At 42.9% G+C, this 71,620-nt stretch overlaps 3 protein-coding genes and 1 long non-coding RNA gene across 4 annotated transcripts; 3 read left to right on the top strand and 1 right to left on the bottom strand.

Moving 5' to 3' along the window:
- The first annotated feature begins 4,921 nt into the window (after positions 1 to 4,921).
- On the top strand, positions 4,922 to 23,759 carry LOC137607415 (ras/Rap GTPase-activating protein SynGAP-like). Its single transcript, XM_068333162.1, has 19 exons — positions 4,922 to 5,021; positions 10,342 to 10,430; positions 10,596 to 10,717; positions 12,733 to 12,886; positions 13,184 to 13,282; positions 13,413 to 13,673; positions 13,770 to 14,105; positions 14,214 to 14,358; positions 14,514 to 14,658; positions 15,032 to 15,268; positions 15,524 to 15,725; positions 16,272 to 16,462; positions 16,632 to 16,836; positions 17,461 to 18,036; positions 19,121 to 19,651; positions 19,735 to 19,896; positions 19,978 to 20,189; positions 21,886 to 21,958; positions 23,721 to 23,759. Exons 1-19 carry the CDS (start codon positions 4,922 to 4,924, stop codon positions 23,757 to 23,759), a joined length of 3,879 nt encoding a protein of 1,292 aa, XP_068189263.1.
- Positions 23,760 to 28,950: 5,191 nt separating this feature from the next.
- Positions 28,951 to 30,171, bottom strand: LOC137607745 (relaxin-3 receptor 1-like). Its single transcript, XM_068333689.1, has one exon. It carries the CDS (start codon positions 30,169 to 30,171, stop codon positions 28,951 to 28,953), a length of 1,221 nt encoding a protein of 406 aa, XP_068189790.1.
- A 4,360-nt stretch (positions 30,172 to 34,531) lies between these two features.
- Positions 34,532 to 48,940, top strand: LOC137607471 (zinc finger protein 516-like). The gene is made up of 5 exons (XM_068333271.1): positions 34,532 to 34,839; positions 43,281 to 44,641; positions 45,980 to 47,170; positions 47,286 to 47,350; positions 47,583 to 48,940. The coding sequence occupies exons 2-5, from the start codon at positions 43,357 to 43,359 to the stop codon at positions 47,631 to 47,633; spliced, it is 2,592 nt and encodes an 863-aa protein (XP_068189372.1). The 5' UTR covers positions 34,532 to 34,839; positions 43,281 to 43,356; the 3' UTR covers positions 47,634 to 48,940.
- Positions 48,941 to 56,589: 7,649 nt separating this feature from the next.
- On the top strand, positions 56,590 to 69,277 carry LOC137607715 (uncharacterized). Its single transcript, XR_011038030.1, has 3 exons — positions 56,590 to 56,785; positions 64,663 to 64,833; positions 67,475 to 69,277. It is a non-coding gene; the product is annotated as an uncharacterized lncRNA (long non-coding RNA).
- The last annotated feature ends 2,343 nt before the right edge of the window (positions 69,278 to 71,620 follow it).

The raw sequence follows: 71,620 nt of genomic DNA, 5'->3' as shown, positions 1-71,620 counted from the left end.
AGCTCAGTCAGGAAACAAGTGACCGAACAGAAACACTTTAATACTTAAGAGAGTCGTTTTTGTTTTTACATCAACATTAGTTTCAATAATAGGACATCTACTGCCTCCAAACATGAAGATTGGTTTTCTTGTTAAAGGGACTACAGCTGAATGAGCTGGGCAGTTCTGTTGTGTTCAGATGCATTATGGGGAATGTAGTGCTTTTAAACCTTGATGACTACTTAATGCTAAACTAAAGGCTCATTTATGACATTAAAGATGCATAAAGACCTTATAAAGGAAGCATGGAGCTGACATTTATTTTTGTACATGGGGGAGGATGAACGGGGACTACAGGGAGAACAGCATTCTAGATCTGCTGACATTGAGGGAAGAAATATTGAAAATGAATTTACAAGTATGTTTAAAGGAAGCAGAAGAACAACTTCTATAATAACCTGTTTTGAAAACTGGTTCACCTGTCAAGCCGTCTGCACCCCCCTGCAGTGAATGCAGAGGCCCCTCGGGATCTTGTTACTGGGATTCTGTAGCTCGGATGAGCAGCTGACTCAAGCTGTTGTTATTCCTCCTTTTCTCCATATGTTTCCACAACATCTGCCACAGCTTTGAGTTCAGACTCGCGTGTTTCAGTCGAGTCAAAGCAACGCGATTGGAAATGAAGGAAAGTGACTGACACCCATGCAGAAAAAGGAAGGATTTTTGTTTTTAGGACAGCATCTTATTAACCAACTATTAGTTTTCCTGGAAGTTGCCTCACTACATGGGAAGACAGTCGTGTATTATTAAGGAAAACTGATGTGTGCCTGTGGGTGGTATTTATTCAATCTGAAAGAAAAAAAAAAAATTAGCATGATGGATGCATGATCAGAAAAAGATCAATGACATTCAGCACCTGCCTTTTCCCTGATATTAGATGTATAAAACTATCAGTGTTGACTCAAACCTAAACTACATGAAAATTAAATACTGTACCTGTCATCATATGACATTATGTAGTGCATAGTGTGTGTGTGTGTGTGTGTGTGTGTGTGTGTGTGTGTGTGTGTGTGTTTACAGTCCAGTAACTAAAGGTTAACCAGAACATGCATTTATCTTTCTTCAGGCTCCACATATTAATCATTGATTTCAGGTGTTCCAATCACTTCCGGTCACAGGTGTATAGAATAAACCCACGTGGGGTGGAGTCGTGTTCTCTGGAGTGACCAATCACGTCCCAGTCTGATGGACGAGTCTGTGTTTGGCGGGTTTGCAGGTGTAGCAGCATCTAATTCTGACCCTTTATCCCTAGTGATCAATAATCGAACGGGTTTATCGGTTAAATATTTATGTACTGTTTGGGCCTAAGCCGACCTGGAGTCAGTTGTGTAGAATCATGCACCAGTGTCTCCACGTCCAGCGAGGCCGCGTCAAGGTAAAACCCGCCACGCTGATAATCAATAATGATGATTGAAATAGTGACGTCAGCTCAGCTCTTTGACACCCGTCAATCATCTTCCTGCGTTCAGAACCGTGTCAATGAATGTAATGATTAATGATGATTTTTTTTTTTTTTGGCGTGGGGGGGGGGCAGGTATTCGAGTCACGGCTCGCTTTTTATTTTCGGATGTTGCAAACTCCGGTGATGGCACACCGCGGGAGGAGGGGGGGGGGGGCGGCTCTCTTTCGTTTGGAGGCGTTGCTTTCCGTTTGTGACACCCCCCCCCCCCAGATAGAGACGCTTCTCCGGTCACCGATTCTCACGCGTAACCGTCAAGCCGGAATCAGGTGTGTCGGACCCCAGGAGCCCACAGGACGCGGCTTCAATTTGGAACGGGGACTCCCCCCCCCCCCCCACCACCACCACCACCTCCTCTTCATCCTCATCCCCCACCTCCTCTTCCTCCTTCAGGATGATGGAGACGTCGGAATGCCGCACAGATTCAACTACAAACGCTCTCCAGTAAGAAATGAGCCCAACCAGGACGCCGGGGATCGTTTTTCCACGTCTCAGGTGCTGCTGCACATGTTCCGGATTGCGCCTGTAAAATTCATTGTGGATGTTCACGTTTGCGCCTTAAGGGGGGGGGGGGTAGGAAAGGAATAATTCGTGCGCAAAACGTGCAGCTATAGTTTTGCGCGGCGCTCGGAGGTGGCAGAGCCACACAGACATCCTCTTTGTGATTATTCCAATTTAAATACCAATAATCGCTTTGGTTAATGCGCAGCTTTCAGGTGTATCCACGCGTGTCCGGGTCGTGTCGTGTGTCTCTGCGGGTTAAACGCACATAAAGTGTCAGAAGACGAACTAACTGGTGGATGGGAACCACAAAAAACGCGCTGCCAGGTATTGATATTCTCGTAACGGAGCCGAGCTGAGGCTGTTAGAAGTCCGGATCGAGCAACTAAGATGACTGGAAGAGTCCTCAGAGGAGATCGTCGTTATTACACAGGAAGCTGCTTTGGGATCTCTTCTCAGTTCTTGGATTGCGATCGACAAGGAGCAGAAGAAGGAGAGCAGGAGGAGACGCAGAGGAGAGCCGCTGAGACCAGGAAGGGAGCTGCTGCCAGGCAAGCTGTGTCCTCAGTGATGGACTGAGCTGAAGGTGACAGGACGGCCCCCACCCCCCTACCTCCAGCTCCCCCCTCCCACCACCACCTGCAGCCAGCTTCCTCCAAAAGTCTTCACGCTTGGAAAAAGGCATGAATGGACACACCTGCAGCATAGGTGAGAGCAGAAGGACCTGCCCCATGTTGAGCGCGTCCTACCGGCTCGAAGGAGCGCAGTTCAACTAGATATCGAAGAGGACAACGCCGGCCTTTTATTTGGAAAGCATCTCTCAGGTCTGCACAAACTAGTTCTACCTTTTGTCCCCCCCCCCCCAAAAAAAAAAGGTTGACCTGGAACCTCAGTATCTCCCCAAGTGCCCTGGAAACCCGCCTGGAGTCGGCGTGTATCCACGGATGCGTTGAGCTGTAAGAGATTTCTACACTAGGAAGTCCTGTTTTTTCGGGTAAGTGTTGCACACGTGAAGTGTTCGATTTCTACCATCTCATTTCACACAGAAGGTTGTCCACCTTTGACCTGTGCACACCCATCTTTGCAGGAGGCAAGGCCTTTAAATGTGACTTGCCGAAGAAGCACCGAAAATGCATTTTGCTTCAAGTAAATTCGAATGCAGTGTCGATATTTTGCATCGAAAAACCAGTTGCACCAGTTTGGCTTTCTTGCCATTCAACCTTGGTTCGGTCATTTCCAAACATGTATGGTACCGACTCGTTTTGACTTGGTAAGGGGTGCTTTTCTGCAAGTCTTGATCCCAAACAGTCTAAACATAGTCTTCATCGCCCCTCAATGAGGCAGAATAATAATAAAAAAAAGTTGCGGGCTAAAGTAGCATCGTCGTTTTAGCATGGCGGCCGTTAATCGGGGCTGTGCAAGAGAATACGCGCTTGGCATTGACCAACCAGAGGTGGGACCACAAAAGTAGCACCAGGTTCTTTTCCCTCCAATGGGGAAAGTTGGGTTGAGTTGAACGTTGATCACCTCTACAGGCTGGACCTTTGCCGGTCCTGGTACCAAGACCTGAACCTGGGGTCAGAGTTTGTCAATCAAGAGCTTTCACTGCCAACTCTTGAATGCCATTCAACCATCTTAAGTATAGAGAAGCACACGACGCAGCGGAGAGAGAAGAGCTTCAGTTAATGAAGTGTCGGCTCTCTTGATAAAACAAGACAAGCCTGTCTCTGCCTGAATCTCTGGCCCCTGCAGGATTCCGTCATCCTGTTTCATATGAAATGCCAATAAAGCTGTCGGGGAATGGCTTAAGTCGGGCGTTGATGGAAGGGTGAGAGTCTTCTGCTTCTCTGTGAACTGTTGACAATCTGGACTCTTTGCCACAGTTTGTCATCCGGGAGCCTGACAGCCGGCGCCGAGCCGATTCTCCTCCAACATCAAGTTTCCGATGTTATTCTGATGCTTTCCAGCCATTTTTTTTTCAATATGACGCACCCGGGATGGAGGGTTGGCTTCTTTTTCTGCCAAGGACAGCAAGGCTTTGACAGTCTGTTTGAATGTTCTCTCATCAAACGATAAAAAGAAAACTCGTTCACTCCTCGTGTCCTGCGGTCTTCTCGAACTGAGGCTTGGCCTGGTGAAGTTCTTTACCATCCTTCTCTCAGAAGATGCTTTTTTTTTTAACCCCCCACCCGTGGTAAATCTCCATTTTGAGTCTCTTCTCTCAGTTGATGCACTCCAACTACGTTCTACCTCATAACTCTCATTAATTTCCTCTCATAGAAGTGCCTGAGAAACTCGCCTTTGGTTAATCTGCTGCCACACTAGTCGACCCCTTCTGGTTCCTCATTGAGCAGCTTAAACCAGTTAACGTCTCACATAAAATGTGACCAACGGAGGCGTTGAACATCTATTAATTGGCTTCTTTATCAATGATTTCCCTCTTGACATCCCAGCCAGAGGAGGAGAGACGGGGAAGCTGTGATGTGTTGGGAAGCATCCTTATCAATTACTCATAGTCACAGCTTGTGGTTGTGACATTTGGGCCATAAAGGGCAGCCATGATGGGCTGAAAACCGCTCCTATTATTAGTATCTAATTTATTATGGCCTGCATTTTTAAAGGTAAGTGAAATAAGGGAATAAAAATGTGCACTTTCTGTTGTTTTCAGTCAAAATCTATCTTGTCCTGACAGAAATGTTTCATTTTCATGTTCTGAATGATTACAGATGGAACGGAATTCAAATCCCAGACGGTCAATCTGCAATGCTTCCAACTGTTTCCCACCTTTTCTGTCATCCTGGTCAACAGAATCATATTATGCACAATAATGTCTCTGTGTTGCTGTTCAAACTATATTGATCTGTCCGATCTTTAAAAAAAAAAAGCCTGAACGAATAAACCGTGTTTGTGCCCACCAATAGCTGCATGGACACATCTTCAAAGTCGTGGCTGCCGCATCAGAGTCAGTTTGGGTTGGTTGGTCAAGCGGAGGTTTGCTGCGGCGGACCTGGAGTTTTAACCCCAAGTGAGTCGGTTGTAGCCCGTCGCCGGTCTGTTGTGCTTCTGCAGCACCTCCCCCAGTCTGTCTCGATGTCGTCGGGTTTTTCCTCTGTTGTGTGTGTTTTTTATATGTTCTACCCGAGATCCAATCGACGCCGCCGTCGCCAATGGCACCTGAAAGTTCAGCCTCAGCTGCACTCTCCTCTTTCTGGTGTATTTCTAGACCTCAGCACGACGCAGCTTTTGCAAAAGCTCATCGGCATACAGTATATTTATATATATATATATAATGTATAATTTTTTGGCCTTTCAATCCTCCAGCAGAGCTCCTCTTTGTCAAATCCCTGAAGTTTTATTTTGACATCCTCTTGGGTTCAACAGCAATATTTGCCTTTTACTCCTGACTTTGATTCACTACGAGTCTTCCTCTTCTTCTTCGCTCTCTTTACTTCTTTCCCAGATAAAAGCAGCCATTTGTGCTTCCTCTGGGGGGGTGGGTGGTTTGGGTAGAGGATGGGAAGTCATTTTCTGTTAGTCGGCGCAGCGTGTTTAAAGCCGTTGTTTCGCTTCACGCAGGCAGACCCACGGAGTCGTGTTTTGAAGTGTTGGGATGAAAGAAACAAGAAGGTTCTTGGGGGGGTGGGGGGGTTGTTAGTCGAAATTTGCTGGGGTTTTTTTTTTTTTTTTTTAAGAAAAAACAAACCCCATTATAGTTGGTGAATGGTGAGTCAATTTGCTGCTTATTCTAGGTCTGGATGTTCATAAGCAAAGGCACACAATGATCCTTCTGAACGCATTAGTAAAAATGAAGGTAGTTTGATGGAGAGCGAAGCTGGCTGCGAACATGTTCCTATGGTAACTAGGCCACACTCCCCTTGGCTAGCTTTGGCATGGGCAGAGGGATGATCAGGAGAGAGACCGGAGTGTTGGAAATCACATGTGATGGAGGGCAACTTCACTTTTTATTTATTTATTTTTAACGTTATTTTGATTTCAGACGTCGATCTCACATCTTCCTTTCGCTTGAGATCTTTTCCGCGTGAAGGAAACAACCCCGAGTCCCCCGGCCTCCCCAGAAACGCTGGTTTTTTACCAGAGCAGGAATGTTGTGAAGTCAATCTCTCCGGCGCTCCAGAAATACCCGTCAGTTATCAAGCCGATTTTTTTTTTTTTTCCCCGTGGCTACCTCACGCCCCCACAATGCCCCTTTGCTTCCTCCAGCCCCCTCCTCCCACCTCTGCTTTTCAAATCCTTCAACGCTCTAAAGGTCCTCTGTGCGTTTTCACATTTTACTTGATTACAGTGCTGTTGCTAAACATAGCATGGACAGAGAAAGGCTTGGAACACACAGGTCTCACTCGTCCCCCGCCCCTTTTTTATTTATTTTTTGGGGTGACTTTTCTTTTTTGCAAAAACCCAACAACCCACGTTCTTCATTTTAGCGCCGTTATCTTTTCAGAGTTTTTATTGGGCTTTTAACGTTCAAAGTCCATTAAACCAATGCTCTCACTTTGTTTTTTTTGTTTTTTTAAATTAACTTTATTTAACTGTACTTTTTGGCACAAACAGTTAAAGATGTGAAAATGTGTGGAAACTCTTCCAGTAAAGACATCGTTCATCTCTGTCTCTTATCCGATCGAAGTGAGAATATAGGAATCGCTTCCAAAGTGGGAATTCAAAAATTTTCTACACGCAGCCAAGTGCTGTTAAGTGGTGCCTTTTTTTATTTATTTATTTTTAATCTTATTGGGAGATTTTTCTTATTTCCATGGTAACAGTTTGCTTCAATATTATTTCACAATCTCTTGTGCACATCTCCCAAACACTGGAGAGATGCTGTTTAATAAGTTGAAAAGTTATTTGATTTATTGTCTTTATTTGGAAAATTTGACAGTTTGCAGAGATATGCAATTAAAAAGGATCACCATGAACTGGCAACTAATTGCTGCTTTTCACCATCTTCTCATAAACTGCTATTTACTGGTCGGATTTTTAACTCTTTAAATCAGGAATTAGAGGACAGATTGATGGTTTAACATCACCAGGTCTGAATTAGGAGGTAGTTTATCTTTATATAGACTAAACTTTATAGACATATTTGAAAAAATATAAAATTCCCAGCTGTAACAGCCACGTTCATGACATGAATGATACTTACTCGTCAGAATGCAGCAATTATGGAAACATCCATTTGACTTGAATGTGACATCTGCCCCAGCAGGCCTGTTTGTGAGTCACCAGAGGCTCCAGACCAGACATAATGAGATCCTGGTAGTGTGTGTGTGTGTGTGTGTGTGTGTGTTACCAGAACCCAGCGAAGCCGAACCCCACCATCACCGGTGCAGCTGATGAGCGATGCGTTTATGTTCCAGCGTAGCTCAGGGATGTGGATCGGCGAGAGAAAAGCATCTGTGACGGAATGAATTTTGCTTTTAAAAATAGTTTTAGGCGTTGATTTTACTACATGACAAAAGTGTGATTTTATTATGAATCATTTTATACTTTATACCTGACATCTCCAGTCCACGCCGTCCCGGCAGCGTTCTTTTTATGGCCTTGCTGACGCAGCGCTGTCCTCCACATGACTCAGGCATCACTCCAGAGGATGCAGGCAAACTTTAAAATAACCTTTTTGTTGTCGTTCACTGCGATCGGGGTTATCAGTGTTTTTTCTTTTTTTTTTTTTTTAAAAGCGGGGAAGGGGAATAGTAGAATTGGTTGCCTCCATCCCATCTGTTCGTCCATCCATCATGGTTCATTCCCAGAGCACCGGCGTTTAATATTCCCACAGTCCTGAAGGGGTCCCTGCACTTTTTTGCATTTTATATATTTTTTTTAATCGTGACCTGTGAAAGGAGGGTTTCTGGGTCATAACTCTGCATATCCCCCCCCCCCCATTATACTTTAAACAATAAATCTATCATTCTAATTAATTATCATAATAGATTTAGCACATGTAGATTGTCGTAAGTTATTCTGGTATTTCTCTCAAACCATCGTGCCAGGTAGGATGCTGCCAGCGTTTGTCGCTACGCGTCGCTTCTAATAAAGTTTTGTCCCATGGTGTAAGGTAACGTGATGCCAGCGTTATCTCCGACGCGCACCACTGAGTGGGCAGAGGATGTGAGCGACGGCTGAAGACGATCCAGCAGATCAGTCGTGTTGTTTCGGTTGGGATTGTTCATCGGGGGTGGAATTAAAAGTTGGGATTATAATTAAGATCATCTTTTACTAATTTAATAGCTGCAGGGAGAGTTCAGGGTTATTAAAAATGCTGTAGATATAATTTGATGGATATTTTTATTGTATAAGGCTTTTTTTTTTGTTTTAATTTTCTTTATCAAGATCTCTTGTGGAGAAAAAATGTTATAATTTAAGTCGAATTTTCCAAAAGTTTACGTATAATTACAGATGTATGTGAAGTACTGAGTGTTTTTCTCCAACACCCACTCCTCGTCTTCCTCTCTCCATCTTCCTCTCCCTCTATCAGTTAGATAGAGGCTGTTGCCGCCCACACGTTCCGCCTCGACAGCAATTTACATTCAGAATAGCCCGCGTGAGCACATCTGTGTGCCTTTAATCTGTCGCATGTAACCGGGGATGCGGGGGGGGGGGGACGTTGACCTTTGACACCTGCGTCGGGTCGTCCCGTCAATCTGCTGCCCCTTTCAGAAGATGTCAGAAACCCCCCCCCCCCCCCCGGCTCCAGGTACGAGATACAAAAGAAGTGTTTTGTTCGCTCCTTTTGTGCAAAAACACCAGAAACGCTCCGCTTTGCTTTTATACAACTGGCTGGTTTTCATCATCTTTAGCCTGCTGGTGTGTGCCAATATTGTCTACAGTTCAAGCAGGAGCCCTTGGAGTTGTTTCCATGGATACCAAACAATTCATATGATTCAGAATAGAACCTGGAGAGTAGCCTATTTACAGGCTTCGGGAGCGAGGAAATTATAAGATGCCAGAGTCTTGATTCTCGGTTAGAAAATGAAAAACGGCTCATCTGGATGATGACTGGGTCATTTTTAATTTAATTTTAATTTTTTTTTTAGCTGATTGTGGGTGGAACTGTTCTAAAGGATGTCATCCTGGGACGCCAACCGCAGGGCGTTTAGTAAAATCCACTGGCGTTTGTCACATCCATACAGGAAATTATATGAATGCGTTGAACTGGATTTCTATTCTGATTGGTCGATCCGTCCTCTGATGGGAGGAAACAGCCGGGATCGATATTCAAAGAGGGGGAATATATTTATAAAACTCTTTGTCACGCGTCGGGTATTCTGGGGTTTTCCTGTTCGTCGGCCTCGTCTCTCCCAGCCGGCGCACACAGAAGGATCACCAGTGATTCCCTACAGGCTGCCTGTCTGAGCTTTTACAGATCCGGCTCCGAGTTCCAGAGTTTAAGACAAAGTCAGGAGGGTTCAGGATGAATCACTGCGTCCTCCCACTACGAGGCCTGGATTTATCCTCCCATCAGGATCCGGGTTTTTATAAAAACCTTATTCTAGTGGAACGGCGGTGGACAAGACGTGTCTTCCTGGCGTTCGCAGCGTTGATCTGGAGACTGTAGCTGTGTGTCGACCATTGTGATTGTTGGTGGTTATTCTGTTTGTCCTGCTTTTTGAATGCCGTCGATTTTTTTTTTTTTTTTTTAAATGTGGCTGAAGATACAGATTTAATGTGAATGAAAAATGATGATGTCATAACTGGTAAAACTGGATTAAATGACATAAACTTGTCCTGAAACTTGACCTCATGGAGCTGAAAATTACAACGAAGTGATCATTTCACAATTAAAATCAGTTAAAATAATTAGAAATAATCAGAAATATTTGGTGTAAATATACAATTTACAAAAAATATGAGTTGTTATACAGTATAATGGGTCAGCATTATAATTGGTTATTACATCATCAAATCAATGTTAGTCCATAGTCAATTGATAAAAATTGATCAAATCCTTTATTCTCTATTTGCTGCAATTTTTTGGGCAGATTTAAAGAAGTTTGAGCAAATATTACGACGTCAGTAGCGTCTGAACGCTGTGTGTAATTGCTGCTTCCTCTGGAGGAGCGCAAAGGCGGGTGAATTGTCACCAGTCCTGTAAAATTTGATGGAAATTTACCGAGCAAATGATTCAACGGCGACACGGCGAGTTTAATTGGCCGTGAATTAAAATCCAATCGGTGTGAACAGCTTGCATCCTTCATTGTTAAAAAGCAATCACAACAATTCAGCGTCACCTGAAGGTCAGCGTTTGTAAAGTGTTTATTTTGATGTTGTTGACTGGAAATAAAGAATTTTCAACGCGTCTCGTGTTTTTTTTTCTTTTTTTCTTGTCGTAGACCAATCTCGCCGGGCAAGTTTTGCCTCCGTCAGGCAGTCGAGCATGGAGACCCCTCCCAACGCCACCCCCCAGCCCTTCAGACAGCCGGTGAGTACGGTTCAAATCAGCATGGAAGCTCTCTGTTCCCATGGAAACAGATGCCACGGTTGAAGGAGAGTTGACAGTTTCATGCATTTCGAGTTCTGTGTTCGATATTTTTCTTGCGTTTTATTCGAAACTTTTTTTTTTAATTTTCTCACATTTTCCATCCAGAGTTTCCTCAATCGGAGGCTGAAGGGCTCCATCAAGAGGGCCAAAAGTCAACCCAAACTGGACCGGACCAGCAGCTTCAGACAAATGATTCTTCCTCGGTTTCGGAGCGCTGACCAAGAAAGGTGAGTGACCTCCGCTATCCCTGCTACCCAGAATGCATCGGTAATCAATCCTGAATTTAAAAGATTTAAATGTTTTTTGCACCAAATTGATCGATTTAACGTCCCATTCCTCAGCAGACTGAACTTCCTGAACCCTTGAGGCCATTTTTTTGCGCGGTTAAATGCTAAAAAGTTTTGTTTTTTACGGTTTATTTATTTATCTTGAACTTTATTCAAAAAGCCTTCGACCTGGCATTGAATTTTATCGCAGAAAAGAAAATAGGAATTACTTAAAAGCGTTGTTGTTAGGGTTTTTTTTTTTGTGTTTTTTTTTTTTTTTTTTGGATGCTGTCCAGCCACTTGTATTTCCTTTCCTATCAAACATGTAGTTTTTTTCGATCCTGACCAAATAAAAGTGAAAAATAACGGTGTATTCTGCGTTCCTCTGGATCTTGCTTTCGGGCTGTGGGAGGAAGCTGGCGCACCCAGCAAGAAAAAAAACCCACACGGACCCGAAAAGAACAGGCAAACACATGAAGTGTAACTCAAATCAAGTTATTAATACCCTCAACAATCGACAGCTGAAGGAGTTCAACCGCTTTTTTGTTTCTCCTGCTGAAGGCGACGTTTCTTCTTGATGCAGCTGAAAGATTTCAAACCTCCAGCATCAAGGTTTCGCTTGTTATTCCATCACAACCCCGACTGATGAAGACTGTGATTATAACGCGTAGCGTAGAACGCGTAGTTGCACAACGCCGTGTGGAAGCAGAATGTTGGGACCGGCGTCCCGCGGTGAGAAAGTAGGCGGTACGACGGCGCTGATGATGATGAGGATGATGATGGTTTGGTTAAGGTGTGAAGACCTTTTGTTGTTGTTGTTGTTGTTCTGGAGAACAAGAGAGAAGCAGAAAGAGTTGTGTGACATAAAAATGAGGTTTTTTTTGGACCCTCAAAAATGTACACTTCACCCCCAAAGCACTCAATGCCTGCAACCCCCTCCCCACCCCAATAGACCCCCACACGACCTGTCCCGACCTCTCCAGCTACATGTATAGGAATACGCTGCGTATGGATTCCGTAGACTGCTATCCCCCAGGAAGAAGCCGACTTGCATCGCCATCAAAATTTTATGCAGCCCTCACACAATTCTGTCACGACACCCCATGTGGGAAATGTTAAAGATGCAGAGGAGGAGATGCAGGAAGCAGAAGTGTAATGCTGAAGCGACACCCCCACCCCCCCTTTACCGTCACAAGATATAAATTAATATATATAAGACATTTTGAGGCCAGGTGTGGCTGTCCAAAGCTTGAGATGTGAAACGTCATTTTAGAAAAGGGATGTAATGGTCCTCAGTGAGGCAGGAAAAAAACACGCGGGTCTTAAAATAAAATTAACCCGGGGATCCTGTGAGGTGGAGGTGGCGACGACGGCGGGTAAAAAGGGATTTTCTGCTCCTTCGGAAGCTGTTCGGCGCTTAAGTCACTCGGTAATGTCAGGTTGACTTTGCTCTAAAGCCGAATCGCTCTCCAGCTTTCCGACGCAGCTGCTCTCCCTCTGCTGCCAAGTGGGTTTACCAAGAGCCTCCCTCAGTGCATGCGGCCTGGCGACGGCGGCCGACAACTCTTCAAAACCAGACCTCCAACCTGCATTTATTTCTGATCGGAAATTTTCTATCTTACAGCGAGGTGACCGATGCTTCGTGGTGAGCAGAATTTGTGCAGACGAGCGACGCTAAACTAGAATTTAATTTGCAGACAAAAAAAAAAAAAAAAAAAGCTGAGACAAACATGCAGAATGAGTCACATGTGCGGAATCAACACACCAAACTGCAAACGCCAGAACTGGAAATCTGGTCGTCTTATCTCTTCCACAAAACTCATTATGAAAGGATCAGGATGCAGAAATCACACCAAAAAAAACAGGCGCCAGCGGCTAATGTTTGAAAGTGTGCGTGAGTTGTTTGTTTTAAATGGCGACATGATCGATATATGGAGACCGACGGCTGTCTGAATCCCTCCGTCTTCTCTCTCCAGGACACGATTGATGCAGAGCTTCAAGGAATCCCACTCCCATGAATCCCTGCTTTCTCCTAGCAGCGCCGCCGAGGCTTTGGATCTGGTTTTAGACGAAGAGGCGATAATAAAACCTGTCCACTCCAGTATTTTAGGACAAGAATACTGCTTCGAGGTGGGTTGTTCTGCGTGACCTTTTGCCTACCCGCTAATGGACTTGTTTAAAACCCATCAAGCCATTTAATTGAATTTGTTGGACAAATAGAAGAGATAAAGCTCCTGGTGACAGTTTTTAACATCTTGGATATAAATAAATTGTCATTCCAGGATAATAAACGTTTAAACTTGCCATTTTTATAGAGGCATATGTTTTTTTGTTTTTTTTTAAACTAAGATATTTAAAAATGTCGCATCATAATGAAATAATTTCACCGTAATAAAAAATGCGCTGAAACTTTGTCTTTGCCTGAAGGTGACCACCAGTTCGGGGACGAAATGTTTCGCCTGTCGATCGGCCTCAGAGAGGGACAAGTGGATCGAAAACCTGCAACGAGCCGTCAAACCGAACAAAGTAAATACCATGGCTTTACTTAAAATAACAAAAAAAACCAAAAAAAAACATCCGACGTTTCTCGTTTTCGTCGTACGACTGCAACATGACCCACAGATGTAATTAAAGGGCTGCTATAATGCAGTAACAGGACGTCCCGTTTCAATTCCAGGACAACAGCAGGCGGGTGGACAACGTGCTGAAGATGTGGATCATCGAGGCCCGAGACCTCCCCGCTAAGAAGCGTTACTACTGCGAGCTGTGTCTGGACGACATGCTGTACGCCCGCACCACCAGCAAACCCCGCACCGACACCGTCTTCTGGGGCGAGCATTTCGAATTCAACAACCTGCCTACCATTCGTAGCCTTCGTCTGCACCTCTACAAGGAGACGGACAAGAAAAGACGCAAGGTGACCAGCCGGTTCCGTTTCGATTTGAGGGAAACGCGGCCTCCTGCGCCGAGAAGTGATGTTATATAGAAATACAATCTTGGTTTTGTGATCCAGGAGAAAAGCACGTATCTCGGCCTCGTCAGCATCCCCATCTCCAGCATCACGGGCCGGCAGTTTGTGGAGCAGTGGTACCCGGTGATTCAATCCAGCGTCTTGGCCAAAAGCGGCGGCGTCGGGAGCACCAAGGTGATCAACGCGTCGCTACGCGTCAAATCTCGCTACCAGACTATGAACATTCTACCCATGGAGCTGTACAAGGAGTTTGCGGAGTACATCACCAACAACTACCGAACACTGTGTGCAGTTCTAGAGCCTCTGCTGAGTGTCAAAAGCAAAGAGGAGGTGGCGTTCGCTCTGGTGCACATCCTCCAAAGCACGGGGAAGACAAAGGTAAAGGGAGGCGTGCGGATGTAATCTGATTACAAAATGGGGTTTTTTTTTGGGTTTTTTTCCCGTACCCCGTTGACCCTGAGAGCGATTTTTTTGTTCTCGCCGCAGGAGTTCCTGTCCGACATGGCGATGTGTGAGGTGGATCGATTCATGGACCGCGAGCACCTCATCTTTCGAGAGAACACGTTAGCGACGAAGGCTGTGGAAGAGTACCTCAAGCTGATTGGTCACCGATACCTCAAGGACGCCATAGGTACTCCGCGTTTAAATAGTGTTCTATTTAAAGATAGGTGGAGAATATAGAATAAAGCTTTTGAGATATTTGTGCATCTCTATGTCACATCGTCCTCATCATCATCTGTGCATTGATTGATTATTGATCATTTTTTGGTATTTTTCAACCTACAGGTGACTTCATTCGAGCCTTGTACGAGTCAGAGGAGAACTGCGAGGTGGATCCGATGCGCGTCCCGCCGTCGGTTCTCGCCGACCATCAAGCTAACCTTCGGATGTGTTGCGAGCTGCTCCTCTGCAAGATTATCAACTCTCTCTGGTGAGACCCCCCCCCCCCAATAAAACAAAATGCATATGTTATGTCAAGTATTTAAAAGTCTCTTGGGGTTTATTATGAGGTGTAAAATCATTCCCACATTCCCTGAAGGCAACACGATTGGGTTTTTTCCACATTTGAAATTTGTCTTTCTTGTCTCTATTTGGAGCAAAAATATCGAATATTTCTTTTTGTAAACTCAAAAAACAAACAGAAGCGAGACGTGAAATGAATTCTTCAGACGTCTTTCCACATTTCTATAATCGCTGATCTCATAAGCGTCGTTTTCCGAGTGGAATCCTGTCGTTTTTCCTTCAGATTTCCTGAGGGGCTTCTGGATCTGATCCAGCTCTCAAACTTCATCTTCTCGTTTCAGCATATTTCCTCGGGAGCTGAAGGAGGTTTTCGCCTCGTGGAGAGCCAGATGCGCCGAACGCGGGAGAGAGGATCTCGCCGACGGCCTGATCAGCTCCTCCCTGTTCCTCAGCTTCATGTGCCCGGCCATCATGTCCCCCTCCCTGTTCAACCTGATGCAGGAGTACCCCGCCGAACGCACGTCCCGCACGCTCACGCTCATCGCCAAGGTGATGCAGAACCTGGCCAGCTTCAGCAAGTGAGTCGTCGTGCTAAATCCCCAGTGAAGGGGTCCCACAGGGTGAGGCATGTCCGTCCAGCTATATGCCTGTTTGCAACAGGGCGGGGTCTATCCATAATTCTCTTTCTATATGCACCTATAATTAAAATTTAGTACCTCTGTTGGCCATTTAATAATTAGATTTAATGCTTAGTATCTAATGACTAAAACAAATCAATTATTTTTAAGGTGAAATTCTCATTCATGTGCTTCTTGATGTCTTTTGCCCTGCAGATTTGGCCCGAAGGAGGAGTACATGTACTTCATGAACGAGTTCCTGGAGATGGAGTGGGGGTCCATGCAGCAGTTCCTCTATGAGATTTCCAACATGGACGCCGGAGGGAACGCGGGGGGGTTCGAGGGCTACATCGACCTCGGCAGAGAGCTGTCCATGCTGCACAGCTTATTGTGGGAAGTCATGGGACAGCTGAGCAAGGTCAGCAAGGACGGCGCTCCGAATGATGAAGAAGTGTTTGATAATTAGGTGCTAAACATGCTAACTGCGTAAATTGACTTAATTAAAATTTAGTATATTTGCTATAAAGTCAGTTATTGTCAAGCATAATGAAAGTTAAGAAATATTTTAGTAAATGATTTAATGGGAGGAAGTGCTGATCTGGTAGTATTTAAAAAAGTGCATGTTGTTAGCTTTAGTATAAAATAGTTAGATTTATTTATTTTGTGGAATAACAAACCCCTAAAAGCTGCTTTTCGCACTTTCTTCTCATTAAAACCCATTCAGTTCATTTATTATTAACTGTGTTTTCTACTTCTTTAAAGAGGTGATGACTCGTAACTGAATAAACATGAAGCCGAACTGAAAATAAAAGAATAATTTCTCTTAATTTAGTTCATTTACTTCACTTAAGTTCATTATCGGTGCAGATACACCTACAGCGCGTCCCTACGTGTGTTATTTGAGCAGGAAGTGCTTTGAATTTGCCGCTGATTTTGAAAAAAAAAAGCCGTTTCCGTGTTGCAGGACGCCATCCTGAAACTGGGGCCCCTGCCGAGGCTCCTGAACGACATCAGCGTGGCCCTGAGGAACCCCCAGCTGCACATGCCCACCAATCACCAGCCGGACCGACCGAAGGACCGCCTGTTCTCACGGCCGTCCTTCAACCGCCTCATGTCCTCTGACTTTCAGAGCCTCATGATGCATGACTTAAACAGGTATGTTCCCATGATGCACCTGTTTTCTTAGTGTTTCTATGCAATGAAGTAACATTTGCATGAGCTAAACATTTGAATTTCATCATCAAATTTCATTTAAATTTAAACTTCATTTAAATCCACACGACTCCGTACTCAGAATCAGACTCTCTTCGTTGTGTTCCTGCAGTTCCATCGACATCTCCCGCCTGCCGTCGCCGACGACGGGCGTCTCTGCTGTGGAATCTCTCTCATCCAATTTGAACATGAGGCGTCAAGCAGAGCGAGACCTCCGCTCATCGAGGGAGGTGTTCTACGTAACCCGCCCGCCACTGGCTCGCTCCAGCCCCGCCTACTGCACCAGCAGCTCGGACATCACCGAACCCGATCCCAAGGTAAAATAGCTGGTGTCTGATTGGCTGGTTTCTGTCTTGATGTTGTTTAATATCTTCTGCAACACGTGTGTCAAACTCAAGGCCCCGGGGGGCCAAATGTGGCCCTCCACATCATTTTATATGGCCCTTGAGAGCATAAAAGGTCAATGTCTAAAAATAAATAGATCTAAAGCGTGCTTTGACCAAAACTACATTTCCCATAATGCAGTCATTAAGCCCATTTTATCTTTGAATAAAGTTAATGTCCTAACTTGTGTTTGATGTCATTTTTCTTTATTCTCTTGGATAGTTTGATCCTTGATTGATGGAATTCTATGAGTTTAATAACCTGAAAAATTATGATTTATTATAACAGAGAAAAACATTTTTTTTCTGTGAAACTAATGTTTAAATTGAATAAGTAAAAAAATCAGTTATTTAACATTAACAGTAGTTATTTATTTTACATTACTTTGTGTTACATTTACTTACATTTATAAGTTACATCTGGCCCTTCGGGGACAGCTGTTATGCTGATGTGGCCCTCAGTGGAAAAGGGTTTGACCCCCCTGTCCTACAACGTTAAAAAAAAAAAACCTTAAATAACTCACAGACGACTAAAACATTAAAGTTCCTCTTCTTCAGGTCCACAGCGTGAACAAAAGCGTGTCCATGATGGACCTCCAGGACTCTCGTATGAACAGCATCTCCAACCTGAACTCGGTGGGGGACATGCTCACTTCCTCCCAGGCCTCCATCGCCGGGCTGGGCCACAGCTTCGGGAACCTCTGCGGCCCCCTTCGAATGGGGGGCCACATGCCAGCCGGCTCGTCGGGCTCCGGTTTGAGACTGAGCCAGATGGGCCACATCGGGGGGCCGACGGAATCCATCTCCCAGCAGCAGCAGCAGGCGGCGGCGGCCATGCACTTCCCCCTGTCGTTCCAGAACCCCTTATTCCACCTGGCGTCCCAGAACTCCCCGGGTCAATCCCAGCATCCTCCTCCTCTCCTCCTCGCCCCCGAGCCGGAGAACGGACACCACGACTACCAGCCGGCCTTTGGCAACAACGCCTTCTCCCGCAGCGAGGACCTGTCGGCGCTCCGGTCGCAGAGCAGCCTGGTGCAGCCCAGCATCGTCCACTCGCACAGTTACAGCGACGACTTCACCCGGCAGAACCAGAGCAGCGACTACGCCTGGCACCAGCTGTCTCTGCAGGTGCAGGTAGGACTGCCTGCCGCCCGTCTCCAGCAGAGAAATACCACAGGAACCGTCCAAACTGACGTCCAACATGTGAATTAACACTTATCTGAAACAATAAATCTAATGGACCGCCAACGGCGGAAACGTTTTAGAACGTAAAGGTAGAAAATCTGCTGGGCGGCAGTGGCTCAGCGGGTCGTCCAATGTTCTGAGATCAGCGGTTCGATTCCCACTCCCCCCCCCAAAAAAAAACCAAACAAAAAAACCCGGAGATGAGCTGACACTGCCGAGGCGCCCTTGAGCAACGCACCGCTCCCCCCCCTCACAAGCTGCTCACGAAGGAGCTGCCCGCCACTCTACCTCCGTCTGCATGCTTACAGGCCCCCTTGTGTTCGATGGTGTGTATTACAGGGGCCTGTACACACTGATATGCATGCGTGTGATTGGCTAACAAAAACTAGAGTGTGCATTCTTAATTTCCCTTCGGGGATTATAACGGTGTATAAAATAAAAATTTTAAAAAATAATAATTTTTTAAAAATAGTTAAGCGTACACCTTTTTTTTTTTTTTTTTAGAGAAATGCACCCTTTAAAAATCACATTAGGTGATTTTCTTCAGGTACAGCGAAGCTATTTTCGCTGCTATATAATATATAATATGTTAATTATTTTGTCGTTTTACCCGTTCGTTAAGGTTAGCGTCTTCATCTTTGTGCTTGTCGCCGCGGTGCAGCTGTGAATTGTGCTCCCTTTTGGACCGCCGCCGCCGCCGCCGCCTCGCTAGAAGGAAGACATGCCAACATGTCTCCATTAAATATCTGCTGTCTCATCCCCTCGTTAAAATTCCTTCCTCCTGCCTCCGTTTCTTGTCTCGCACATCTCGGTGGTGTAGCAGGCAGCACGTTCCAAATGGTCCGTAGATGTGTGTGCATGAGCGGTTGTTGGTCTTTCGTGTGGTTCAGCGATGCAGCGGCAGCATCTCTGCATCGACTCCCAGATTGAGCCTTTTTCCATCCAGCTGTGTTACTTTAAACGCTTTTATTATATTAAAATTCTCCACAGTGCATATTATTTATTTCTTTGTCACCCTATTCTGTCCTCTAAGGAGTCGCTCCAGCAGCAGCACCTGATGGGAGTCGTATCCCAGACCGCCACTGGGACAGGCACCCCCGCTTCTTTGGCCACACCTCCGACGACGGTCCACCCCGTTCGCCAAACGTCCATGGCCCCGCCGCAACACCTGAAGTCGCAGCGATCCATCAACAACCCGGCCACCGCCACACCTCCCAAGGTTCGCCCGCAAAGCCGGAACCTCCTCCTGGACTCCTCCGACGCCAGCTTCGGCGGCGGTCAGATGAAACAGCGGCAAACTCAACAGGCGGCGCCGCAACAACAACAACAACAACAACAGCAACAGCAGCAGCAGCAACAGACGCAACAACAGGACGCCCAGCTGTCGGTGACGGACAGTCCGGCCCCCGGGCTGCCGTACCAGACCAGCTCTGCCAAAGACAATCAGGGTCCATCGGCGGCGGGGGAAGGCTCGACGGACACGCCCACCAAAAACACCAAGAAGTCTCCGCAGTCGCAGCTGCAGCCGCCGCAGCAGCATCTGCTCAAACCGGGCAACAAACAGGTCAGAACGGGCCTCCGATTGGGAGGATGCCGGTTTAAAAAAACAAAAACACGACGATTGACCCCGCGTTGATGTCGTTCCAGGGTTCTCAGTCGACCTTGAACACCCCGGCGCTCAACGAACGGACGGTGGCCTGGGTGTCCAACATGCCTCACCTGTCGGCGGACATCGAGAGCCTGCGGCCGGACCGCGAGGGCCAGCTGAAGGAGTACTCCAAGAGCATGGACGAGTCACGACTAGACAGGGTCAGCGCTCTCCGGTGCATCCACCGTCATTCCACGAACGATCCTACTCACGACTCAAATGATTTATGGCGTTTATTTCAGGTGAAGGAGTACGAAGAAGAGATCCATTCCTTGAAGGAGCGTCTGAAGATGTCTCACCGTAAGCTGGAAGAGTACGAACAGAGACTCATGTCGCAGGAGCAGCAGACCAGCAAGATCCTGATGCAGTACCAGAACCGGCTGGAGGACAGCGAGCGGCGGCTGAAGCAGCAGCAGATGGAGAAGGATTCTCAAATCAAAGGCATCATCAACAGGTGACTGGCGTTCAGGCCGGACTACAGCTAGCACGAACGAGGCTAACGAAGCTCAAATCCCCCCCCCCCTTTTTTTTTTTTTTTTCCAAATTTTTTTGTTTAAAAGTGACCAGCGGTGCATTGAATGACCGAATGACACCACATTAAATATAAATATCTTTCCAGATGATAATTAGATTAGATTAGTTTAGCATGACTACTGGAAATGGAGGGAAACAGACTATCCAACAGGGGTGTGCGATATTGACAAAAAAAAAAAAAAAGATATATATATTTTATATGATTTTGTCAATAAGGATAATAAAGAACAATTTGCATCCTTTAAATTGTGTCACTCAGGAGTTAAAATTGATTTTATCGCAACTGTTCGATTTGGCTCTGTTTTTTTTTTTTTTTGTGGTGTAAATGTTGAATGTTGTCGGACTTATTTTTGCCATACGATTTGGAGAGTGTGTGGCGTTCTGTCGTGGACCAGCAGAACCCCCAAAGCATCTCAATATTCTTCTCTTTCTGAACGGCGGCCCCGGTTGGAAATGAGAAAATCACAAATCGATCGCATTGGTCGTGTAGCTGTTGTCAACGGCAACCGGTTTTGCAACAGAGTGGATGGCGAGCCTGGCAGCGTGGCTGTTTTTTTTTTTTTTTTTCCTTGTTGCTGTCTGTTCATTCATTTTCCCCTCTTAACGTTACGGAGCAGTGACCACGCCCACTCACCTGGCGTACACCGCGTGCAACCTCAATGTCCGACTCAGCAAAAACGAGGGCTCTATCCTTGTTTTTTTTGTTGTTTTTTTGCACAACATTTAAGATATCACCTTAGACGATACATATCGCACACCCCTACAGCAAAAAAAAAAAAAAAAAAGAGCTCACAAACTGTTTCTACAGTTTCATTATTCTATGAATTCAAATATGTAAATGTGGGATTTAGAGATGCTAATAGTTTCATGGTAAATCGCCTACATTTTAACTCTGCATTTTAATAAAACCCTGGAGGTTTTTCTCTTAGACAAACACCATTTTTAACTTCTACATTTAAAAAAAAAAAAAAAAAAAAGCACAAAACTGATTTAACGCCTGACTGAAGAGGCGAAGCTTGTGTGTAACCGAAGATTAAACGTCATTCAAAACATTTCTTCCCATCGCATTGATGTATATTTTTCCTATACCATTTGAGGTTTGACTGACATTTGTTTTTGTTTTTTAAATTTTTTTTTTATTACTTTAAAAGTGTGCTACACTTTTATTGAAAATTGACGCTCGTCTGCATCTCTGAACATAAAGAGACCCACCGGTCGACACACCAGTAGCCCCTCAAAAAACTCCTCAGGGTACATTTAAAGCAGGATTTAGACTGGATTCCTCGAAATTTGTCACATTTAACTATTGTACTGAAACACCCATTGGGCTCATAATTGCTATTGGTCTCAAATCCAGTTTAGTCTGGAATTGATTTTATTGAAGTAACTCGATATCAAGCACAGGAGAAGTGATTCATGCCAGGATTAAATTGCAGCTACTGATGGAAATGTGTAATGGAACAGCAGATGGGTGCACACAGAACAGCTGAATTTAAGTTGCCTGAATTAATATCTTACGGCCGCAACCGTCCTGCAGGAAATTTTGAAGAACGCCGGCTTTACATAAGTCTTATTTTTGTCAACCAGTATGTTTGTTTCTATTTCCCTGTTGTCAGACTCATGGCTGTGGAAGATGAGCTGAGAGGGGGTCCCATTCCTGATATTAAGCCTCGAATCCTCACAGACCAGGTTTGTGCCTGTGTCTACATCTTTTTTTTTTATCATCCCTATCTCGCTTAAACCAGTCATGTCCTCTAAAACACTTTTGCATCATTCTTACATCACATCCCCAAAGCATTGACGCCAAAAAAAAAAAAAAAAACGCAGCGCAGGTGAAAAAAGTTTTGCAGACCGTCATGCGCTTCATGTCACATCTTGGAATAACATTTCACCATTTAAGAAAATAGGGGGTTGATCTAGTTCCTCTGTGTGAAGGGAATAGCAAGGCGTCAACAGCGTAAATGAATAGAATTCCCCTTCAAAAAGAACCCCCCCCATTCTAGCGCAGAACGCATTCATTACTAAAGAATACCTTGACTGTGACTCACCAGCGATTTCTGCCAGACTAGAGTTGGGTGAATGCGCCGTGTGGGCTGGAATTGTGACGCAGGTGAAGAGGCTGTGCTGTGATGACTGAATAGCAAACATCACCTTCTCTCAGCTCTCAATATCAAGAGCAAATAGACAAAAAAATTGCCTGTTTGGAGACTCGGACCGTATTTAGAAGCGTTCCTCACACTGAGACGGATGTGAAATGGTAATTTTCTTTTACGCAGCGTCTTCAATAAAATAATAACGTTTGCACGGAGAAAAGGCTTCTTATCCCGTTTAGAGAACATTAGACGACTGAAGTTGACTGATGTGGTTTGTTTGCTGTCCTTTGGGCTCAAAACGGCAGTCATATGAAAACAATATATGATGTTATAATATTGGATGTTTCACTTAAAGGAAGTCTGACTGCTGTTCCTTCTGTTTTTGTTTTTTTAATAACGCTGTTTGAATCAGGTTTATTCTGGGTTTATTTGAGCGGGATTAACTTTTTTTTTATTATTTCAGGTGTTAATTCTAGTCTAAACCCCCCCCCCAAAAAAAAATAAAGGAACTGAAGAAAAATCTTTAAGAAACTTTCTTCAAGTCCAGTTTTGGATGACCATGACCAGGATAACGGAGATCCTACACAGTCAATAAAGGGAGTGTGAGGCGGTACTAGGGAAAGACTTGATATCAGGAATAGTCCCTCGTCATCATTATCATCATCATCATTGCCATCATCATTGTCGTCATCCTCATCATCCCTTGCCTGGGATTTTAAAAGGCAAGAAAAACCTCAAATTTCAAAAGAAAATAAACTTCGGTATTTCTAGTTAACATAGTATCGGGGTTTGATGTTTCAAAATTATATCCTGCTTAGTTTGATACTGTAATTTGCCTATATTTAATAAAATATTTTATCTTTTTAATGTCACACACATCGTACTATGACATGAAAACATGCATAAAATTGATTATTCTAATCTATGAATCAACATTCCAGGTAAGGCAGAGGAGTTTGGCGTCTACGGATAAACCCGTTGTGCTGTCCTGTCAATCAGAAGAAACATTTGCTCCTTCTTCTTGCAGTCCTGTCCTGTCGGTCGTGTCTTTGTACTGGAGGCAGACGCATTAAAGTAGCCGATTTAATTGTCTATTGATGACTGATAAGCCGGTTTATGGTGATCACAACCTCCTTGAGTCGACTAGAATCACTGATCTGAGGGCACACAGCCATGAATCTTACATGTGTCCGATGTTTTGCTCAAATCGGATTTGAAAAGATCAGATTTTTGTCACCTGGTGATGCTAACCTAGCTTTAACGGTTACGCCGATGATGCACTGCTTTATATTTCTTTGCTATCAGTCTACTAAATGGAGTCCGAAGCTGTGAGCTCACTGGTTTTTCTCTCTCTTCAGTCGATCAACCAGGTCTACGGTGGCCACCCAGGGTCCTGACTGTCAATACCGATGTGACCAGAGGTCATGATGGTCACACGGGTGTAAAGACGACCGATGCAGATCCTCCTACGAAAAAAACCCCCCAACAACCCGTGAAGAGAAGCTCTTCAGGACCACCAGAGGTTTCATCTCACAACTTTCTTAAGAAAACAACTTTGCACATTATTCCAATTTTGCCTGAACCAGAAACTTGACAATCAGTTTTAGCGTGAGGACCAATGCGTGCAGTGACTCTTCTGTGCATTTTGACTGAAATATAAGCCAACGCCACAACAATGGCAATAGCGAAACTAATAAGTTTCTTTATTTAATCGGGGAAAGAGGAGAAGAGATGAAGACGGATTTTGTGAGTTTCCCTGCTGCAAGCAGCGCGCCCTTCTCACTTAAGTGGCTCCAGACAAAATGTAGAAAAGACTTTTAATGAGCACAATATCCCCTGGTGGTGACGGCTGTCCAAAACAACAAGCGTGTTAAATCTGTTCCGCCATTTGCCAGCTATTATCTTCAAATCTGGGCTCCGAAAAAAAAAACCCCAAACCCAAAAACAAGACTTCTATCACTATTTGATTGCGATTAAATCATTTAGTAACGCTGTCGCTGCAAAACTGCTATCATTATGATTTATACATCGTTTATAGTGAAGCCATTCCATTGGATTAGACCGCCGAACAAACCCAACGATCAATCAATTGCTTTTAAACGCAAATCTCAATCTTTCTCGTTGGTTTCCTTTTACGGTGTAAAAAAAAAAAAAAAAAGAACCCCAAAACCCCCCACAACGACACTTTTGACTCTCAGTGGGAAGAACGTTCTCTCAAATAATACTTCACACACAAAAAAAGGGAGATTCCGATGTGTTTTGGTTTTTTTCACTTTGTAATAATAAAAATAATCACAATAAAGAATATGGCATTTCAAAAACTTCGTAATTAAGTCGCAAAGACTGATAGATTTGTGGCGTTCTATTGAGGTTTAGACGGAATTACTGCTCAGTCTGAGAGAAAAGTTTTCTGACCTGGAAGTTTAAATGATAATAATCCTGAAACAAACTGAGTTCAGGCGTAAAAATGCTGATGGTTAAAAAGTAGAATGCAGCTTTTTTGGTGCTTGCCCCCATGCCAGGTTCTAGGACCCCCCGTTCACACCTGATAGCAACCTAAAGATGCGTTATATAAGATCAGTAGACAAACATCCCACACGGAGGGACACGACACTGACTATATTTTTATTTTCTAAGCAACATTTTGCTGCTGTTACTGAGCGGCATCGACTTTATTCGAAAGCTACGCTATCAGACACTTCAGAAGGATGACGCTGATGGCCGTAGCTGCAGACGGGGGCATTTCTGACAGCAGGGCTTCAGATCATCTTTAGTTTCTCTGGACAGCAAAGCGAGCGAGCTTCAAACGTCATCAAACAACCCCGGAAAATATCTTTAAAACCAACGTTCTGCGCCATTTTTCATTATTTCTCTTATTTGCCTCGTCATGTTTTTGTTGTACAGCACTTTGTGACATTGGTTTTGAAAAGTGCTGTATTGGATTAAAAATTAATATATATGATTATAAACATTATGTGCAACTGGAAACAAAATCAGCAAAAGTAGTGATTTACTCATCCGTTGTGTTTAATGTTCCTGAAGCATAGATGTGCAACAGTTCTGCATGTGCTTGTTAAGTGCGGGGACAAGTATGTGGATTTGGTGTTGGATATTATTCTAATGTACAAAAAACAAAACAAAAAAAATAATGATCTTCTCTTTTTTTTTTCTGACTGGCTGACTCTTCCTTTTTTTTTTTAAATCCAGGTGAGAGTGACAGTCAGCAGTTTTTCATTGAGATAGAGGAAGAACAAACAGTGACAACAACAGAACAATAAAGAGATTCCACGCAGGGATGTGTAGAATATGTTCATCTGACGTGACTGCCTTACAGTCTGAGCCCAGGGCCCAAAATAACAACGCCAGTCCATAAGGTTTTCTTTTTTTGCAGGTGATGATTAATAACCAACTCTGTATGATAATCACAAGCGTTTATATCACACAACATGATTTATCTTAACCTCTTGCCTTTAAAGATAACATTTTCCTTCGAGATAAATATACAAAGTTATACGTTTATGTTACCAGACGTGTATAAAATAGCTTAATGTACATTTATTCTTATATGTAAGATGTATTCAAATCAAAGGTAGGCCTTCAGGCATGTCGAAACTTGTGGTTTAAATAAAAACAAAACAAAAAAAAATGCTGATTTTATTATGAGCTCTTAATGCTGCAATCCAGAAACCACAGTGCTACGGTGTGACTGCGTTGATGGGATGAGAGCTGTAAAAAAAAAATTCCCCCCAAAATAGAGCATTTTCTTAGAAGTGGTGTAATAAGACAGATTGTCAAAAGTATCTCACCCATCTTTATCGAAAAAAAAACAACCCCAAACCAGGAGCAGTGCTCTTAACAATGCTGGATTGCAGTTTTAAGTCATCTCGCATTTTAGATATGCATTTATTTATTTTGGTTGTATGAGGAGCCTCGATTCATCCATCTGAGAAATATCTAGAAAGATATAGAATTATATGAAATAACCATGTATTATTGAAAAAAAACAAACTATATTAACTGTAGAGGTAGACTTCTATCTCTGTGGGGATCCTTATTCTGTTTATCACCACAACCTGAGAGGACTATAAAACCTCCACTTATAGAGCACAAATACTTTTACTATAAAGCTTATTTTAACCAAATGCATATTCAGCTTTACTTCTCTTGCTGGTTTCATTGCTATCTTATGATTTCTTGTACATACAGTAGCTTCGATCATCTTCAGAGCCATTTCTAAAATTTTGTCCTGTTGTATATTGCGCCGCTGCCGTTGCGTTTCATAAAAAGCTCCTCACAAACGCAGGATGAGATTAGTGGTGTTCCAGGTAATCGTCAAACTCTCAGGTGTTACAAGGAATGCAAAGATATTGCTAACAAGAACTTTTGATATCACAGATGCCGAATGTTTAAAAAAAAAAAAAATCTGAACACACTGTTGGCGACTGACCACATAAGCTAAAAAAAGCACACGAAGTGAGGCGGCCTGTGCTGAGGCGACTACTGTGCTTTTATTTTGGTAGGTCCCTGGCCCTCCTCTCATCCATATAGTGTATTTTACACCTCTTGTATTATTTGTTACATAGAAGGGGGCAGGAGCTGTGTTTCTTGCTCCAAATTTAAAAATCTGATAAATTCTCCACTGTAATAAAACGCAGCAAGCCTGAAAGTTACTGAAGAAACGCGTAACGGCTGCTTTGCTGCAGATAAAGCAGGGCCACATAAATAAAACAATATATCTTGTATATTTTAAATAGGAATATTTGACAGCTATTGACATATTTATGTTTCTTAAATGGATGTATAGCATTTTAAAAAAAAATTATTTTTCCTGGCAGCTACTATTCTGCACAATTGAACTACTGTGTCACAAACATATAGTTGGTGGGATATCTGACTTGAATTGGGCCTACTGGATGTAATACCTTAATTTACTTGACTTTTATTTTGAAAGAAGCCATGCCCCATGGATAAGCCATACCCTCCAGTTCCCCCCGATGTTGTGTGGTGGATGTTCAATGTTTGTAATTTTATTTATAATGGTAGTTATTGTAGATATGATTGCGCTTGTAACTAATATTATTAGTGTCAGTATACTTGATCGATATGATTTGTTTTGTTTGAACAAAGGGAATGTACTCATTTTTCAGGTGATTTTTTTCTGAGTGATTTAAATAAATGAATAAATCCTTAATTGGAGATCTTTTTATTTTGTAGTTTCCAAGTGAGAAACTTTGAATAATCAAAAAACTTCAACTAAAAAAAAAAACTAAAAAAAAAACGAGAACAAAATATATATATATATAAAAAATTAGTAGTAACTAAAACTTCCCTACTTTCTGTGACGTCACGCCGCCTCTGTCAAACCCTCCCGTCGTGACGTCAGAGCTCAGCGAGCCTCCGCATTTGTACCTAAGAGCTGATCCGTTCTCAGGCAGAGATGCGTCCAAACACCAAAACAAGTCAATCATCCTCTGCTGTCACTCAGCGGCTTCCTGGCATCGATCTGCTCTCCATCCCCGCCTGCAGGATGCCAGAGGACCGCAGCCACCTGCCCGACACCCCGCATCCATCCCTTCACAGCTCCTCCAGCTTCTCCTCAGCCGCGATCACACTCTTCATCAGGGCCTGCAGGCCTGTGATATGTTCACACTCATTCTGTCCCCTCCTTTAAAATAGAATTTAAATGAAAGTAAAAGGAGGTTTGTACTCTACTAAATATCTGTTTGATGCAATTGGTGGAACATTGAAAGGAAGATGATAAATATAATTGATTTACTGAATATTCAAATTTAAATATTTATAAAATTGGGCAACAGCGCCATCTAGTGGTGTATTTTTAAACTCTTGTTTTAACGCTGGCAAGATTGGTAGAATAACATAAAAAACACATCTTTAAAAAGTGATAACCACTAAATTCAGCATAAAAGTTTTGAGTTCTTAAGACTATATTAATTTATTGCAGCATCACAGGACAATAAAAAAAAAAGCTCGGATATTTTAACACTGTGGAAAAAGCATGCAAAAACAAGTAGTGGAGAGTGTTGGCTAGGAATAACTTTATTTACAATGTCTAACACATCACAAATGCGTGTTCACACCTGGACAAGACATCACCGATGACTGAGCAGCAGAAATAGATAATCATTTTTACATGAATAAAATCACCGTTGTGTTGAGTAGTGTGTGCAATGTGAAACCCCCCCCCCCCCTGTGTTCATTGACCGAATAAGAAAAGTCAACGAATTAGAAACTAAACTAAGAATCATACATTCCTCTGGTGACATGTTTTACACACACATTGTCAATTTCAGAGCCTCCCATTAGCCTTTAGCTTTACCTACAGCAGTAATCATCCTACTCATAAACTGGCACAACCTCACTCTGACCATCTTGGCGACTTATGGCAACAATGGCCAAGATTTCATATTTAAAACTGTACAAAGCATGGCCGGTGAAAGCTGTGTTTGAGGAGCAGCTTCGTCCCTGTGAATCTGAATTCTACACGTTTAATCAGGATGTTTACAGTAAAACACTCAGTATTAGCTCGATCTGAAGTTTGGGTGCAGAGAGTTCGATGGATGTGGCCTTTTACAGGGTGGACAGAGGTGTTGGCAGTGCCGACAGAGGCTCGTACCTCTTGGTGTTGGTCTGGCTCGTCCGGCTGCACACACTATGGAGTGGGATAGCCAATGGAGCGACTTGTCCAGACACCCCCTCAGAATTAATGCTATAGTTGATGCTATAGGGCATCTTGGACATAATGGCCAGACTCAGCTTATAGAATATATTACGTAGCGCCAGGCGGTATTCTTTCCGCACCAGGCAGTAGATGACGGGGTTGAAGCAGCTGCTGGTGAACGCCAAACAGTTAGCCAGAGGGAAGAAGTATGTCTGAGTCAAGTAGAAGGAAGGGCTGATATCAACGATGTCGAGTTGGATGAGGACGCCCCAGAGGGTGAGGATGTTGTAGGGGAACCAGCAGACGCAGAAGGAGAGCACAACCACGGCCACCGACTTTGAAATGTCAGTCTTTCGTAGGCATTTGCAGCTCTTGAGTTTGTGACGGCAGAGGAATCGTAGCAGGAGCAGATAGGAGAGGGTGATGGTGGTGTAGGGCAGCAGGAACCCCAACACCACTCGCACCAGCTGGTTTATTCCCAGCCAGGCCGTCCCGTCGGGGAAACGTAGCAGGCAAGCCGTATCGTTCCCGCTCCCAACGTTCCTCAGATCAGCAAACACTGCCCGGGGTGCCGCCGCCGCCAACGCTGCAGACCAGATGAAAGCGGTCACCAACGGGGAGGTGTATGGTTTATTACAAAGGGAGGCACTGGATTTCAGAGCAGTGGCCACGTAGTAGTAGCGGGTAAGACTCATGGCCATCAAGAAAAAGCAGCTAGCGAAGACATTGAGCCCGGTTAGCAGGGATACCGCCTTGCATGTGGCCTGGTCAAAAGGCCAACTGTAGTCCAGGGCCATGTCTATGGCCCAAAACGGCAAAGCCAGGGAGAAGAGCAGGTGAGCCAAAGCCAGGTTGAACACGAAGAAGTTGACGGTGCCTGTGGTGATGGTGTGGGTGGAATAGAGCAGGAACATCACCAACAGGTTCCCCAACATGCCTGCTGTGGCCACGATGAAGTAGACAACAGAAATGAAGACTCTCAACCAGGGAGAGCCATCATCCAGGATCTCCAGTCCGCCATCGGAACTGGTGTTCTGGATGAATTGGGAGTTATTACAGGGGGGGCCGACGCCACAACCGTTCAGGATCCTGTTGAAGAGCTCCAGTCTCTTGAAGTCAGAGTCGGACATGTCGCTGCTCTGAGGCCAATCCCCCTAGTGCGGCTGTTTGGTGATTGAGACGTTTCCGCCCGTCCGTCCTTGTAGACAGTGAACTAAAGATGTAAGTTCTGGTTGTCTGTTTATTGGCTGACAGTCATTTATCCCTGCAAGAACGGAGGAAGTGATTATTATATAATAGGTGCTGCAGCCTGCGAGTAAATAAGTTCATTAGTCTTGTGGCATAAACAAATTACTGGACAACAAAGTGTTAACGGCAACGTCAGTTCATCTGATTTTAATCTGAAAGAATCAAAATTCTCTGGGAAGAAATATCCAGAAACAATGTGATGGAACTGAAAAATGTGTGAAAAATATCTGTTAACCTTAAAGATGCTCTGAATTTGTTTCAAGAATTTAATTCTATCGCAAGGAAATGGATGGAAACATTTGTCAAGATTGTTTTCAGTTTTGAAATTAAAGAAACAGAGTTGTTTTTTGATTTTTCAAAATTTCATAACACTGTAAAATACATGACCAATATATACATATATATATATTTTTGGTAAAAAGTAGCAAATTTCCTTGGAAAATTAGCATAAATTTCAAATTCTTGCTTTACAGTTAAAAAAAGGAAATTTAAGCTAGAATAAGTGTTGACAGTGAAATTAAAGCCATTCAAAGCAAGTGACCTTTAATTTAATTCCTAACACACAAAAATACATTGAAATCGCAAAATGTGTCAGTTAATCTGAAATATTTCACACATAAAGTTGTATGTAGGAGAAATTCTCACCTGAATCTCATCGATGAGGTAAATTTTTCAGCTTTCAGCACGAGCCCCGCTGCACGAACGTGAAATCATTTTGAATGTGGACAACAAGATTGTGGATGTCACCCACCCTGAATTCATGCTCCACCCCATCATATTTTACGCTGTGAATATTCAGACTGGAAATCTCTAATGGAAGGAAAACAGGCAAAAGGGAAATAAATAATATCACTGAAATTTAAAGGGAAATATTGTCCAGAAAACAAATATTTTAGAGGTTTATTTGATAAATCCATGCAGTTTAAAGTATGTTTCCTCAAGTCAAACCAGGGTAACGGTGCAACAATGATTCTGAAGATGAAAATGTTCCAGATTTCATGTAGAAAATATCCTTTATATATTGAAAGTATTGAACCTTGTATTCCTGAATGAATGAGCCTTTATTCCACAACTGTCCCAATCTGTTCCCTCTCATAATCCTGTTTTAAAACTGTTGCATCAAATTCAAATTCTTGTTTGCAAAACCCCGATGACTTCAATGAGGTAAAACATTAAATATATTATTGATGCTCAGTTTTGAATTGAGGATGGGACAGTTATCACGTTCTGTTTGAAGACAACAAATCCAGTCCAGGATCTTGTTAGAATTTACATTTTATTCCCGTTCCGAAGACAGAGCCATCCGTTCTCTCATAATAAACACTTCAAACAAAAGGGTTATTGAGGCTCTAATTTTCCACTCAGAGGCTGTGAGTAACAATATGCTCAACATATTGACGGTGCAGTTAATGACACTTTGGACAAGTGAAAAAAAAAAAAAAAAAAGACTGACAGATAATATGGAGACGATTTGTTTCTCTCCCCCCTCCTCCCTATTTATATCTGGGGCATTGCTTAAAGATTAGATTGAGCAGCAGAGATGACTCTTCATTACGAGCCGTTGATGGTGGAAAGAACATCAGCACTGAATGACTAAATGAGATTAGCTCAGGAATGGGCGGAAGAGTGGGGATGTTGATGAATGTGGGCCTGTCTAAACTGAGCCATCTCCATCAAGCAGCTGAACAAAACACGCAGTGTTGGCTCCGTGTTTTCATGGTGACAACATGCTACAGTAACATGTGCCACCTAAACCCTTCATGTCTTTATACAATCCTGTTAAAGTGAAGATTCTGAGCTTTAAATTGGATAAATTCAATTTACAACGGATGGGTTGGAATAAAACAGTAGAAATTAGCTTGTTAATTAAATGTGCATTCATTTTCTCTGTTAAGTAACCCATCTATAATTTTAGCCAGCGCGCTTTCCAGTATGATTTATTGAAATTTGAACATGCACACACTTAATATTTCAAGCACTCCATGATAACCCTGCATGAGAATATGCTTATTTGCATGCTTGCAGAGTCTGGAAGGTTCAGAGCATATCTGTCCAGTAAAGATAGAGCTGATTAGCTGATTTCTACCAGCGCCATGAAAATGATCAGTTTGATAGCAATTGATGGAAAAAAATAACACTGCACTTTCAAACTGGATCAGCTTTGATTTGATCTTAGTCCATCCTGAAATTGAAACAAAGAATATATGTGGATCAGTAGGTTTGCAACTGAGATTTCATTGGTTGTCTGCGCCAGACCTGGGGGAGAAAACAGGGGAAATATGATGCAAACTCAATATTTCACTCCGGGAAAAAAAACTTCTATTTATATAAGGTGTATGATAAGAGTAAAAAAAGGTTAATGACACTGGAAAGAATGAATCAATATTACAAAATAAAATTCTTGGTTCAATAATTCTGTTCTCTGATAATAAATAATAATATTGGTTTCAGATGATTAACAAGACTTAACCTTAAAACAACTGGCAATTTGGCAGTCAGCCAGACTCTAACACTTTAATGCTTTTATTTTAATGGGCTTTAATCTCCTCCTAATCACTGTTCAGTTATGGTTCAGTCATATGCTTTGATATTTAATCAATCAGCTCCTTTATTCATGTGCCTCTTGTAATGAAAATGAATCTAATTTATATCAGTTAATTTTATTTTCTTAATCATGCAGGGATTTTCATGCTTGGGTATTTTGAGTGTCATAAACTCTCTTCTGTGAAGACCTTTGTTGTTATTTTTCAAACTGATTAATCGGTTAATCTCATAAAGTGTTATTATTAGAACGTGAAACAATTCATAAAATAATAATAAGATGACTTGAAGCCCATTAATATGATCTTTATTACATGTTCAGGTTCTGTTTTTCTGGTGCCTCTTTAGTGAATGCTTTAAATTCATGTCTGATCACTCAGAAGAAAGATGGAGGGAGGAGGGATGATGGGATGGATGAACATTAGAGATGTGGCTTTGTCGCCACCCTTTGAGAGAAGAGAACACAACAGTTCATGGTGTCTAGAAAGAGGAGGAAGCGTGGAAACAGCTCCCTCCGGCACATTTCCTGTGATGAAGTGAGGCCTGGTCACACAGCAGGAGCGCAAGCCATTTTGTTCAGTGATGGAAGGGATGGAATTCAGTACACATAAAATACACAAACTTAAAAAAGCAAGAGCATGTGGAAATTTTGTGAATTATAATTTCTGGACGTGGTAATGCTAATTTTGATAACAGCTTTCAACTGAGAGTGAAATGAAGAAATAAAGAAAGAAATCCAACTGAAAACGGAATTTTTGCTGATTATTTTAGCACCACTGATTTTCATTCTTCAAAATACTAATACTAATAAAAAATGATGTTGCATCTTGTAAAATAGAATTGATATCCTGTTTTTGGTGACAGGATCCACAATGAATAAATTATTTAAAAAAAAAAAAATCCTGTGGGTTCCTGTACTTCCTTTTCTTTAAATTTTCCAATACCAGTCACGTAAGTCTTATAAATGTTCACATAGTGGTGAACATTTATATGGTGAATTTAGCTGAATTTAGCTTATTTGGAGTTAATTGAATAACTTATCATCTTAATTGTGGAAAATACATTTATAGCCACACAAAAGTGCTGTGATTTCAGGAGTGAAGTGGATTTATCATTGAAAAGTTCTGTAAACATGCTCTAAAAGTTGTTCAGAAGACATGAAAATAAATTGTTCCAAATGCTTGTTTTGAACTTTTTGAAAGTTTTATTATAATAAACAGTGCCTGAGGTTGAAATCATAAAACAAACACAGTGAAATAATATTTTTGAAATACATATTTTTTAAATAATTTACATCAGTAATCAGATAACTAAGCAAGGCTAGTTATATGGGGGGGGGGATGCCCCTGTGCGCTTTGATATCTTCTACGCCCCTGACTAAATGACCTCTGTTTGAAACAAAATGTTGCTTTGATGAAATCAAAGTACAAAACATTTCCGCCTTTCTGTTACGTCACGGAGTTACATGTTGTTATTGTTGTTGTATGCAATCACGTGGTCCAAAACAAACGTCTGTATTGGTGCTTTAAAATCCATTACTGGCGCTACTTGCGCCGTAATTAGTGTCGCGTTCCTCCACCGCTCGACCCTCCGCCCGGTGAACTAACTTTGAAACAAACTAGTCCCCCACCCCCCCACCACCCCCCGGCTCAGCTCAGCCGCGGCGCACGCGGCGGAGGAGTCGCGCGCACGCTGGTTGTCATTAACGTTAATAACGTTATCTCTCGCGTCACTCACGCGCCCGACGTCAACATCCGCCGCCGCCGCCGCCGCCGCCGCGGAGGAGGACGGGACGGGACTGCGGTTCAGGTGCACCGCCGTGATTGAGACGCAGAAGTTCGGCCGCTAACGGAGCCCTGAACGCACCGCCGGGATAACGCCCCGAGTCGTCGGTTGGCGTTAATCAGTTCCAACGTAGTTCGGCGTCCTTTTCCCCTTTCATGTCTTCCAGTCCGGCTGGTGATGGGACTCGGATGAGGAGCGACCCGCCGTCGGACCCCCTGTGCGAGGTAGGAAAGCAGTGAATCACCGGGAGATACCGGTGGAGGATACCGGGGAGTCGTGCGAAGTGGAGCGGCGGTGTGTTCAAGTGCGGTTGGAGAATTTAAGGATCCAAAGTTAGTTTGTCGTCCGCTGGAGCGAAACATTTGGCTAAGTGGCGTGTACCAACCCCCCCCCCCCCCACAACTCACATCTCGCGGTTTTAACCACCATTGTTATCCGGCCGCGTTTGCGGTTTGACGTGGAGACACGAAAACTTGCGCTAAGTGAGCGCAAACGGGACGGACAACAAGGCGGCCATTGTACCGGATCAGCGGATTAACGGAATTCCTTTTCTCTGCGCTGTCTGAACGGACTCCAGCCCCCCCCCACATCCACATCCACACCCCCACATCCACACCCCCACACCCCCACATCCCCATCCCCATCCCCATCCTCTCTGTTTGCGGGTCCAACATCTCCATCGGTCCCGCTTCCACCTCTTGACACCTGCGTGGAAAAGGTGAGACCAGGAGCTGGATGGTGGTCCAATGAGGAGTCGCCACTATTGTTGATTATTGATTGGTTATTTTCTCTCTAAATAGTCAGATTCGTGTGATATAGGTGGCTTTTTTTAAATTTTAGGTGCACAACTTAAAGAAAAACAGACAATCCTCACATTTTATTGTCAGATAGAAGAAGCAGTTGGTAAAACTGCTGCTTGTCATTCAATCAGTGGACTGACTGTTTTTTTTTTTTTTGGCCTTTAACCCCCCCTCTGGGGTGGATCTGATGAGCATGAGGAGGCAAATATGTGTCAGATAGGTTCCTTTGGGGGTGGGTAGGGGGTGTTTGTCTGCTGGTGTGATAAAGACTCGTCTCATCAGGGGGTCAGAATGTTTCGTTGGACCGAGATGTGGTACGGATGGATTGAGTTTTTAAAGATGAACACAGATTTTAAAAAAAAATTGTTACCCCCCCCCCCCCCAAAATGCTGACATCCTCCTTTAAAAACACATCATACACAACATGCACCCCCTCCCTTCGTCTCCTATGTAGCCAACCAACATGTGGGGAGGTAATCCCAGCTATTAGGGTAATCTCCTCAGTATGACGATCAATAGGGGAGGGTGTGCGCCGACTGGCAGACAAGAGTCGTGTGTGTGTGTGTGTGTGTGTGTGTGTGTGTGTGTGTGTGGGGTGTGGGGATGAAATTTGTGCTAAAGAAAAATTAAATCGTCCAGATTAGGTCAAGAGACCGGGGTCTGGATGGGGGAGTAGGGGGTGGGGGCAGACAGGAAGATGTGAGGGTAAAGCCATCTCTACTTGGGGCAGATCCCTCCTGTGACAAAGGGCCAAAAAACATTTGTGTTAATCTTAATCTGGAATAAATGAGGAGGAAAAACTTCAAATTTTATCAGAGGGGAAGACGTATAAGATGGCAAGGAAATAAGATGACAGGTCTCAGTCATCGTGCTGCGTCCCTGAATGCATCGTGAAGTAGTTCAAATGCAGTCGGTGCTTTTTGGCTCACGTTCAGAATATCCCTTGTGTTACCTTTAAAAAACAAAATCTACGCAATTCTTTTTGGGTCGGTCAAATGATTTCCCTGAAATTGCTTTAGTCATGGCTCGCTGCAAATAATCCCATTCTTGCTAAAATGATAAAGCATTTAACTGCTGCAATCCTTCTTATTAGAACACTTTAACACCCAGATCCTGCTTTTTTCCCCCTACTTCCCCACCTGCGCCGGATTCAGTGCTTATGATATCACCTTTCAAGGACTGACAGTTACACTTAAATGTAAGTGCACACGTCTGCAAATATGAGGATCTGCCTCTGCAGCCTTAATAGCGTTTGCACATACATGAGCACGTTCCTGCTGAGGGTGCATCCTGCCGACGGTCCAACCTCACCGCAGCGCAACACGCAAACGGCCTGCACGCTTGATTGGGCGAATTGTAACACGGGTTGGTGTTTGTACCTGAAGTCAAAGTGACCGATTGGGATGGAGGCACTCCTTTAAAATATTTGCGTTATCCTGCCATGATGTGCGGCACGAACCGATCGATCAGTCAGAAGAGAAGTGTTTTTTTAAATTTTTTGTAAGATTGTTAAAAATAACGGCTTTAGATTTCAGTTATTTGAAGAAACGGGAGATTTGTAGTGACTCAGATAGGATGCTGGAAATAAATAGAACGTGCCCTTTAAGTCTCCAGTGGAGGGACTGGAGTGCAAACACTGGCAAAACGTCCAGATGGAAGATGGGAGGGATGAGTAAGGCGTCCACAGATCCCTGCTGCTCGGCCCCGTTGAGACAGAGGGAGACGAGATTGGATAGTTTCTGAGGGAGTCCGGTTACCGTCGGCTCATTCTGCTCCATAGAGGCGGTGGTGTAAACGATGCAATGCCCCTATGGGAAACCTAATCCAGACCCCGCTGCCAGCTGTCATTCTTTTACCGCCGGGTAAAATCGCTAAGCAGGTATCGCCTTACCCTTCAATCCTTACCTTAATCATAGCAGGAAGTGACACGCATGTCGTCCTCTGCGGCGAATCAACATCGGCCGTGTTATTTGAGAAATCCGATCTCAGGTATTGATCAAGAGCTACATGAAACAGAAGAGACGTCCGCCTCTTAGACATCAGACGATGCTGTAGATTCTTAAAAGATTGAGTAAGAAGTTAATTTGAATATGTTGGCTTTATCTACTGGTTATGAGGAATTTTAGATTTAAAAATAAATTGACTAGATAAGGGGTTTTAAATTGAGCTGTGGTGATTTGTGAATGTTGTTTGTCTGTAGACAAACGGATGGTTCAGACAGAATCAGCAGATTCATAGAAAACTAAAAATGTTTTAAACTCATGATAAAATAAGTAACGGTTGAGTTTGGTCATTGTTTCACGAACAACTTGTATATTTTAGAAGCTGCGTCTCCAAATCCAGAGTGCCCTCTGTTTTCATCCATTTTTCCACATTGAAAACTTTTCTTTCCTTAGTCATCGATCACATGACGCGTTGGGCTGAATCCAGTCAAGCTGGATTCTTGACCTCTTGACCAATCAGGGCCTTTGTTTCTGTCTGCATGTGACAGCTCTGAATTAAAATGTGTTGCACAACAGAAACAGAAAACTTATTGATGTGTTTGATTACCAACGAGGTTTATATTCATTTTTAAAGGGACGAAAATGAGATGATGACCTTGACCTTGAGAAAAGAAGGTCAATGTCAAATTTCGACTTTTGTACACTCAGAAACCGAATAAGATAGAAAGACGAGGGAGAAGGCCAGTGTTAGTAAGACCGTAAATTAAAGCTAGTGCTTTGATCTACCTACGCAATCCCTTTGATATATGGTCAAAGCTTTGATATACGCACTCCCTTTGATCTATGCTCAAAGACCTACCCTGGAAGTAGGTCGGGGTAAGTCACGGGATGTTGCAGTCTCTGCCTTGGTTTTTGGTACAACCCGCTTGAAAGCAGTGATGTACTGTGATTGTCAGCGTTCGTCCGTCTGTCCGTTTGTTTGTCCGTTCATTTGTCCACCAAATATTGTCGCAACCGTTGCAGATAGAGAGATGAAACAAGAACACATTACTCGGGCGGCAAAGGGGATGAAAGTTAGATGATGACCCTGACCTTGAGAAAAGTAGGTCATGGTCGAATTTCAACTTTTGTACACTCAGGAACCGGATAGGATAGAAAGACAAGGGAGAAGGCCAGTGTTAGTAAGACCATAGATCAAAACTAGTACTTTGATCCACCTATATAGTATCTTTGATCTATGGTCTTACACTGGCCTTCTCCATATGCACTAGTCTATGCACTAGGCAGGTACTACTTTTAGGGAACCCTGACCTTCAGGGTACCCTGACCTACCCTGGAAGTAGGTCAGGGTAAGTCGCAAGATGTTGCAGTCTCAGACTGCCTTGTTTTTTTTAAAAATTAGATGTAATTTTAGAAGAATTCAGTTGAATCATGAATGATGTGAGGGTGATGCAGTCCCCTTCATATCCCACCATCGTGTTCCGTTTGGGAGCATCTGAGTCACCATGGGACGCCAAGTGGTAAACTTTGGTATTACACGCCTGGTCATCATCTTAATGTTAAACCGGTTTGAATATCTTGACCATGTCTGAACGTAGTGGTTGCAATTTTGTTCCCAAGTAAAAACGTGTTTCTTGTTTCTTACTCTAACTTTACAAACAGGGTGAGGACATTGTATGCTAATCTGTACATATATAAAATATGTGAATCTCTTTAATGAATTGGCAGTTTGATCTGAAGGTGAGGCTGAAATGCATGAAGATGACTGGCCAAAAAAAAGAGACCAAGTTAAAGACAGAAAGCAGGGTGATAGAGAGACATAAAGGGAGACAGTCGGAGTGAGTCTGAGCTGACCTTGCCATGATAATCTAATCCCTGTCGAGAGTGCTTTTTTTAGAGAGCAAGTTAATACCAGCAGATTATACTCCAGTGTCTCCCACACTGGCCAATCCACACTAAAAAATAGTGCTGGTGGATCTTCAGGCCCACCGCAGCAGATAATAAATCAAAATAGGCAAGAGTCAACAGAACTTCCCCCTCGCAGCTTATCTGTGCTGTTTTGTTCCGGGTGGCATCCTTGATGTCGGCGCCTTAGCTCCGCCTCTCTCTCTCTCTCTCTCTCTCTCTCTCTCTCTCTCTCTCTCTCTCTCTCTCTCGTGTCTTGTGTGTTCACTTTTCCACAACAGGTAGCATCCCCCGCCGCGGATCGCTCTTCATCCGTCGCCCTTCGCTTCGCAGCACCGAGGGGCATCCACGATAAAAGGCCACTCATGGAGCGGCTCATCTCATGCTACCAAGAGTAATCCCTGTATAGTATGTTGTGTAACCAAGTGGACGCTTCGACCAGGACGGGGGGGGGGGGGGGGATGGGCGCCAATGTGCACAAGTTTGTCCCTGCTTGTGACTGTTGAGCTCATGGCGGTCTAATCTCTTAGGTACATTAGGCCGTTTGCCCACAAAGCCGCGCTGCTTCGCTGTTCGTCGTTCTAGGAACGCTGCTCGCTCTCAAATCTACCGGCTCGTTTTATGCTATTTTTTTTAAGCACCTTGCGGGGATTAGCGTGGTTGTTATGTGGAGGTGCTGTGCTTCCCAAAGCTGGTCATTGTTATAGTTATTTGCACACGGTAAAACCGCATCGGACCAGAATGATGAGTGTGCGAGGGTTTGTCGGGGTAGCTGGTCGAACATCTCGTTTCATGCTCTCACCTTGGGGGGGGTGTTGACATCCTCACATCTGGAAGGAGTCGAAGAACGAGCAGAGAAAAGACTCCTGCAGGGAAAAACTATTTTTCTCTTTAATACTAGGTCATCTTTCTGCACCGGTGTGACTCTCAGGATGACTTTTACGTCATAAAGCAAATTACTTTTAGGTTGACTTGCTGAAAAATGTTGGTTCTTCAGGCCCAGAGAATAGATTTTTGCTAGCTCAGCAACACAAATTGCACATTACGTCAGGGTTTTTTCTGCAGCGTTACCTTCAGATGCGGTTAGACGTCGTCCCTGTCAGATCCCACAATGCATCTCATTCATTACTTAAATCCCCTGCAGAGAATTATGTTCAACAAATGAAATCCATACGACGGGAGGAGAAACGTTCACTTGTTTCCATTTTTTTCCCCCAATACTAAAGGATGTTTTTAGGCTGTAAAAAGCAAAAAAAAAAGTGGTTTAGGTTTTATGTGCATTACATCTAATCCCCCAAAGAATGAAATTTAATGGTTCATTACAATAAAAAAATAAAAAAGCCCCCAAATATCAATCTTGAAAGAGTCTCCAAAATTATTTCCTAGTTAAATCCTGATGACTTTTTAAAAATGGTCCCTTTTTTTCCTGTTCAAACTCATTTATTTAAAAAAAAGCGAGTCAATTGAATCAAATAAATGTTTCCACGATTCAGCTCTTAAAAAACACATCATGTGACTCGACCTTCAGTCTACATGTAATTTTTTTCAAACTGAAATCCAATTTGTAATTTGTCCATTGCATAAGCAGACATGTTTGAGCTTTTAGGTTGCTATGACGACATGACAGACAAATGGGGAGTGTTTGGGGATCCCCCCCTTTCTGTACAGATTGCATTTACACCATTAGTCACTCATTAGTTGTGTGTTGCGCTTCAGACTTGAGCCGTGGCTTTAGGGGCGACCGTGGCTTTGACCGCCAGCATACGGTCGGTCACGTGTCGCCTCCAGTCCGGGGTTGCGTTGGCACAGGATTGTCGTCGTTGGTAATATTTGGATGACTTCAGCACAAACACGCAAACGCAACCAGGAATTCCACATCCAATCAGGATGGTTGGGTCGTTCTGGCATTTTTTTGGTGTCTTTGCTTCTCCCAGATCCCTGCAGGAAATCACACCCACAGGTTTGGTGCAGCAACCAGACGCACATACGTGCATACAGCATATGCACAGACCTTCCCCCTCCCACACACACACACACGCACATACACACACACACACACTAGCTCTCAGCATCAGTGTTCCGACCATAGGGAGTTTGTGCTGAGCTGGTCGGGACGTCAGGATGAATCAATGCGAGGACAGCTGACTGGACATGCCTATTCATCTGCCAAAGAAAGGAGAGAGAAAGAGGGAGCGAGGGATTCTAAAAAAGAAACGAATTAAGCCCCGGAGCAACATGTTTGCCATCTGCATCACTTTATCCTCCAAAGAGGTCTCAGTATTTACAGACTGAAAAGCAGACGAGGGGGGGGGGATAGATGGCCAATGTACGGCGAGGAAGAATGACTGTTATTCACAAAGAAGGAAATGTATTTCCTGGTTAAACACACACACACACACACATACACACATCACACGTCTTTTGTCGGACGGATCAAATGTGGGATATGACAAATTGCGCACGTCCGACGCGTAGGCCTCTCCGACAAAATCGTAAGCCGGTGCTGTAGAGGCGGCAAACGCCACACTCGCGGCCCGTTTCTGCCCATCTGTTGCCCCCGGCGCTCTGACTTCATCCCCATTGTGTTCACTCATTACACTCGCCTTTAACCTGAACCCCATAATTGCCACCGTCCAGTTTCTCTCGCTCATCCATCCGTCCTCCCCCCCTCGTTCCACATCGCCCTGGCGCTAATCTGACGGCGTCTGCCCACCAGACACCTGTCACGTTCAGGGGAGAAAAACCTCCCCGACTCCTCCTGACACCCATTCCGGTAGGAGGGGATCATCACGAGCCCACGATCGGGCGTGCATCCAGGCACCTCGGATGAAAGCCCGAATAATTGGACAAAGTTAGAAAATCGTGTGATTTTTAAAAAAAAAATTCTTTCCCCCCCCTTTTGTATTCAAGACAAGACAAACAGGACTCATCTTTGGTCCCGCCTCCTCGCCGTGTTGGAGGACAGCGATGTGGACGAGGCCTCTTTGCTTTAACAATACCTCTCTTGACCCCCCAACGAGGGATGGAGAGCCAGACGTGAGGCGATGTGACAGTTCTGGTGCGGCCAACACAATAGCAGGTCTTTTCTTTCTCCAATGCCTGACTGGTTAAACAGCCATGTAGAGAAGTCTGACAAATTAAAGGTTTAAAGGTTTATCAAGAATACACTTTGATCTACTGTTTTTTTCTTTTTTCTTTTTTGAAAGAACAAAGGTCAGTTCTCCTGGACGGGTTTTGGGTTGAATGTGTCTGAAGTTTTATCTTTATAAAGGTTTAATTCTATGATATTTAAATAGTAATATTTAGGAATGCGCTTCATTCCCCAACATCTCACCCCAGTTTGTGGTTTGTGTGTGTGTGTGTGTGTGTGTGTGTGTGTGTGTGTGTGCATAAATTTGCTGATAATGGACTATTGATCGTGAATTAGAGTGAACTGCCCCTTAGGGTACATCCTGGTTGACCAGGGATGAATGCGTCTGTTCATGCTTGGCCTCACACACTCAATTTAAACATAGGGAACCCAACGAGTGACACACACACACACACATGTGGGTGTGTAACGAGCACAGACCGCTGTCGCTCCTCCACTCAGAGGACAAAGGTCATCGGTTTTAGGGACAAGGAGTTGTCGGTTTGAGATTCTCCTCCCGTCGGTTATCCAGTCGTTGTTTTTATTGGGTCTTTGCTTTCAAGTCGTCGCCTTTAATGTATTAATGAAGGCGTCTGAAATCAAAGAAAACAAGTTCCCTTTGTGTTTGTGTCACATTCAGCTCGGGAAGCGATGACGTCCACTTGTGTTTCCGGTTTGCAGCTCTAGCAGGTCATTTCTTTTTACTTTTCTCTAGTCTAAATTAAGTTTTAAACTTCACAGACATGCCAGCCTGTACTATGCTGAAAAAAATGTCCCAGTGTACTAAAAAGAATGATATAATAATGTAATATTAATGACACCCAACTGTTTCTTTCATCTGTTTATGAACTGTTAAATGACGACGGTGTTTCTTTTTCTATTTCCAGATATTTGTGGCTAAACGCTTCGCGGCATTGCTTTTTTTTTTTTTTTTTTTGACACACTTGCGCTCCAGCAAAAGCAATGGAGACTGAAGAGAGAGAGGAGGCGTCGCCGAACTCGACGGCGGAGACGGACGAAGTGGCGATCTCCGGCCACGCCTGTGGGATCTGCGGGCGAAGCTTTCCTCTCCTGAGCTCTCTGTCCCAGCACATGAGGAGACACACGGGGGAGAAGCCGTACAAGTGTCCCTACTGCGACCACAGGGCGGCGCAGAAGGGCAGCTTGAAGGCCCACATCCGCAGCCACAAGCTGGGCCTGCTGGGCCACGATCTGAGAGACGCGGACGGAGCCCTAGACGTCCCCGAAACGCTCGAGCCCTCCGAAATTGTCAGCACGCCACAGAAAAGTCACGCCGTCAATGGGAAGGTGAAGAAGAAAGGTACGAAGAAGAAAAACAGGGACGGCGTTGAGGACGGCGACGAAGACGACGGCGTTTCCTGCACCTGCAGCGTTTGCGGTCAAGTTTTCTCTCAGGTGTTGCTCCTCAAGTCGCACATGAAACGCCACCGCAGCTCCCAGGATTACGGGTGTCGGATCTGCGGACGCCGCTTCCGCCAGGCGTGGTTCCTCCAGAGTCACATGCGCATCCACAAAGCGCAGCTGCGAGGAGACAGAAGCAACGAGCCGCCGATCACCATCAACGGGGTTCCCCAGGACGCGGCGTCGCTGGTGAACGACGAGTGCCTCTACGAGCTCTGCGGCGGCTGCGGGAACTTCTTCTCGGACTGCAGGGCGCTGCGTTTGCACGAAAAGCTGCACAAATTGAACCACGGCTGTCATCAGACGCAAAAAATACGTCAAGAACAGTTTGAAATGTCGGAGACGGACGCCGATAAAAGACATTTTCTGGAAGGTTTGGACCTCATGTGTGTCGGTCCAAAGAGAGTCTCTGAGGAAAAGAGTCTTGGCAGGCGGATTCCAGCGCTCGATCCAGTTTGCAGCTACCAGGCGTGGCAGTTGGCCACTAGGGGGCGACTAGCCGAGGTCACAGAGAAAGGTCACGGATGGGAGGAACGGCTCGCTGACGCCGAAGTGGCATACGACGTGGAGAAGGGCGAGTATGTACCCCTGAAGCCCGACAGGAAGAGGAAGCCGGCGGACGCCTCCAGTGCTTACGGTAAGAAGATAAAAGGCGACGCCTACCTCGACCGGACTCAAGGGGGCGACAAGCCGCTCTGCCAGAAGGATCGCATCCTGTTGAACGGACTGGGTCACGCGTTTTACGAGGTGCTGCAGACGAGGACGGCCAAAGACGTTGGGCTGGCGGCGGAACAGGCGAACATCGTGAGGAGCAGAGAGCAGGAGGGTAAGTCAACCGCCTCATCGGACCGTCGGTACAGTTAAGACGGGATTCTGATCGCTTTGATGACGGGGTTCAGGTCAGTTAAGCCTCTGTGATGAATATTATGTTCTTGTGTTTTTAGTGAATATTCATGGATGTGCAAATACGACTTTTTCAAATTAGAAACAAGTCCAGCGGTGCTGATGAACCAAAAGTCTCTCTGATATGAGAACAAGTCGTTCTCTGGGGGGGAAAGGCAGTGAGGAGACGCTGTGGAGAAGGGAGACCTCTAGTGAACTTCTGCTTCCTCTTGTTTAAGCAGGAAGGGTTTCAAAAGACTTTGTCACCTAATTTTTTTAAAGACTCTTTATGTCAGTCAGTTCCTAAAATATTTTTGCCCACTGTCACTCGTGAAAACAAAACCCTAGGTTCACAATCCGGGAGAATGTCTGCATTTACTTAATTTATGCAAGAAATAAGTTTGATTTGTAAAAAGGACACTGTTTTTGTGAAGAGATAAATCTCACAAGTAGCACATTTAATAAACAGGTTCCATTGATGAATTTACCACAACTAGATTTATATGAACTTTTATGGAAAGGAAATAAGGAAATTTGTGTTTAATGAACACATAAGAGAATGATTGAAGTAACAAGAACCAAGGCAGTTACAGACTGAAACGTCCCGCAACACCCCTGAATTCACAATGTTACCCTGACCTGCTTCCGTAGGTCACAGATCACAGCTAGTGCTCTGACCTACTTTCATAGATCAAAGCTCGACGGTCTTAGTCTAACTGGCCTTCTCCCTCGTCTTTCTATCCTATTCGGTTCCTGAGTGTACAAAAGTTAAAATTTTACCTTGACGTACTTTTCTCAAGGTCAAGGTCATTATCTCATTTTCATCCCCTTAGATCAAAGCAAGTAGGTAGATCAAAGCAAATAGGTAGATCAAAGCAAGTAGGTAGATCAAAGCAAGTTCTTTGATCTACCTTTGATCAAACAAAGTGCATAACTTTGACCATAGATCAAAGCTAGTGCATAGGTAGATCAAAGCACTACCTTTGATCTATGGTCACAGCTATGCACTAGCTTTTACCAAATCTAGTGCATAGCTGTGGTCAAAGGTAGTGCATAGGTAGATCAAAGCTAGTGCATTGGTAGATCAAGGCACTTTGATCTACCAATGCACTAGCTTTGATCTATGGTCACAGCTAGTGCATAGCTTTGACCTACCCTGAAAGGCCAAAGATATGCACTAGTCAGGTACTACTTTCAGGGCACTGTGACTGCCTTGTTAATTATATCACTGTGTTTTATAACTCTTTCTCCGTGACGTTGCCCCCCCCCCAACCCCCCACAGATAAAACAACACACTTCTGTCATCACTGTGATTTCCACGCCAGCGACGCCTCGGCGTTCGGGTCCCACCTGCTGCTGCAGCACCAGGACGTCCTGGGTTCCCTCAGCAAACACAGATACACGGACTACCTCAGGAGCAGGAGCGTGATGCTGAGTCAGCCGTACTGGAACCCGTACACGTGTCTGCCGAGCCACACCTCCACAGAGCCCATCGTCACAGGTGCTGATGTCAAAGGTCAGAGGCCGCAGCCCGACGACGCTGAAAGCCTCCTGAACCTGTCCTCAGCGGGTGAAGGACACGCCGCGGTGAATCACGTGGTGCAAACCAAAGGCCTGGTGAGGCATCAGTGCCCGTACTGCGCCCACACCAGCAGCTACCCAGAGGTGCTGTGGATCCATCAGCGGCTCGCACACAAAGTGGACGCCAGCAGCTCGGTGGCGCCCAAGTGGGCGCCGTACATCAACAACCCCAAGAGCTTAAGGTCAAGCGTGAACCAGTGGAGACGCACCGGACCGCCGCCGTTCCTGGAAGGTAAGGACTGCCCGGTTTTTCCTGCGCCGAGGAGCCAGCGCACGGTGCCTCCAGAATACGCCATCCACAAGGGCAGCAAGCACGCGGCCCCCAAGGGCCAATCAGGAGTCGTCAAGTCCAAGCATCAGCCAAAGGAGTCTGGTTCTGATGAGACCGTGGGAGTCCTACCTCACAAGAAATGTGGTGAAGAGAAGCGGGCGAAAGACAGTGAAAGCAAGCGCTCCGGTCGCCGGGCGATGCCGTCCAGGATTCTGGTTCCCAGGAAGAGCACGGCTGGATACCGGGTCGCGTGTCAGCCCAAACCCACGGCCCACCCGTCTGCAGGAGAAGCAAACTTCCCTCAGGAGGGTCTGGGTTTCATGTTGGCCAGAAAACACGGCGCCGCTCCATCCAACCCCACCGCGGACGGACCCCCACCCCGCAGGCAGTCGTGGGACTCCTCCTCCAGCCCGGCGGGTCCCGATCTGTGGGCGTCCGTCAACATGTGGGATCACAAGGCGTATTTCGACTCGCTGCGTTTCGCTCAGGGAAAAAACGACCCGGCGGGGGACACGCCGATGGACGTGAATATTTTAAGCCTCCTGAAACACTACAGCCCCCACGACCCGGCGGGTCTCTACCAGCACTGGGGGTTCGTCGATCCCAGGATGGATCCACAAGGTGAGGAGTTTTTGTTCGCAGGTATTTAGCTCAATATTGACTCACGTTATAAAACACTTGAAGAGCAGAATGAGAAATGACAAACGTGTCACTTTTTTTTTTTTTTTCTTCCCAGCGCTGCTGCAGTTCAACGGAAATTACGGGAAAGAAGTCGGTTCCGCCTCTGACGCTTCTAAACAAGTAGGTTTTATTTAATCACACAACTCAACTCGATGGCGTTTTTTTTTGTCCGTGTTTAAATGCGGCGTGTCGTTTCCACGCCAGCGTCTGTCACGCGTTTTGGGTCGTCGGTCAGGAAACTTTAAACCCGGGTCTCATCAGGGGGCGGGAACATAAAATAAACCGTTTTGAGGTGATTCCAATGCAAAATCTCACACTTAACCCCCCCGCCTTTCCTCCCCACCCCACACAGGTGAGCAGCCACTCCAGTTCACCCTCAGGATCTCTCCACAAAGGAACGTAAACCCCCATCAGGTTCGGACGCCGCCGATCAAGGAGGACCCTCGCCCTCCCCCTCTAGGAGAAGCAGCCACGACTCCTGAGGAGACGGCGTCACGGATGTCACGTGTAGTTCTGGTTGTTTCAGTTCAAATGTCGTGCATGCGTGTTTGTTTGTTTGTTTTTGTTCAGTGTAGATAAGTTAGGTACCAACACACACACCAACGCACACACACGTCCTATAAAAACAGGTCTCGCTCCAGGTCGTTGTGAAGAGGAAATGTTTGCAGGAAAAAAAGGTCACAAACACCTTCAAGTCCAGACGCCACTTTAAAAAGATGTGAACACATCTCAGGTAGGACCTGAACGCATCACTTTACCTCCATTTGAATGTTTTTACGGTGCCCACAGTTGGGTCACATGACCTGCTTTCGTCGTTCAGTTTAAGGTCGGTCATGTGATCGTCTCAACATTCTTCAGTAAACTCCACAGATGAAATATCCGCTTTTAAACCCCCACATTCGTAGAACGTTTCAGAGTTCGAGCCTATGCAACTCTTTAAGGTCTGTTTTAATCTGCATCCAGGCTTTAGCTTCAGTGGCCGATCAGCCACCAGAACAGGACCTCTAATGAAATATACCTACGCTGGTGGCCACCATCGTAGCCGATTGTCAAACCGACCGGTTCAAACGACCACCTGTACGTCCAACAAGGAAACTGTCGAGTTGGTCTCGTTCTCTCCCTCTCAGGAAACGTCGGGTCGTTCCTGTTTGTGGAGCATCGTGTCGGCAGAAACCGCTGCAATAGAATCAAATGCTACCAGGAAATATTTGTATTTTTAAAAGTTGGTTCCTGTTGGCAGATCCGTTCAGCGTTGATATTTTAGTCCTCAGTCTATGCATTTGACAGAAAGCCATCATACTTTTTAATTCTTGGGAGAATGCATGAATTATTTTCTCGGAGTTTTGACTTTTATGTGTGTTTTTTAAAAAAAATAGTGAATTGTTTTATTTAATGTTCTAACTTGTTTGCAGAGTGGAATTTTATCACTCGTAAATATTTGATATTTGTAGCAGCAGCAGAAAATGTTTTTTTAAAATGATTTTCCTCAGCGACTCGTTCGAGTGCTGGGTTGTTAGTGAATGACGGCACTATTAGAGATGTTATTGATATGCACTGAAGAAGAGGAGTGACAAATGTCGATTTTATGCAAGTTTAACTTTTTTTATACAGTCTTTAAGCTTAAAGTTGAGCTCTTACAGTTTTTGTGACGATATAAAAATGTTTCAGAATTTTGTTGGTAACAGAATTTCTATTTTCAGCAACTCCTCATTTTTGTCTGACTGTGAAAATAAAAAAGTTCATGTAGATTTATATGATAATAGTACTGTTGTTATTACCAAAGCATCTCGCATGCAAAACACATGTTTTTTGTTATACAAATGTCAACTGAAATTTCAGAATTACAGTTAAAATTTGATTGTGCTTATGTTGTACTAACATGAAATTGTTACTATCCATTAGTATAGTAACAATTATTATAATATTAATTATAGTATTACCACTAATAGTACAGTAATTTCTGGTCGCCTCTAAATGCTGCAGTTGCTGATTTTCACCAGCAGATGGCGAGCTATGTCAAGAGATGGCGCTGCTGAGGCCCTGCTTCATTTACACCAAGGAGGTCATGAAGTCAGTTATTTAACAGAACATCAAAAACGAGAAAGACAATTCTATCAAATCTTGCATTGAGAGTTTTTTTTTAATGTGAATGTGGAGGGATGATTTGATTTTGAGGCTCCTGAGGGTTTTGATGGAAGGTTTTGCGGTTTTTATTTTGCAGCCTTTGACAGGTTATTCACTGAGTACCAGGCAAGTTACTATTACCTTTCCTCCTCAGTTTAATCCCATCCTAATGGAGATCCTCATGTGGCAGTTGTTTTTTTCTTTAAATCTCTGGTTAAAATGTTTGCTGTGAAACATCTCCTAACACATTTTCACATCCACAAAATATGGAGAGAGTTTTGATGGAGACTTTTATCAGATGTTTAATGTCAAACTTGACTGGAACAAATTCACAGGGAACTTTTAACAAAATCACTAAAACCATTAAAATAAATCCCCCCCCCAAAAAAATCTGACATCAACTGTTGCCTCACATATCAGTGGATGGTGAATATTTGTACGACCGTGTGTGTGTTTGTGTGTGTGGACACTGGTGTGCCTGCACGTCCTTGTCACTCTGTGTTTGTCATTGGGTGGTGGTGTAGCTTGGTGCAGTGACAGCATGGGTTCGCTGCCTGAGAGACATCAGAGATCATGTTCTCAGAGCGAGGCTCCGATTGGCCACGGGCTCCGGGAGTGGAAACTGTCAGGACGCTCCGAGCGGCAGGAACGCAGCGACATATGTTGTCTGACAGAGAAACGCCCGGCTGTGGTCGAGCAGAGAGGAAAGATCGACCGGTGGCCGATTGGACTGACAGCTGTCAGGACCAAGTTAGTGTGTGTGTGTGTGTGTGTGTGTGCCAAGTGAACACTGCATCATAAAACTGACTTCATTTTTGAGCCGTTCTTTCGTTTTAAATAGAGCTGTGCTCCTCTTAGAAATGCATTTTTTAAGAGTTTGTCTGCTTTTTTGCCGTATTGAAACCTAATAAGTAAAACCAAAGAACACCCCCCCCCCCAATATCCATATAATAAGATCTGTCTAAGAAGATGGTAGATGTTAGGGTTATTGTCCTCAAATGTGGACCCAGTTAAGTAGAATTATGTATTAAGGTCATATCATAGGTTCTAAGAGGTTAAAGGTCAAATTTCTGGCCAAGTAAGGTCAAAATAAAGTATAAAAGCGGTTAATTTATGTTAAAATTGAAGGTAATGAAAACTTACACTTAGATGTGTAATAATGGAAAGGTGTGGTATTTAATGTTATATGATGACAGTCTTTTAACGTATATTCTTATGCATCTTGGACCGAATGACATTGATCAGGAATGAAAGTTAAGTAAAACATTTTTTCACTAAATGTAATAGAATAATTCACTCTGTGAATTTAAAGTAATTTCCAGTTAGCCTGGCTTGCTCTTTCTTTTAATTGCGACATTAAACAATATAATCATAGGCTTGATCAAATAATGGAAGCCCGCATTCTCAACCTGGAATAACACCTTTATAAACGGAGACGTTTGTCGAGCCTTCATGGTGAACCCGCTTTAAAAGACAACAAGGATGAAGTGTGACATTCGAGGTCGAGGGAGACGTGCAGGAAGAAGAAAGCGTATCCATCAGATTAACGCACTGTAATGTCTTCCTGGTCTGGTTCCCAGCATCAGTGATTTATCAATGCAAAGCTAATAGCATCAATATGAATCTAACTAAAAATCAATACTTCATTACCTAATTGTTAGTGGGAATGAAGAAGGATGATTGTATGAGACAGCATCCGAGAGCATCTGGAGTTCACAGAGACATCTGGAGGAGAAACTCCAACAGTGACTGCACACTCTGCTGCAACGCACTTTTAATGAAGAGAGAAAAAAAAAATCAATGGATGAAGCTTTAATATGGTAAAACACGAACAACAAACAGTCAAAACCCAATGATTTGTTGTAAAATGCTACTGCAAGGTTAAAACAACGCCATTCCTCACATTTTATCAAAAGCTTTTCCACCACAAACACACTCAAACGCGCATAAAAAGACCCACACACACACACACACACACACACACACACACACACACACACACACACACACACACACACACACACACACACACTTCTGAGCAATCCATTTAATACAGCGAAGGTCCAACAAAAAAGACTTGGGAGTCTCACACAAAGATATCAAACCCAGACAGGCCTCCTGGACCTCCAGCATCCATCACTTATATGTTAAACAGAGTCTGTTGGTAAAAATCAATATCATGCAATTTGGTGACAAAGATGCATAAAATAAATCCAAAATCTAATCTCTTCAGCTACTTTGAAGTTGAGTCGACGGATCTGGAAAGTAAATCATGGCGATACACGTTTGAACTTCCTGAAACCTCGGCCAGGAAAACAATCGTCTTTTTTTCGTTAATGCGGGATCGCAGCTGCTTGTGAAATATTACGCGTAGAAGATTCATGTATGTGGACGACAATCTATTTTACGTGACACTCAGCACGACTTTTTCCCGCCTTGTCTTTCTGAATGGAATGCTAACAGGACTAGGATTTGAAGGGTGGTTGTTGAGTTTGGGTGCATCTGGACTCAAAGATGGGTCCAGATCCCATCTTTCACTCTTGGAGAGATCTACTAGGAAAATGTCCAACTTCCTTTGGTAAGACTGGACAACTGTGACCAAATGATTGGCGTTGAGTCTCTCACAGTCTTTGTTTTCCATTTAGGAGTGTTTTAGAACATGTACTTCTTTGCTATTTCCTTGTTTGTCATGATGTCTGCCTTTTCTTTTCAAATACCTTTAAGGTATCACAATCGTGAGCTGCAGCTTTAAGAAGAAGACAGGATTTTATCTGGATGGTGCCAAAATACTGTAAATCTCTCAGGTAAAGGTATTATTTGTTATGTCAAAGATCTCGCCGAGGGGGCCGACACTTGTTAATGCTTCTGTAATTTATGAAATGGTTATTTACAGGCTTTGAATTTGTAGTATAGAGTGGAAAGAGCGTTGTTGGTTTTAATTGCTGCGGAACAAAGTACATGACAAAGCCCGGGAACAGGAAAGAAGCCAGATCTTTCCACCGTCAGGCCACTAATAACACATCACAGTGACAGAGATGCGCCTCCTCTCTACCTCGCTTTATCGATCTCCCATCTCGCCGTTAATAGTGTTGTTAAACACCAGCTCTTGGCTCTTTACTGTGTCCGAGCCCCTCCAACAATAAAACTCTCCATGTACCTTTTAACATGCCTGAGAGGACAGAAACAACCCCCCGGGGCGTAAAGGAGGTAGTGATTCAGTTTCTGAAGGACGTGTTCAGGTAATAGTCTTTTAAATGTTTCTTAATTTGTGTAAAGCAAAATGCGCCGCACATATTGATCCGCTTGCTGGAACGATCGGCTAACATTTTATAGCGAATCGCTATCGGGGTATCTCTACAGAGATATTTAGCATTGCATACAAAAGGTACTCGACTATCTGACAACGAGGTTCCGCAAGAGTCGGTCCTCGGACCGCTGATCTTTAATGTGTCTACATTCTCCAAACCATTAATCATAGATGTTGGGGTGACTTTTTGCAGCCCAGTACAGAAGAGAGATTGTTGGATTCATAAAAGTCAAGAGATTTCCTCCCTGTTTCAGAAACATATTAAATGTGGATACCGATAAAAATGGATAATGATCGGAATTTTGAGAATCTTATCACCAATGAGACAAGAACCGCGTTATGTCACTTTGAAAGATATATCAAAACATAAAGCGTTTGTATCTTAGATGGAGTGTGAGAAATTGCATGCGTTCATCTCTTCCCCCCACCCTATATATATATATATATATATACATATATACACACACAAGTGTAAATAAGCTTATACATTCTAATTAAATTGTTTCGAAAGTAGGGCTTTACAGAAGGAGTGATAGCGATTTCCAGATTTAAAAACCATCATTTACGCGAGCGTTAAACGTCCTTATGCACGGCGTAATGAGTGAAATGTAATGTAATGCACATGCTTAAGCAGCAAACGTTGCATTAAGTGATTGCCCATAGGTGGAAAAGATGGAGGAGCGCAGCCGAGGCAAACAGTCGGCGGTGGTGTAGCAGACGTCCAAAGGGAGTTCAAGTCTTTAGTCAAGGACTGCTTTTTATTCATTGAACAATATAAAACATGACAAAATGCCTACTCAAAGAGAATCAAACATCCTCAACCCTTCCCACAGGGACTTTTATATAGGGCAAAAGCTCCTTCTATGTCTCTCTTCCTCTCTCTCTCTTCTGGGTGGTGTGCATGGGGATTGTCAGAATCTCTCTCTTAAACCCCCCCCCCTTGACAAACAGCCACCATGAGCGTTTGTAGCCATGTGGCGACATCGGTTTTTGACCTTCACAGCCTGTGCAGCTTAAGAAAAAAACCCAACCTGTTCTCTTTATTTTATTCATTAAGACTCGTTTCACATTGTTTCATCTATATTTTTTTTGCAGAACGGCATTGAAAACCTTTAATATGCAATGAATCAAAAAAGAAAAAGAAAAGAAAGAAATCAAATCGTTTATTTCTGGCCCAACCTGGCAAAGACGAGATGAATCCAGTGTAAAGTAATTTGTCACAATTTGCCAACCTTTTGTCAGAAACTCCACATTGCGTGAAAAGAAAGAAACCGCACACGCGTGCCTCGAGCCTGCTGAGATTAGAAAGACACAACCTGGTACATTATTGGAGGGGTGGTGGTGGTGGGGGGAAGCGTGTTAGCGCTTTGAAACTTTTTTGATAGTGTGTGAGCGCGGTTTCTTTCGAGCAGGAAAAAACACAACATTCGAAGAGCATAAGTGCAATGTTTGTTGTTTTTGATTTCGCTGATGCCTCAGGAAGGATTCTCTAAGCTTTGGTGGTGAAGCTTTGAAGTGAGTTTTATTAAAGGTATGCTGTGTGTTTATCCTCTCAAAAAAAAAAAAAAAAAAAAGAAAGCCGATGATTTTTATTTATCCTGCTAATGCCAGGTTTTAGGTGTACAAACACACACACACACACACACACACTGGTAGATGTATCTACATCAGAGAAACGTACAGTAACATCAGGCGATGGGATCGGATGAGTTTAAGCGAGAAGATGAAGGAGACAATTTCACGTTATTTTACGATGCATCCCGTCTTAAAAAAGTCGTACGATCCTTAGCGGCTTGTGAGCGACTCAAAACAAATATCAATCACTCTGACAAAACTCTTAGCGTAGAGCAAGAATCAAACTACAGTCGGCGCGAAATGACCTACGTTTTTCCAAAAAGTAAAAAAACAATAAAACAACAAAAATGCAAAAAGCTGATTTCACGAAGTTAGCCTCCCCACTCGCTAAACGGCTACCTGAAGTACAGTGTTTTCTGCAGATTATAAGGTGCACTGTTGGTTTTTGAGAAAATTCAAGACCTTCAGGTGCGCCTTATCTCGCGGAAAATACTGTAAACGCGAGCGAGATTTCAAGAAGTTGATGCAATATTTTGGCATGACGTCATGTGATGTCATTATTACAAAAGTTTACGACAAATATCCTCAGACCGCTCAAGGCTACCACATGTTTGGCTACCGCAGTCACATGTGCTTGAAAGCTAAGCTACATGTGCTAAAGGCGCCGGTAGTTTGCGCCATTTATTTCACCAGAAAGGTTCACTTATTAAAGGAATTGCCATAAAAATGAGGCTGAATGAGGCTAAAGCGTTCTACGGGTATGGTGATGCGTTCACTTGACTCACGGTAAACCTCCTGCACGTCTTTAATCCGACAAAGTCAAACAATGGATTGTGCTAAAAAAAAAGAAGAAAAAAAAAAGGCTCTTCTGGCGTCACATGATCAACACATTCGTCACGTTTTTTCAAAACGATAAATGTGTATTTACGCGACCTTTTGCCCTCGGCGTTGAAATACGTTAAAATCGTCTGATTCATTGACGTTTATTCCCTGTTTTTTTTTGTTTTGTTGTCCTCATACATTCCCGGCTGTGAGGCACAGGTGCTCCGACCGCCTTCGCGTCGCGTCGCCTAAGTGATTCATAAACTCTGCTGATTCTGCACTTTGCCTGAATGTGGACATTTTTCACATAAAATGCTCGCCGTAATAGCGCCGTTGCGAATTCCTGCGTGGCTGAAGGTGGCAATCATGCTGCCAAATTAGTCATCCTAATTAGACAAAAGGAAAGAATAGAGAGGGGAGGGGGGGGATGACAACAGCAGCCTCCTTTCAGAGGAGAGATGCAGTCGCAGCATCCCTGCTCTCATTGGGAGAATTTCGTGGCGCCTGAAAAGGAAACCTGGCGTTTCTCTCGGCTGCGGTTTATCTTTGTTTCTCCATCAACATATTTGAACCGACTAAACAGAGAGATGAAAGATGAAGTTGAGTTCTGCTCTTGGATTCCGACCGACTTCACAGGCCCCAGTCGTGCTTTTCATCTTGGTGTTTTCCTTGAAGGTTGTTTCATCTAAAAAGACCTGGAGAGAAAAAAAAAAAAGAAGAAGCAAAAAATGAACAACCTAGGACGCCGTTCATCTCAAATCATTATTTAGTTATTCTTAATGCGAACCAAGTAATGTTAAAATAACGTTAAAATCTATCTTTGTCAACAGTAACCGCCATTTTTACCCACCGGATCGGTGACGTCATCCGTCGTCGTCGCCGCCAAGGTTTAACCGTCGCCTGCTTGTGTGACTTTTTGCGCAGATGGCGAAGCTTTTTCTTAAACGCGAGCGACTGTTATGGAAATAAAACATAATTTCTTGGATTTGATCCAGAGTAAAATAAATAAATAAATAAAAGTTTGCAAATGGCGTTTATTTCCAACAGACAAATGCATTTTTACCAACTGTACCATCAGAGACCTGCAGCTGTTCCAAACAGATAGTGATGTTAAATAGTCAAAGACTATTATTGTTGTTCATTACTTCTGTTTGTTGTTTGTTTCCTAATACAAAGTCTGCTCTATAGACCAGTCATGAGTTGCGCTGCTTTCATTTCTTTTCTGCTCCTTTAAGCCAAAGACTTATAATAGATACCTTTATTTTATTTTATTAGCCAGTATTCTCTAAATTTCACTGTTGTTTTTTTTCATGAATGCGACTCAAACGTCTGCAGCTGAAACAAAGAACAACAGGATGATGATTTTCTTTTTTTAAATTTTTTTATTTTTATTTCAAGACTAGTTTTGCTTAAATTTTCTCTTCAGATGCGATGGAAATGGAAGCGGCGTCGCACAAATGGGACTTTAAGGTTAATTCTTCATCTTTATTCGACTCATTCATTAAATTTACGGTCATATAGGGCCAAGATTCTTCTTTTAAAATGTTTTTTCCCCCCCCTGAGCTTTAATTTTCTCCACATTAACAGTTCAATCTCTCCTCCATGTGAACGTCGGCCTCTCTGGACGCTGATGCAGTTCCTGCCGGTCGCCGACAGAGGATGATAAAAGTCACGGGTGACCTCATGTCTTGTGGGGTGCATAGTGATACAGCGCTGAACAAATGAAGGTAACATGATGTTTCCAGTCTGCTGTGTGTCCTGCTCCGGTTCCAGCCGCTCTCCGGCTTTCCTGCTGCCGTCTCCGCTTTAATCGCTTTACTGCCGTCCTCTCGTTTCTGCTTCTCTCTCCTCCATCTCGCTCAGTCTTCTTTCTCTTTTACACACACACACACACACACACACACACACACACACACACACACACACACACACACACACACACACACACACACACACACGCACAGACACACACTTCCTCTGGCCCTGACTCAGGCAGGGCAGCTGCAAAAGGCCTCACCAATGCGGGCTGACGAGAAGTGACAGCTCTCTGTATCACTCCCTGGCACTGACAACTGACAGATGGATAACACACACACACACACACACACACACACACACACACACACACACACACACACACACACACACACACACACACACACACACACACACACACACACACACACACACTAGGAAGGGGAAGGCGGTTAGGGTTGTTCTTTTTTCATGGGGCTGTTATGTATTCGAGCGTTGGGTAGAACAAACTCATAATCGAGCCAATCTACAGCTTGTATCTCGTCCCAGACATACAAATAAACACACACACACACACACACACACACACACACACACACACACACACACACACACACACACACACACACACACACACACACACACACACACACACACACACACAAAGAAATAAAAGAAAAAAAAAAAGATCTGACCATGTGACAGTGAAAATCATGTTATTATCGATATGGCAAAACAGTCAATGACTCTCAAATTCCAATATATCTTGTCTGCCGTCATTAAAAATGTGTGTGTTTGTGTGTGCATAAACAACACATCAACAACAATTTTATTTATCTGTAACCATGGAGACGCTTCTGCGTTGTCATGACCTTGGAAAATTTATAATAGTAATACTAATAGTAATAATATGTAGAGAGGATATGCAAGAGGAGAGCAGGAATCCAGCCTTTGACGAACATCTAGATCACTTTTACTGGTAGTTTTAAATTTTATTATATAAAATGAATTAAAAGAGAACAAATCAGAGATTTTCAATCCAAAGATTTAATTCCTAGTCATAAATCTCTCATCAAAGGTCAAAATCTTTATCGTGGAAAAGGTTTTTGGTTCCTGTGTTTTCCATGTATAGTTTGTTCTATAGCCAGAAAAAAAGAGTCACTGAAATAAATGTTGTGATTTTAAAATGAATGAATGTTTTATAGCTGGAGACTCTTTGGGATTTTGTGCTGTGAGGGGGACAAAATAGTGTTTGTGTGTTAAAATTGCACAAAAATGTTTGACTAATTTTGATGAATCTGGTTAAAAAATGTTGGGAACGTAGGTGGGAAGACTCCAAATTCTGGATCTGATCCAGATTAAAGGGGCAGGAGGCAGGAATTTGGTTTGGAATTACTTTAAAAAAAAAAAAAAAAAAAATCTTTTTAAAAACTTCTACTAAAACTGCCTGAGCTCCACAGATTCTCCACAGATTCTAACTTTCATCAGAAGTCAGCGTTCCGGATGAGAACAGGTGATTATGTTTTGGTCTGAGTCTGATTGAACTAATGAGCTCATGCCTGAAACGCTAAAGCAGCGACGGCGTCACGCCTCAGATGGGCGACGCCACGGCGAGGCCGCGATGACACGAGCGTTGTGTACAGGAGGTGAGGGGTATGGTAATGTTGTTCAGCACGCCCCCAGGCTTCGGCGCCATCACACGGGGGAAAAACAAGAACCCCGGCGATGCGCTGTCTCGTTACCGGCTGGCACACATCGCGTCAGTCGTCCTGAAGCCAGACCGCCGCGCCGATGGCTTCCTCCTCACTTCCTGCATCCCTCACCCACCGCGTGACCTTCTGTAATGACATAAAATGGTACTTATTTCCTTCGCTCTTCTCCCCCCCCAATATGAGAACTTGTGACGACGATAGCCGGAGTCTCACATGATCGTGATTGAGGGATGGCTAGCGCCTGGATAGCCAAGGTGGCTCGGGTTCCTCGGAGGGAAACGCTGAAGGGTTTGAACCTCAGGGGGAACGACCAAACTAAAGCTGGACGTGTAGGAAGAGGACAGTCTTTGTCCTAACTGGGTTTTGAACTAACTAGGTTTTTAAAACAACTAGTTTTTGAACTAACTTAATAGGTTTTGAACTCACTCATTGGCTTTTGAACTAACTAGGTTTTGAACTATGTTTTAAATTAATTAGTTTAAGAACTACGTTTTACACTAACGAGTTTTAGAACTAATTAACAATGTTTTTAAATTAACTATGTTTTAAACTAACTAGTTTTTGTACTAACTAACTACGTTTTGAACCAACCCACTGGCTTTTGAACTAACTGGGTTTTTAAGATGACTAGGTTTTGAACTATGTTTTAAACTAACTAGTTTTAGAACTATGTTTTAAACTAACTAGTTTTAGAACTAACTATGCTTTAAACTAACTAGTTTTAGAACTAACTATGCTTTAAACTAACTAGTTTTAGAATTATGTTTTAAACTAACTTTAGAACTAACTATGCTTTAACCTAACTAGTTTTAGAACTATGTTATAAACTAACTTTAGAACTAACTATGCTTTAAACTAACTAGTTTTAGAACTAACCAACTAGGTTTTAAAATGAACTACATTTTGAAATAACTATGTTTTAAATCAGTTAGTTTTCTGAACCAACTAACCCATTAGGTTTTTAAACAGATTAGGTTGTAAACTAACTAGGTTTTGTACTAACTAGGTTTTTAATTACTATTTAACCAACATTGTATTGACTTTTATGTTATTATTTGATTATTATTCATGTCCACACCGTTTACGTTTACATGGTATGTTTTTACACCTATCCTGCTCTATGTGCGTTCAGTCGTCCCTTGGGGACTAATAAAGTTTTTTTTTTTGAATTGAATCTTTTGTATTAAGGACAAACGCTGCCTGTAAGTAACGTCTGTTAATTTAAAACGGCAACAGAAACTCTAAATTTAGTGGAATTGACAACAAACGCATTGAAGGCCTGTAATTTAATTCCAGCTTCATAAGGTCAGAATTCTGCAGATCCAGAATCACATCAAGGCGTCCCGACATCACGCTTTTTCTCCATTTGATTAATATGCACTCAGCGGAGGAGATAATATTGAATGCACTTAATTTCCCACTCTATCTCTGCGTTTTTGTTTTTTTTCATCACCTGCTGTAATACGAATCTGTCCGTTTGCAGCGTCTGAAACAAATCCCTCCCACACACACACACACACACACTCACACACACGAACACAGTAGAAATCTGCCATGAAAAAAAAAAAGAAAAAAAAAAAGGTCATGTTGGCAAGGGAGGAACAGATTAAATTAGCATAGTATTAGTTATGGAAAATGATTTCTGTCAAATCAAACTGCAGCAACCATTATAATATGTTAATTACTTATTTCATTAAGGGAGCTGATCGCGGTTCGCAGATGAAATCATGCAGGCAGAGACACCTGGAAAAAGGTGATGAAGCTTGAAACCACTCTTCCTCTCTCTCTTCTTCTCTCTTTCTTCTGTTCCTCCAGTCGAATCCCTTCGTTTTCCACCTCGTGTTCCTCCATCCTCGTTTCTCATCCATCCTAACTTTGGCTTTTCGTGTACGTGATAATTACCCGAGCTTGTTGTGCAATAAAGCCTCAAAAGGTGCTGGACTTCTCATTTGTTCCTCAAAAAATGGCTTATCTCAGAACCTACCCACAATGCTTCATTGTGGAACATAGGAGCAGATAAAACCACAGGAAAATGTTGGTATTGTTGACGTCTTTGACGTTTTATTCGATTATTGAAGGCCAAAAACTGGATTTCCCGAATGATTGATTTCATTGGCGACTGGATCCTTGTAAATAATAAGATTTAGGAGCGTTTCAGGTTCAAACATGCTTCCAAGTTTATTCTTGACCTTGAAACCATCGTCAAAAAAATTGTTTTAAGCTCAAGGTTAGCAATAATCGACTGAGTTTCACACTGATTTTGCACGTTTTTTCTAACCCGGCTTCCTGAGCTATAGCCTTGTAATGAGTCAATCAGCGCTTGAGGATTTGTCAGCTACACCCAAAACACCACCAACTTCTGACCTATAATTCTGTAATAAGTCTTCATATTTTTTTGCCAAATTAGAAACATTCGGGAGGGCATAATTTATGATCTCATCAGCGGCCCCACAAAGGTTTTAAGCTGATCTGTAAAAAAAAAAACAAAACCCGCCTCCGCCTGATTGAAAGACTGACTCGTCTTGTGTGAGTTGGTGAAAAAAAAAAAAAGAAAAGAAAAAAAAGCTGAAATATTGTGGGATGATGGTGACGCTAAATGACACTCGCCTCTGACAAGTGGCAAATGGAGAGGATTAGCGCGTGAGCCAATGAGCTACAGAATGAATGTATGCTCAAACCTCATTTGAAGTGGCATCTGTGACATTGCCATGCCAATTTAGAGAGAATTCAATCTGCTGGCATCGCCTCTTTAAAACTGTGATTGGACTTTTTGAAGACACCAATTTGCTTCTAAATGTGTGCAGTCGGGCCTCTTTGTGATTATGATACGATAGCTGTATTTATTCTTCAGCTTCGGCTGTATTCTCAGCTCCATCGGCACTCAAATGAGCCTTTCTTATCAAGTATTTGAGGGAAGATTAGAACATAATAAGGTCCGTCATTTTGAGAGGCAGGGTTAATGTTTTGCTGGGATGTTTGAGAGGTTATCAGCTGTCAGTAGGAATTGCTAGAAAGTTGATGAAGTCTGTGTTTCATTTTGTGACCGGCCGTTAATCCAATGTAGCAGATTTGTATTCAGGAATGAATTATTTTTGATGAGCCTGCCATCTCTCTTTTTTTTTTTTTGTCACCGTCATTCAAGAATAACTGTCAGAGCTGTGCTATTTCGTAATTTCCTGGCGCTACGAAAGTGGAAATATCAAGAAATATGTAGTAAATTAATATTTAACCAATATGTTAGGTAAGAAATTTTCTGCTTATCCAAGGAGAATCGGTCTTTAAGAAATATTCTTTCCATCCATCTCTTGAGAAAATCGGATGAGAAAAACCAATTCCAATTCAAATGTGTTCATTAAATACGACTGATCAGCTAGCAGCCAGCTAATATAGGTGTTTTGGTGTTACAGCTGGAAAATAATTGCATGTTTTACCAGTTTTAGAAAATCCCATGCTAAATAAAGGCAGTCTAGCGGTTTCCTGCTCTTTCCGGGAAGTTAAGCTAAGCTAACCAGAGCTAAGCCAAGATAAAACAGATAAGATAACCATTTCCTTTTGCTGTGGGCCTACCATACAGTCATGAAAGCAGAATTGATCTTCTCATCTAATTTTTTCATTCTCCAAAAATTTATTTAAAAAAAAAAATCATTTAAAAGTGTTTTTGTTGGATTAAAAACAAAAATTCCAACTGATTCTATTTCCAGATCCATATTGAAAGCAGGCAAATCAGGCACACATATCACATCATATAAGAAACAATTGCAGGTAATGATATTATAGTACTGCATGCATATTTTATTTAATTGCTATAGGAGATAAAACGATAAAACTGAAATGAATGATTTTTCTCACTTTCGCTCTCAAACGCTTCGGTTGTGCTCGTCAGATGTCGGGAGGCTGCATGAAACCCGCCGTGTCTCATGCTTTGATTGTTGTGATGAATGATTATCATCTTTCTTTCTCTGGCGGCGCAGCGGCGTATAAGAATGACCAGTTTCTTAGACTATTATCTCTCATCTGTTTGTGCAAACGGCACTTTAATGCTTCAGAGGAGATGAGTCTGAATAAAATTAGAATAACTGGAAGTGAAAGAGGAGGTTCACTCCGGTAGGGCCACATACAAATTGTATGTGCATGTGTGTGTGTGTGTGTGTGTGTGTGTGTGTGCAGGAGAGCTTGTGTATGCCTTGTCATATGATAAATGTTCTCTCTCTCATAATCTATGTGTTTCAAAATATGATGTATGTGAGGATGAACTTTGAATTATAACCTAAAGAGTGACTCATTAATCTTCTGACTTCGCTGGGGGAGTGGACCGGGTGGAGGGGTGGGGGGGGGTGGGGGAATCCATTTTGCGTGTTTATGTTTTATGAATAATGCAATGTTGCGACTGGTCAGCTGAATCCGGGCGCCGGCGTTTCGCACACAGAAGTCGACGTACAAACAAACGGCTCAGTTTGTTGGGATGAAAAGGAAGTTTATGAATGTTGGCGTTCAGATGGAAGGTCAGCGGATCCCATTAGGGTTCCACCGTGGGGTGCTGCTGACCGCAGCGTCCATGTAGTCAACTCATTCCCACTCCGGATCGAGAGTAAGAATTGTAATAATTATCATATTTCACAATAGTTATGAGATAGAATGCTAATAAGCTAATTTATGTCCAAACAGAGGCATGTGAGGAAGTGCTGCATGTAAAATTAAGATATAAGAATATTTAATCAAAAGTCCCTTTTTTTTTTCAGCGATTCTGCAAATTTCAAAACATTTACTGAAAATTTAACAGATTTCTTTTACAAGGTGACGAGAACCGACATCAGCAAATTTTAAGACAAATATTTTTCATCAATCGTTACATTTTTTTTTTCTTCTTCTATAAATTTGTTAAATCTGACATTTTGTTGTTGTTTTTTTTGTTGTTGTTGTTTTGTTCGGTGACAGTTTGTGAAACTCAACCAGACACAAACGAAATAAACAAAACCTGTTCTGAATCATTTTCTAACCAAAAAAAAATCGCCTCGTGGAGAGTTTTACGTTGATTTACACACCTTCAGGATCAAGTGTGTCGTTTCCACGGGGGATCACGACATAAGAAGAAGAAGATGCGCAATTGTCCGAGTTGCAATATCAAATAGTCATTTAGGCCCCGAGGCCCCGGCGGTGTCCTCAACCGGAGTGACAAAATCCTTTTCCGAGGGAAATGTAAAAACACACCAAGTAACCAGATGAGGCCAGAAACAATGCAGGAGGTGATTTACTGGGAGGAGGCTACATGTCACCGGGGCTTTTTCTTTTGTTTCCCCCCCAGGCCTGATTTGAACTTAAATTGGGTCTGGGACTCCGCTTGGCTTCTTATTATGTTGCCTACTGATAAAACATTAAGGAGTCTATGTCCGGTGCTGGACTATATCCTCAAATGGTAATGCCCTTCTTCGCTAAGTAACCATCTGTCAAACTGCTGAAGAGGTTTTTAGAAGTCCAGGTCCTTAAAACACAACTTAAAAGCTGAGAAGTCAAAGTTTTAAACCCCAGACAAAAAAAAAAAAAATCACAGGGGAATGTAGTCGACATCGAAGTACCGCCCAGCTTAGCCTAATTTATAAATTTTCACACAGATGGACGGATTGTCTCATTGTCATCTTTGTTGATGATAAAATGCACATAAATAAAAGTTCCAATTTACTATTAATATCATCTGACATGTCAGCTATTTTACACCCAAAAGACTTTGGGTCCTGCCCGGAGTTTCTTCCTCAATGAGGGAGTTTTTCTCTGCCGCTGTTGCTTATGCTTGCTCTAGAGAGTTCTGTTGGGTTTTTCTGAAACTTTGGAACGTCTGTTGCCATGATTGATAAATAAAACTTTATTGATTGATTGACATACAGTGGTATGATAAAGTTTGGGCGTCTCGATAATATTCAAGGTTTTCCTTTATAAATCACTCATTGTTCAGATCAGCAATTTCAGTTAAATATATCACATAGCGGACGAACACAGTGACATTTGAGAAGTGAAATGAAGTTTTTTGGGATTTAAAGAAAGTGTGGCACCCCTTGTTTTATTTATTTCAATATCTTTAGCACTAATTATTAGAACACGACATGTGTTTGTCGAGCTTGTTGATCGTTGATCTACACACACAGGTGAAGACAATCATCAGGAAGACCTGCGCTGTGTGACCAGCACAGGTACTGGGAACCCAGTTAAAAGGTGAAGGTGTCATGGATTCCAGTCAATATCAGCAGATTATCCTCAACCAGAATCCAGCAACGGGGAAACCGATGGATCGATCGTGATTAAATCGAATATCGGAAGTAAGTTCAACATTTTTTGCTTTCAATTTATATTTTTGTTTATTGATACACTAAATCCAAGCGGCGGTTAGCTTAGCATGAAGTAAAGAGACGTGCACAGACAGTCAGGAGTCTGTTTTCTGTAAGGTTGTAAGATGATTAATGGAAATTATTTGCCCAAACATGTTGTATGTCTTCATTGTTCGTGATATAAAAGACATCCAGTGGCCTAATCGATGAATAAGGATTTTGCGTCACAGATAGGAGCTGTGAAGTCACTCAGTGGTCATAAAATGCCGACATTGAATTGTGAATAGCAGCATTGTTGCAGAGAATATCTCAAAAGTCATGGGGAAAACTTTTGTCACTCTTTTTTTTCTTTTTTTTGGAGGACAAAGCCTAAATGCAAAATTTAGACAAAATAGCTGACAGTAAATAGAATGCTCTGTTTCATAAAAACAGACAAATTAAAGTAGGTTCTGCACCAACAATAAATAAGTAAAGGAATGGAATTAACTATAATAAAAGGTAAGAATTAGCATCAGTTCATTAAAAACTTAATTAGTTATGATGAATTATAATTACTTGCATGTTTGTAGTATTTGCTTGGACTTTAAAATAAATGCATGTATTTAGAAATTGCATGATAGACTCATTATGGGTCAGAATTCTTTTCTTTACAGCATCTCAAATTAGTTTAATGCTAATTATCATAAATGTCATAGTTAGACGTATAAATGATTCCATGGAAAAAGAGGTCATAACTTTTTAATCTCAACTTCCATCTGGAAGCTTTTCAAACAGTGAGGACGTCTGCTCTTTCATCCGTGTTTGAATTGTAGGAAGAAATGAATTTGCCTTTAATGCATTAAATCAAACTTTAAGAATGCAATGTTGAAAAAAAAAAGAACAGGAAGTGGCAGGAAGCAAACAAACAAAAAACAAAACAAAAAAATAGGCTGGGTTGCAGCCAAAAAAAACAAAAACCCTAGAAGACATCAATAAGAGAAAAGCAAACGGCTGAGCCTCGGGGAAATACCGGGGGACAAACACGGGACGAAAACACGAGAAGGAAACGAGGATGAAGCGACGACTGAGAAGAGGGACGCCAACGAAATACAGAGGAGGCTGATCGGTGACGGGTTGGAGACGACCGGGGCAAAAATACAGGAAGTCAAACAAAGACAGGAAGTGACAAAGAAAAACACGACAAAATGAAAAGAGGATAAATAAAATAAAGCAAAAATCCAGACTGTGACAAATTAATCCAAATCAGTAAAGGTACATATTAAAAACTTTATGTAATTTGCATCATCATCATCATCATCATCATCATCATCATCCAGTGTCAAAAACTGCTTTAACACCTTAAATGCTTCATTTATCCTTCAATACTCTTAATATCCAACAACAATACACACACACACACACACACACACACACACACACACACACACAGGTATGCAGGTACCCATCACCTGAAAACAAGATAGTGAAGGATATAGGAGGAGGGAAGGTGTACATTAACAAACTTGTTACTGCCGGCGAGGAGGCTTCTTCTCGCCATTCCTGTGTGCAACCAGGCAGCCATAACCAGACATCAAGCAACACATTACGTCCCTACAGCCTGAGTATTTACTCTGCCATCCAGCCAGAAAGATTAGTTTCCGCCGGAGAGTTGATTTATGGACGACAGAAAGTAATCCCTTCTTGTCCTGCACGCTGTGCCGTCTAGCCTCCTCCTTTTTTGCCACCGTGCCGAGCTTACATAGTCTGAAAGCCCCCCGATACCGTGTTCACCCTAAGGTGTAATGTTCGATAATAAAACTACTGCTTCTGTCACCCAGACACACCACCTCATCTGCACCCACAAGCCCCGGCCTCCGCAAATACATTACAGCCCCCACAATGCTTTGAGATTTATGAGGGAGTAGTGGCATAGGAGGGAAGAGGAGGAGAGGGGAGAATATGCATTGATTGAAAGCCCCAGATAGTCCCATCCAATCCCGCCCCAAAGAACATCAGTTATTTTGCATCCTGACACAGCGATTGATAACTCATAAATGCGCGCGAAGGATGACAAATGCAGATGGAAACTGACTCTGACAAAAAATGATAACGGCATCGGTCCCGAGGGAGGGGTGGTGGTGGTGGTGGTGGTGGGGGGTGTGTAGGCGGTACGCTGCTTAAAATATTTAATAATTGATACGGAGGCAGAGAGATGTTGTTTGACCCTGGAGGAGTGTGAATGTCATCAGAAAATTGCCAAGACTTTGAAGTGAAATACATTAATGACGTGTGTGTGTGTGTGTGTGTGTGTGTGTGTGTGCGTGTGTGTGTGGATGTGTGTGTGTGTTTGCGGCGGAGGCCAAGAGGTTGTGGCCCCGTAATCGTCACTAAATTACATCAGCACTACAATCAATGTTTGCCTCCAGGATATAAAATGTAATATTTTTCACTTATCAAGGCAGGAAGGGTGGGGTGGGGAATGGGCCGGGGGGGGGGGGGTAAATAAAAAAAGGCTTCAATGCATTTGAGTGTGAGAATTAAATGGTTTAAACTTGTGTTTTTTCCCTTCTAAAAGTTTGACGCTCATGTTATGTTTATTTCTTTCTAATCTTTGGGTATTTATCCGGTATTTATATCTTAAATGACTTTCTAGATGAAGACTATTGATGACTAATCGGATCTGATCGGATGTGATCACACCGATTAAAGAACGAACGACGCATCCATTGAGGTGAGCTAAAAACACACAGGTTTGCACTCATAGATTAGACGGTAGAATAAAATTAAAATGATGTCTCAGACCCGGCAGTAAATTATTATTTTTAAAACTAAAATTCACATTCGTCACGTTAGAAATGATTGTGAGGAAACTGAGTGTTTAAACCCCATTCTTTCTATTACAATTAGTAAACAAACAAACAAACAAACAAACAAATAACACGACGTAATTATTAACATTAACATGAACTTTTTACACAAACACGAAGGAGCTAGTGAACAGAAATAACTAATCACCTTACCAGATATTCAGAAGAAGAATAAAACCAATTCTTCTAACACAACTTGAAGGTAAAAAGCTGTCAGATAAATAAAAATTGAGGTAGATGAAGATGAAGAGCATAAAATCTTATCGATTTAATAAAATATGTTTGCTGTCTTTCCGGTTTTTATTCATTGAAATCAGCTGGGGAGGTTGGTGGAGGTAACGCTCAACAGTTTGCATCTCTGAGTTCACTGACCTGCATATTTAAAAGGTTTTCACAAGTGATGAATCTCTCATTTATTTATTCCCTGAGAGTTAAAACTCTCCAGATATGATGTAGGAGATCCTTGGAAAGGCCTGTCATCTTCAGAGAAGGGTGGTCAAGCTTTCAAGACATCATCTCGCGCTGGAGCGATGTCAAAAGTTCGTCTACCATGAAATATTTTCAAACCACAGAGAAACTACAAGGTCATTCTTAAAAAAAAACTTTATCCACAAGTGTATCCAAAGCAAAAAGTTCCTCAAATCAAAAGCTGTCAAGAGTCAGATCAAAGGACTCGGGACATTTTCTTCATTCCCCTCCGTGATGCCAAATTATTACCAGCCGCCAAAGTGTGGTTACCAGCTGCAAACAATAACAGCTGCAGCACGGCTGGATGAACGGCGAGGACACGAGGATGAATATTCTACACGTGATGATGATTAAAGAATCCGCCGGATCAGCTGTGAAACAAATCGGGGGTTAAGGGGTCAAGGACGCCGACGACATAAAACCGAAAAGTTGCAGCTCTGATAAACTTTGAACAAAGACGATCAAAAAAAAGGTACAACAGGTTTTTTACTGAGGAGTTTCAGGACCGGACTACCTGAGATTATAACTAAGATCTGGATTAAAAATGGCGTTTGAAGATCTGAATTATTCTCCACATGCTAACTCGTGCACCCCCCCTGCGATGGACACAGTGGGGACCCCGGCTGAACAGCTCTCAAAACCATGCTGCTGTCTAGTTTGGTATTAGGACAAATAGATCTTCAAAAGCGCGGCGATGAAGGATTTCAATCCTCTTACGCTCGTCTGAAAGGAAACAGACAGTTAAGACGCTCCAATTAACAAAGTGCCCGAGATTAAACACTGGCGTTTATAAGGTGCATTAAAGAAGACCAGGGATGCATAAAAACTACTAAAAGTTACACAACTCATGCAAAAAAAAAAAAAGAGCTTAAATAAACAAATGGGTGCAAAAATGACCACAAATTTGATATAAAGTGATTAAAAAAAAGGTGCAACATGTTGTGCAGGATGGAAGCAACCAACTTTTCCCGAGTGACAGGAAGTGGAGACGATTGGATTCAAGCCTCTCTTGGGAATGCAAGAACAGGTGTGAGAGCAGGATGTTACAAATGTTGTAGCTTTAATAAATGAATTGCTCCAACAACAACAAAAGAAAAAAAGCAGTACTGAAATTCTGATTAAAGCCAGACTGATGTTCCTCAGAAGTTAGCTCAGGCTTTCTTTCTTTCTTTTTTTTTTTTTAAATTATTTGACGACGCCTACTCGCCTCCAGAAAGAAGGGGTGAGGAGCAGGAGACGACGGGAGCAGAGTGTGAGGAGACGTTAAACATTTTCAAATGAAAGGTGCGTCAGAAGAGCTTGTCAGTGCATTAACGCCGAGATTAAAGGGGTCTCGGTGTCTTCTGTCGGGGGGTTCAAGGGAGACCGCGCGAGGATTTGGCTCAGCCTCTTAAATACCTCTGTCGACTAAAATTCAAACAAACACTTTCCACAATAATTACAAGTTGACTTCTTTTTGATTGCTGGAGCAGAAGGTAAACCAGTTTCAAGTGAAAACTCCATTGTTAGCATAAGTACCCACTGCTGTTTATGGAGCGTGTTCTCTGATGAGCTCCCAACGCATTTAGAAGCGTTTGGAGTTCAAGAGAAATGAGGTATTTAGTTCAGGTATTAGGGAGGAAATGGATGTGGCGCTGGTTGTCATCAAGAAAGAGGTGGCTTCTTGAAGGAGAACGGATTGTAGCGTCGACATCCTGTGCTGGAAGTGAACTTTCTTTTTAGTTCTAATGCGTTAATACGTTTAGAAGACGTTGCCACACTTGTGCATTGGGGATTCCTGCTCAAGATGCCTTAAAAATCAACACACACATGGGGTGGCTGAACCCCGGATTCGGCCTGTCAGGCGTCCAAGGCGGGCCGTGTGACGGCGCTGCTGGATGCAAACATGAGTGACCCTTTGTGTACGTCCAAGAAAGGCTGAGGGGTGACTGTCAAACGCTGCACCTGTACACCTGAAGGTGATTCATGGTAAAAATAACAACACGTACAGTAGATTCTGATTTTGACAGCGTAGAAAAATAAAATAACGCAGCATTCAGATATTAGGCTGACAGCTTTACCCCTTTCTTTCCTTATCCTGTGTCCATTTTTTAAACTGTCTAGTAAAAAAAATGAACCAATCATAAGTCAGTTTATTTTTTCAATAAAGAATTTCTGATCATTCAATAAATGACTTTATTGAAATTTTAAACATATAAAGTGGTCTGAAAAACTGTGGGCAGCCCTGATAAGTTGACAGATTTTCCTTTCAAAATCACTAGTTTGAGTTAAATATATAGCAGACAAACATGGTGATATTTGAGAAGTGAAATAAAGATTATAGGGTTTACAGAAATCCTAGGATCTGCCTACTTTAAATAATTAAATAATTAAATAATTATTCAAACAAAAGCAGGCAGGTGCATACATTTTGGGCAGCCTTGTTGATTTATTGTTAACTAAAACTGAATTCAAACTAAATCAGTGCTAATTACCTTTAAGACTAATTATGGGAACACAACATGTGTGTGTGTAGCTGGTTGATGGTTGATCCACACACACACAGGTGAAGACGATCATCAGGAGGAGTATTTAAGGTGGACAGCTGCAAGTCGTTCTCCTTTTGCCTCTTCTCTGAAGAGTGGCAACATGGGAAAAAAATGATCAGGGGTGCCCAAACATTTTTAACATTTTTATACCACTGTATGACTTTAAAAAAGAAAAGTCATGTTACTCTAGGTTTTCACTTATTCTATTGAAAAAGAACCCCCCCGAAAACATAAATCTTAGTTTGCAAATTTATGGATTTCAAGTAATAATTTGTGCACACAGTTAAATTTAATGCCTTTAATATGAAATATACACTTTTGACACAGCTATAATGTGCTGTGAGATAATTTATGGTCTGTACAGGTCTGAAAATGTAAATTATTGCTCTTACACTATTACAGAGGCTTATTCCTGCCTGTAATTTATAGCGACAGCGAGCGCTTGAATTATATGAATAATATTCGCTTTGACTTTCTTGTCAGCCGCAACCTCACAACACGTTCATGTTACGTTTGAGGCTAATAAAGCAGACTGGGGTGTATGGGTGTGAAAGCACATTTTCACTGAAGAGACATTAACTCAACTCTTTTAATGAGAGAAGCAGGAGAAAATTTCAAACGTCGACGTCTGTAAAATCTGATAAAACAAATCTTTCCCAGAGCAATAAAATAAAAAAAATAAAAAAATCATCTTAATGCAGATTCTGGCCTGGAGAGGAAAATTATTGCTGTTTTTATCTGACCGGTACAAGGACACACACCCATCACAACAAGGATGACCAAAAAAAAAAAAAAAGTAGGAATTAATTTAAGTTTAAAAAAAGAAAGAAAAGAATGGGAATTAGTAAAAAAAAACAAACCAAAAAAACTCCACAGACTTGAACCAGAAGTGGCTGAAAATTGATTTCAAGTTGTGTCGGTGACAGTGAAGAAAAA

This window comes from Antennarius striatus, chromosome 14 (assembly GCF_040054535.1).
Source record: "Antennarius striatus isolate MH-2024 chromosome 14, ASM4005453v1, whole genome shotgun sequence".
Taxonomy (NCBI): domain Eukaryota; kingdom Metazoa; phylum Chordata; class Actinopteri; order Lophiiformes; family Antennariidae; genus Antennarius; species Antennarius striatus.
This window is presented reverse-complemented; position numbering and strand designations above follow the sequence as displayed.

Excerpts from the sequence above, each read along its gene's own strand:
- LOC137607415 (XM_068333162.1), top strand. The coding sequence starts at position 4,922 with ATGGACACATCTTCAAAGTCGTGGCTGCCGCATCAGAGTCAGTTTGGG. Across the intron at positions 14,106-14,213 it reads AAAGCACGGGGAAGACAAAG|GAGTTCCTGTCCGACATGGC; the intron begins GTAAAGGGAGGC and ends TTCTCGCCGCAG. Across the intron at positions 15,726-16,271 it reads TCATGGGACAGCTGAGCAAG|GACGCCATCCTGAAACTGGG; the intron begins GTCAGCAAGGAC and ends TCCGTGTTGCAG.
- LOC137607745 (XM_068333689.1), bottom strand. The coding sequence starts at position 30,171 with ATGTCCGACTCTGACTTCAAGAGACTGGAGCTCTTCAACAGGATCCTG.
- LOC137607471 (XM_068333271.1), top strand. The coding sequence starts at position 43,357 with ATGGAGACTGAAGAGAGAGAGGAGGCGTCGCCGAACTCGACGGCGGAG. Across the intron at positions 44,642-45,979 it reads GAGGAGCAGAGAGCAGGAGG|ATAAAACAACACACTTCTGT; the intron begins GTAAGTCAACCG and ends AACCCCCCACAG. Across the intron at positions 47,351-47,582 it reads CCTCTGACGCTTCTAAACAA|GTGAGCAGCCACTCCAGTTC; the intron begins GTAGGTTTTATT and ends CACCCCACACAG.